The sequence below is a fragment of the Eucyclogobius newberryi genome, unplaced genomic scaffold (genome assembly GCF_026437365.1).
Source record: "Eucyclogobius newberryi isolate DKJ021-1_F unplaced genomic scaffold, fEucNew1.0.hap1 SCAF_10, whole genome shotgun sequence".
NCBI lineage: Eukaryota > Metazoa > Chordata > Actinopteri > Gobiiformes > Gobiidae > Eucyclogobius > Eucyclogobius newberryi.
This window is the reverse complement of record NW_027315724.1, coordinates 33,872,730-33,924,203: the sequence shown is the minus strand read 5'-3', so window position 1 is coordinate 33,924,203 and position 51,474 is coordinate 33,872,730. Positions and strand designations below refer to the sequence as shown.

General features: G+C 41.1%; 4 protein-coding genes across 4 annotated transcripts; 1 reads left to right on the top strand and 3 right to left on the bottom strand.

Annotated features, from left to right (window-relative positions):
* Nucleotides 1–4,676: 4,676 nt before the first annotated feature.
* On the bottom strand, nt 4,677–9,408 carry LOC140372042 (tapasin-related protein-like; the record flags this gene model as incomplete). The annotated part of the gene is made up of 6 exons (XM_072459301.1): nt 4,677–5,382; nt 5,454–5,540; nt 6,389–6,712; nt 7,229–7,552; nt 8,826–9,101; nt 9,216–9,408. Coding segments are annotated over 6 exons (1,230 nt in total), but the record flags the coding sequence as incomplete, so codon positions are not given.
* Nucleotides 9,409–11,391: 1,983 nt separating this feature from the next.
* Nucleotides 11,392–14,046, top strand: LOC140368674 (endonuclease domain-containing 1 protein). The gene is made up of 5 exons (XM_072455693.1): nt 11,392–11,473; nt 12,149–12,249; nt 12,319–12,433; nt 12,577–12,733; nt 13,646–14,046. Exons 1-5 carry the CDS (start codon nt 11,396–11,398, stop codon nt 14,035–14,037), a joined length of 843 nt encoding a protein of 280 aa, XP_072311794.1. The 5' UTR covers nt 11,392–11,395; the 3' UTR covers nt 14,038–14,046.
* Nucleotides 13,630–32,595, bottom strand: LOC140368645 (TRPM8 channel-associated factor homolog). Its single transcript, XM_072455643.1, has 11 exons — nt 31,893–32,595; nt 31,132–31,348; nt 30,724–31,021; nt 28,283–28,581; nt 26,199–26,373; nt 25,289–25,383; nt 24,997–25,210; nt 17,872–18,108; nt 16,792–17,015; nt 16,601–16,714; nt 13,630–15,713 (listed from the first exon to the last, which is right to left on the bottom strand). The coding sequence occupies exons 1-11, from the start codon at nt 32,534–32,536 to the stop codon at nt 15,471–15,473; spliced, it is 2,760 nt and encodes a 919-aa protein (XP_072311744.1). The 5' UTR covers nt 32,537–32,595; the 3' UTR covers nt 13,630–15,470.
* A 4,173-nt stretch (nt 32,596–36,768) lies between these two features.
* On the bottom strand, nt 36,769–51,013 carry LOC140370100 (TRPM8 channel-associated factor homolog). Its single transcript, XM_072457060.1, has 7 exons — nt 50,362–51,013; nt 49,957–50,000; nt 48,237–48,535; nt 45,410–45,584; nt 39,863–39,957; nt 39,571–39,784; nt 36,769–37,094 (listed from the first exon to the last, which is right to left on the bottom strand). Exons 1-7 carry the CDS (start codon nt 51,003–51,005, stop codon nt 36,769–36,771), a joined length of 1,797 nt encoding a protein of 598 aa, XP_072313161.1. The 5' UTR covers nt 51,006–51,013.
* Nucleotides 51,014–51,474: the final 461 nt, after the last annotated feature.

The following is a 51,474-nucleotide window of genomic DNA, read 5'->3' as shown; positions in this document are numbered from 1 at the left end:
GGCCCGCCCCTATTTCACTGTGCAGAGTGAGAAAGCTGTTCTAAAGCCGTGCACGTGCCTTAGAATTTATGCATCTGAACATGAATTATGTGCCGAAGGGTTTGTGTTGTAGCTAACATAGCTAACATAACGCACTTTACATCTAAGTTTATTGTTTCGGAACACATTTTGAATTCAAATGATTCAATTTTGCTTCTGAAATCGTCTCGCTCTTATGATTATACAGCGACCTGAATAATCACAACGATGATTAACTGAATATTCTCAACACCCCAAGTCCAGGTACGTTTTTGCCAAGACAAACAGCATCAAACATAATCAGAGTGTGTCAGTTTATCAGAATATAAGACCGTTTAACTGTCAAACTTCATCTGCTCTGATAAAACGTCTTGACTCAATCCAGCTGGAGCTTTGGCAACACTTCCCCCCCATTGCAAAACCCAATCCAACGCTTTCTGCTTTCGCACTTAACACTCGAAACTTCACCAGACGAAATCCTTGAGCTCCTCTTACATCGCTGCCATTTAGTTTCTACGAAAACACAAACAGCAAAGTTAAAAATACAGCGTCATTCATCAACGCGAAGCACAAACTGTCCTTCACCGTCACGACCGACGCAGAAATACAGACAAACAACCCATGCAGCAGTTTCCCCCAAAAACGTCATTGCGAAACGCTCAGAAGATTTGGCGACGCCTGGTACATAGTGAAGCGATGACACAACTCGACTTAAATGTCGGTTTGGAGCTCGCTGTGTAAATCGTATTTCACTCTCGCTCTTATGCAACAGAGTCTGGACACTGTGTTGGCGAAAGCGAGAGCGTTCGGGGCCAGAAGTCAGCGTCTCGAGTGGAAAAGTCCTCTCAGAAGTCTCCTGCGATGTCTGTGGCTCTGTCTGTTTTTTATGTAAGTTTTACTCTGTTGTTTTAGTCGAGTAACTGACGAATAATGAAAAATTTATGATGAAAAATTTATGATTAAAAATTTATGGAAAATGTATGATGAAAAATGTATGATGAAAAATGTATGATGAAAAAATGATGATGAAAATGTATGATGAAAAATGTATGATGAAAAATGTATGATGAAAAATGTATGATGAAAAAATGATGATGAAAATGTATGATGAAAAATGTATGATGAAAAATGTATGAAAAATGTATGATGAAAAATGTATGATGAAAAAATTATGATGAAAAATGTATGATGAAAAAATTATAATGAAAAATTTATGATGAAAAATTTATGAAAAATGTATGATGAAAAATGTATAATGAAAAATTTATGATGAAAAATTTATGAAAAATGTATGATGAAAAAATTATGATGAAAAATGTATGATGAAAAATGTATGATGAAAAATGTATGATGAAGATATTATGAAAAATGTATAATGAAAAAATGATGATGAAAAATGTATGATGAAAAATTTATGAAAAATGTATGATGAAAAAATGACGATGAAAAATGATGATGAAAAATGTATGATGAAAAATTTATGAAAAATGTATGATGAAAAAATTATGACGAAAAAGTCTGAAAAATGTATGTATTTGGCTGTATTAAGCAAACACAAAAGTACATTATTGCGATCTCCATGGGCATAAGCACGTACCTCCACCAAATGTTTCGAGCATAATTTTTGGGGAATAGAAAATGCCTGTAATTGATTCAATGAAAAACAGATTTTTGTTTTGTTAATTTGTGCCGCCAGAGAAGACACTGAGCTTCCTGCCAGTTTCTGTTTCAGGTGGAGAGGCCCAGGACTTACAGAGATATGGACCATAAACCAGATCAACAAACCTACAATACGACAGTTAGACAGCAAATTCTACCTCATATTTATGTCCTGACCTCCAACTTAAAGTCCATATGACACGTTAGACTCCACAAAGATAATGCGATTATACATCAGATTAAACCAAACATTTTGCCTTTTATTATCCAATTAGTCCATTTTGGTGGTGTTTATAATGTCACTTCCTGGTCTGACATAGCTAGAGGTAATTCCACAACTGTTACCTAGCAACCGGATTGTTAACAAAGGCCAAAGTACAATATAGTTGTGATTTGATAAATAAAGACACCTGACAACATGTTAATTTTGTTAAAGGAGTGTTTAAACTGCCATGCGTGCAAATTGTCTCTGCATCTTTGATTGGAAGGCGCTTTTTGATGACATCACAGAGGTGGGGGTATTCTGTTGTAGAACGCAGCACTACTTCCTGTAATTTTCCACTTTTATTTGTCAAATTTCCTTCACAAACCGCATCGTGACTGGTGTTAAACTATGCTCAATATTTACCAGAGAAACAAACTCACCAAACAACGTCATAATTAGGAAAAACACGTGAAACTGCCATATCGAGAATACACAAGTCAGAGTACTGTGACTTCAAACTAAGTATTACTGAAGCTGAAGTCAAAGTTCGGTGTTAGACAGACGAGCGTACAAAAAAACAACAGCTTCCAATCTAGATATAAGGAAGGGCATCTGGCATTAAATCCATTTCCAATCATTATATGTCAATAAATGGCCAACGCTGTGTTGAGTTGCCAACATTTTCAAGCAGCCAATAAGTCGTGTTGGGTAGTATTTTCAGAGATGGGCAGATCAACTCAGAAATGGTATTGAAAAGTAAAGAGATGTTTTTGAATACAATTTTAATTCAAGGTAAATAAAAGAGTTCAAACTGGTGTGGAGCCAAAACAATGAACCGCCGCCGTACATGTTTATAATGGAGGTTTCAATGCATTTTCAAACTAAACTCAATGGTATCGTATTGTATTGTATTGAGATACTTTCCGTTGTATTACTCGGTATCGAATCAACACAAAATCACTGGTGGAAGTAATTAAGCTGTAGTATAATGTAGTAGTCGAGGTGGTGGTGGTGAAGATGGTTTAAAAGGGAAGTGTTTTTATTTTAACTCGATTCATAGTTGTCAGAAGTAACACTCACTGTTTGGTTACACGAGTGCAAAGCAGAAACACGCAGAATTTCAATAAAGTTGCAAAGCCGTACAAAGATAAAGTACTATTTTTGTTCCTGGTGTTGACTCTGAAATGTGGTGGAACTCTCCAGGTGGGCTCCTGAGGTAAACATGGCCGAGACCTTATCTCTTCTGTTTACACAGCGAGTGTTTCTTCTCCCCGTTCGATGGTCGCGACACGCCATTTCCCCCATAAAGATCCCGTAAACCACACGCTCACCGCGGGGCCACATCTGGAACCAGTCCAGACCGAGCACTGTTTATCCCAGGAGTTAATGCTCTCCACGCCCGAGGCCATGACACTTCTGCAGATCAAACCACTGCAGCTACAGACCAGAAGAGGGACAACGCAGATGATGATGCAATGGGCGATTTTAACAAACACGAGTATGTCAATAATGTCAAATGACGATATTATGTCAATCCAATAAAAGTGTGTTATAACATGTCTTTAAATGTATTAAAAGTTGTGGTTTAAGTATCAGACGAATGCAAAATGACAGAAATATGACAACTTAATTTGGACGTTTACTGTACAACATAAGCTTCTCACCCCAAAAATCAGGCATTTTACATCAACATTTTAAGTTATAGAAACATATAATGGATGAATACAATTTTTTCCCCCTTTTTTTTAATTGTAATATGGCAATTTTAATATGGCACGTTGAATACATCATACAAGTTCCACAAATGTTATGGTGGTTGTATAATAATAAAAGGATTATTATAAATTTGCTTTGTCTGCAATTATGGGCACCTCAAACTGTGCACACAAGTTTGAAGTTAAAACCTTGTGTTTAGTTGTGTGCAAATATATTTATTAAGACGCGAGTGTTATTGCCGTGAGTTTACCGGTGAACGAACCAGATGCACACACTCATCAACTACGTGTTTTTACCGTGGGAGTCAGAATAAACCAGGATTTACTGTAGTGCACTTTATTTTTTACATTCTTAGAACACTTCAACGCTCAAAATTATTATAAACAACATAAGAAACCTTGAAGCCCAACACAAAGCTTACATAAAAACACAAAACATTCAATAAGATCCAGTGCATTGTAAGTTTGTTCAACAGTAGATACAGGATTCAGTTCAGTTATAATCAACACCAGGAAGAAACATTTTTTCATCCATTGTTTTCTTGTGCTTCTCTGGCCTCAAAAGGTGTTTAATGGCAGCTCGACTTAAAGGAGACGTGTGCAAAATGTTGTTATGACGCTGTTCTTTCATCTTTCGCTTACTTAAAGGTGTAATGGACGATTTTTCTGTGATTTGAGAACTCAGGTGGAAGTGCACATGCCACTCCCCCGTGCACATGCCACTCCCCCGTGCACATGCCACTCCCCCGTGCACATGCCACTCCCCAGTGCACATGCCACTCCCCCGTGCACATGTGCCACTCCCCCGTGCACATGCCACTCCCCCGTGCACATGTGCCACTCCCCCGTGCACATGTCACTCCCCCGTGCTCATGCCACTCCCCCGTGCACATGTGCCACTCCCCCGTGCTCATGCCACTCCCCCGTGCACATGTCACTCCCCCGTGCACATGCCACTCCCCCGTGCACATGTGCCACTCCCCCGTGCACATGTCACTCCCCCGTGCACATGCCACTCCCCCGTGCACATGTGCCACTCCCCCGTGCACATGTGCCACTCCCCCGTGCACATGTCACTCCCCCGTGCACATGCCACTCCCCCGTGCGACTGATACAACACACACGTGCGTTTGTTTATCAACGCGACGGATCGCATCGCATCTCTCGTCTCCCGTAGATTTCCGTCTTCTTCTGAGTCAGCTCAAACAGTCTTTCTCCGTCTTCATTTTGTCCCGTACACTGAGGGAACTATATGATGATAGAAACGTGGGACGAGCCGCACGCGGCTGCAGGAGAGCGATAGGTGCGTTTTATGATTGACACGTGGCAGGACAAATCGGCTCCACGCCACGAGGAAATAAGACTCAGATTTGAGCCAAAAAAATCGTCCATTCAACCTTTAAGTTTGTGTATCCATTGAGTCCAGCATGTTTGAGTGAGAGTGCTCAGTAAATTACCCTATTTATTCAGCCATTTTGGATTGATATTGCATTACGTTGAACAAAATGTGAAATGATGATCTGCTTATATGTTATACCCCAATATTATGTGCAGGACAAAAGTATAACATGTTGATCAAATCAAAGAAGAAAGAAAAATCACCCTGAGGAATAAAATCACACACACACCCACACACACACACATACACCCACCCACACACACACACACACACACACACACACACACACACACACACTTCTTCTTGGACAAACAAAGCTGCTTCGTAAACTTGTCCCGGACACAAATCTGATCCTGGCGTTTACCAAAGGAACCGACATCTTCTCACTAAACACAAAAGAGACAACATTTTAGGTCAATATAAAATGTGATGAACCTGTCTTCATCAGTACGTTCACCTCGGAGTATTTTACGCAGAACCAGGATCAGGACGAACGCCAGAATGACCATGTTGAAGCCCAGAAACCACTGATGGATGAACGGCTCTGAACGGGATCATGACAAAACAATGACTTTATGAGAAGATGTTGATGATTTTATTTAAATATATTTGTAGGATATATTTAAATACATTTATTTTTGAAAGATAATCAGTCACTGTAATGTGAGATCAGTCTGTGTATCTTTAATTGTGTTTGCTTCCCCCGTGTGGTTGATTTTGTAACTGCAGGAAAAGTCTTAAATTCTACATGACATATTGGAAAAGTAATTAAATTCTACAAGATAATAAAGTTACCCGAGAGTGTAAACAATCTCAGTGCTTCTCTCAACATTTCAAACTAATATTTATTATGGATTGTCTCTACAAAGCTACATTAATCTTATGATTTAAAGTCATTTCAACTGATCTCTGGGTTTGAATAATGGCTTCACTGTGTGAAATGAAAGTTTAATTTATTTTTGCTGACAGAGAAGACATTGAACTTCCTGCCCGTTTTTGTTTCATGTGGCCAGGCCCAGTAATTACAGCATAACCAGGTCAACAAATCTGACCTGCTTTTATCTCATTTGTATGTCATTTTAAACCTATTTTCCAAAACTAAATTGTAAATTATAGCCACTAAAGAGAGGCGGTCATAGTGGAGGTGGAGGTTATTTCCGATTGGCTCTTTCAATCAAATAAGTTTGATTGACAGCTGAGAAATAAAAAAATTGGCGATACTTGAGATTAGTCCGGTCGCAATATAATCGTAAGAACAAGAAAAATAATGATTGCGACAAATTTAGTAAGTACATGTAGTAACTTGAATCTAAAAGTGCTTTTTTATCTTTTGCTGCTTTTGTTGTGTTCACGACTTTATCGTTCTGAAAGCCCGATGTGTAACGTCTGTACCTGTCACAATGAGCGTGAAGGTTTTCCTGATGGGGGCCGGCAGCGCTGGGTGATGGACGGAGCAGGTGAACTTCCTCCCTGAGTCCCAGAGTTTGGGCTGCAGCTGGAAGAAGGCGGACAGGCTGTACGTGTGGTCGGGGCTCTTGGAGTGACTGGTGAGCTGGGATGAGTCCACACGAGGGCCCACCTCAGTACTGCCCCTGTGGGACCACAGTATGTCCACATCCAGGGGGTAGTAACCCTCTGCACTGCACACCACCGTCTTCACAGCATCTTCAGATAAAGTCAGGGTGGGGCTGACGTTTAAGGAGACACGTGGAGGCGCTACGAGGGAAGTATATCGAAACGGTCATAACACTGAACTTAAAGGTGTTCGACGTAACTGTTCAGACTGTTAGACATAACCTGTGCATTTAATAACTAATAACAAAGATACTGACAGAGACAGTTTATCCCCAGTGGAAAACAATGTTCAGAAAAAAAACTTGGAACATTCTCCATGGACATACACACTTTTAATGCCATACTGTGGAATATTATCTAAAAGAACTACATGTACAGTGAAACAAGCAGGAGGAGGCTCATCCAGGCCAAATAATTCCCACACAATTCCCTGTTTAATCAAAAAACATCACAAAAATACATAAATAAACCCACCCTGGTAAGTGCTCGCGTACCCTTGGTTGGGAAACATTACGTTAGACCCCTTTAGCCCTGTTTTAGACCAAGTTAAATCATAGTTCTGGTTGTTTTAGAGTCTGTCCTGGTTTATCTCTGGTTAATACGTGGTGTAAACTGCGTGTACATTGACCAGGATCAAAAGTCAAAGTTTCTCCTCACCTTGTTTGTGCAGCGCCACCTTCAGACTCCCCAGCAGAGGGTGCACGTGAACAGAGCAAAGGTAAGTGCCCTCACTGTCCACTTCAGTGAGCTGAGTGGTGTAGGTGGCGCCCCCTGCTGCCAGCTGCTTCAATGCCACCCCCGAGCCCTGGGTCTGTCCTGACGGGCTGTTGTAAGTGAACAGAGGAGCTTTGGTTCTGAGTTTACGCCACTCCAAAGTCACTTTAGGAGATTTGTGGTCGATGTAGAACTGGCAGTGTAGTTTGGCCTGGGATTTCAGCAAGGATTTCACCACTGGAGTCTGGGTCTGCATCACCATCGCCACTAAACAGAAAAAAACATACATTAGACCTGATCTTACCCTGGCTGGATTTATTCACTACCTGTTTGATTTATTTCTGCTGTTGATTTTCACCAGCAAAGCAGCGACTTCTATTATAAAACATGCTTGTCCACGCTTTCAGTATAGTCCCAATATATCCCAATATATGTTTGTCAACCAGTGTAACTATTTTACTAAATTCTATCAAGCATTCACAACTAAAATAATCTTACATCACACAAATTTGCCTCTCTAAAATAGCATTTATATAAAGTGTTGTAATTAATGAACATTTAATATTGTAATGCATTAATTAACCTTTTATTGTTATTTCATACTGGACACACTGCTTGTGTCTGTTTCTGCTTCCCCCAACCAACTCTGTCTGGGTCAAGGGTCACCTCACGACCATATTAGGATGTCCTGGAACAGCCTGGTACCAAGAGGTGGTCCCAGAAGATCCACCTTCTTATGAATATTCATATCTTTTGTGTGTGTGAGAAGCCCCCAGCGCGCTTGAGGGACAGAACGTTCTTTAATCTGTTCGTTTTGTAATTGTGAGGGAAATAAATTCCTTTGATCTACACGACCAACATCTGGTCTTGTTATTCTCAGTTATAACAATTGTAATGTGTATCCATATTTGTATCCATTTTTTTTAAAGTTCTAAAACATGAGATGTCAAGGTAAGAGCATGTTTAAAGACCAATAACACGACAAAAATGTGCTTCACTTTTTTTTACACGGCCATCATTGAGTCCATCCTCACCTCCTCCATCACCTCCTCCATCACCTCCTCCATCACCTCCTCCATCACCTCCTCCATCACCTCCTCCATCACCTCCTCCATCACCTCCTCCATCACCTCCTCCATCACCTCCTCCATCCCCGTGTGGTACGCTGGAGCCACAGCCAGGGACAAACAGAGACTACAGCGCATTGTGCCTCTGCTGAGAAGGTGATCGGCTGCAGACTTCCATCTCTGCAGGACCTGTACGTCTCCAGGGCTCTGGGACGTGTAGGTCAGATCACCCTGGACACGGACTATTTGAGCCACTCCCCTCAGGCAGGAGGCCACTCCCCTCAGGCAGGAGGCCACTCCCCTCAGGCAGGAGGCCACTCCCCTCAGGCAGGAGGCCCCCAGAACCTCCCGCCACAAGAACACTTTCTTTCCCTCTGCCGTTGGACTCATGAACTCTTAACACCTGACACTCCTTCAATTGGATCTGTCTCTTTTTTCTAGTTCCACGTTCCAATACTGTAGCACACACTTGCCTGATGTAGTGAGTATCTCCTTGTCCTGAATGACGGCCCAGCTCTTGTAGTCGTGTTGTCCCGTTGGAGGCTGGTCGGTGGATTGTCTGATGAAACCCATGATATCAAACAGGTTTTTGGAGTGAGATATGTTCACTGTGTACCAGCGGTTGTACTCGCGCTCTCCTTTGACGGGCCAGCGGATGTGGGACCCGTCTGTGCTGTAGCGCTGCAGTCCACAGGATAAGTGCTCCACCTCTGCACCCGCCAGCAACTGACGCAGATCCAACTTTGACGCTAGAAATAATCATAGAAGATAGCACAAAAATGAACATAGCAAGCTCTTTCTCTGCCTCTGGTTATAAGACAAGCACTGATGGCACTATTAGAATAAAAACACCACAAACTCACGGGTGATGAGAAAGGTGATGGTGTCGGGGTGCACTGGAGGGTCTCCTTTCAGTCCAAACTGCAGGACGGCCGATCTGGGGATGTGTTTTGTGTCCGAGTAGCCTTTGGTGTTCGGCTTCACTTCTTCATCGGTGAATCTACAGGGCAGCACGGAAATCTGCCCAGCGCTCTGGACATCTGAGAGGATTTCAGGTTAGAATGGATTACAAGTGTGATTCTGAGAATAAAAACGCTGCGATTTAACCAAAACAACCATATAATTCAAATGTCTTTCTTGTTTTCTTAACACTTCTTCTCAATATGTGACTCAAACTTTCTGAATGATTAATTTGACATAAACGGCAAGATAAAAAAAATCAGACAGAACTTAATTTAGCTTTTAATTGAACTGAAAAAGACATAATTTAGTGAGAAAATTGGCACTTTTCTATCAAATGAATTTAAAAAACGTAATTTTTCTTCTATCACAATTATAATTTTTCAGTCTTCACGATTATATTGTGACCTAAATAATCACGATTATCGATTAACATAATCTTCACATCTCTAGTTAGACCAGGCACAACAGGCATCACCTTAAACTGTTCTGGTGGAGGGTCTCGTTTCCATGGAGATGTTATTGCATTGCCTGTAACGTTCCACTGTCTATTGTTCAATGACTGCCTTTGCATTGCTCTAAAAACATGGATTGGTTGCCACCCCTCCACAGATTTGACTTGTAAATTGGCCTGATCGTGCCACCTGCTGCTCGTCTCCATGGAGGCGAATATGTCACACCATAAATAAAGCAATAACATGCCTAAAAAGACCCTCCACAAGAAAAGTTACACGTAAACCTTTCAAATAGTACTTTTGTTTCATGTTTGCTTTGGTTTTGCCAACTTCACAATCAAACTAGACATGTTAAGCTTTAATAAAATGCTATAGAATTTGTGACAGGCTTAGTAACTATATCCTAATTGTGATAAAAGCAGTAATTAGCAGTGGTAGTGGGTCATTAGTATTTTATTTCCGAGCACTTTTTCAAATCTTCGAGCCGCAGCGCGTGTTTTGTCAGTTTGTAATATTCTGAGACATCAATTATGAAACTCACCTCTGAGTAGAAAGACGCAAATCAAGACTATCAAACACACTCCTTGTTCATCCATTATTCTTCACGGTCAGACCTTTCTATTTACGCTTTCTAAACGTGTTACTTTCACTTTCACTTTAGAACAAGTTTAATAAAAATGTGGTAGTACCAGTCCAATCCAGACGAGGGCGCTAAAACGTCCTCTACGTCTGTGCGCTGCAAATAAAACGAGCTCTTTTAACTAACTTTCCACCACATGGATTCATGCTTTCATAAACAGGTTCATCATTTCCAATAAATAATGAAAAATATAGATGAATAAACATGCCTACTTAGATTACATGCCAAAATTTACTTTGATCATATTTTTTTAAAGTGTTTCGGATGTTTAGAATCTTTTGCAATCGTTTGTGTTTATGCACTTTGTAAACATGCAATGTATAATGTAGGATTTAAGGTTTATAGATCACTGGAGGTTGAATGTAGGTTATTATTATGCACACATGGACGTTAAGGCTCCTAAACAGCAAGACGTACGCATGTATTATTCACTTAAATTCATAATCAAATCAACCAGTTCAAGTGTTGGGAACTCAAAACTCTCACACGCCATTGAATCCACATTTGCAGCTTCTTCTTCTTCTTCTTCTTCTTCTTCTTCTTCTTCTTCTTCTTCTTCCTCGTCCTCGTCCTCTACACGTGTTCCCAAACGTGCCCCTTGGTCGTGGGAGTCTCACCACCTGCTGCTCCTAAAAAACATGTATCTGTTTCCAAGTAATGTTGTAATTATTGATAGACGGGAGGCTTTAAAATACGATATAGTATATGATTTAGCCTGTAATAACGCCATCAAAGTTATCATGTGAATAATGTAGTCTGCAGAGTTTAAAGGGTGTGAGTGACTGTCTTTTTCTGTGACTTTGTGTCGTTTGAAAGATGAAAGCAGGTCAAAGTTGAGGGGAGGTTGATATATAAATAAAGGCCAGGACAGGCTGCGGTCACTGACAGGTGCAGAGCAGGTGAGTGGACACGCAGCCTTCTGTTACCGCAATCAGCGCTATTTAAAAAACTGTTTTTATCTCGTTGTTTTATGGAAAAGCGGGTCAAAATGGGGACGCTGGTCACTCTGTGTTGTCTTCTGTCGCTCCTCTTCTGTGTCCGTGCAGAAGTCGTGGAGCGTTTTGAGGTACGCGTCACACATTTTACGCAATTTACAACAAAACAGAAAAAACAACTGTAAGAAAATGTCATCTCTGCAATGCTCTGTTCATACCGTGATTCATTCTCAATGGCCTCATCTGTAACGGTTTTAACGCTGCAATTTGTCTTGTCTTGTCCTGTTCAAACACATTTAGTGTTCAGTCCACATTTAAGGCCGACACATTTTGACCTATTTCACTGTTCACCAATTCCAGTCAAACGTAGACACAAAGCTTTCTGGCATTTCTTTTTTGAGACTGTTCACTTGGACTTGGACTTGTGAGTTTGTCAGGGCAACTTTGAGGTTCAGGCAAGAAAACTGCCAATGACTCAACCAAGGACCAAAGACTTGAACTCAGAATCGACCGGTGACAGCTCCTGAGTCCTTACACTGTGCAAATGATGGTTTTGAGTTCCAAACAAGCGTGTACAAATCCACAGTGTGAACGCAGTCAATTATAATAACAGAACTCGTCTTAAAAGGGCTGGACTTGTACCTGGACTCGAACCTTATTTTAACGACTTGGATTCGAACGACGAGGGCTCAGAGTTGGACTGGACTTGGCTTTACTACGACCTTGCCGAGAGATGATCGTTATATCGATCTCACAGCCCAATAGACAGACAGTAATGATCGTTCCTCTCGTTTGCTTTGTCCCAGGACACGCCCGAATGCCTTGAGTTCTTCTACGGAGAGAAAGTTCCTGCGTGGGGAGCTACTGCACTTCACACTGCTCGGCTCTGCCAGCGCTTCGCCAACAGGTCACGAGTAAAATGCCGGTTTACCGTCGATTTACCATCAGCTATTTACTTGTTGATGTGTTTGTTCAGGTACCACTTTGCCACGCTGTATGACACCAAGCACCGCATCGCTGTTTACTCCGCCTATTACTTCCAACCGAGCAACGGGGGAGGCAGAGAGAAGAGGTGGTTTGTGGAGCCCCAGGTCGGCAAAATTACGTTCCACACAGTTCAAATGCATTTCACAGCAGGCTATTTCCCATGCCGTGCAGCTAAAATACTGACTTTGCATGGTACAGTTTGGTATTGCACATGGGTTGGTCAACACGTCGCTGGTTGTCGTTGCAGCTGGTGGACAGCAGTTGGCAGGCGGAGATGAAGGACGGGTACTGGCTGGGGAAGGACAACCCCGGGGTGTACCTGGGGGAGAATCAGGCTCTGAACGAGGACTACACTCACTCCGGGTTTGACAGGGGACATCTCAACCCCAACGGGCACCATCCAGGTAAACGGCCAGCAGAGGGCAGCGTAGACGAGATAAAACAATGCTCTGCAGCCCAGGGAACGTGTGACAAAACGATGCTGTCTTTTATCAAATGTTTAGGTAGATTCAGGTCTAATCAAGTGTATTGCCACTTAATAAGCCAGCGTTACAAAACATGTAGCTAGTATAATAGAGGAAATATTTATTGAGGCCAAATTCATTTTGTTTTTGCATTGCTCTATTCATCTTTTCTATGATTGTATGTAAGCTCAACCAAAACGTAAATTTAGTTTAGTTCAAGTTTCTGAAAAACAGTGGTTGTTGGTAGAAAAGGTTTTAAAGGTAGTCTTTTGGATGTTTGTGAAATCGAGATGTTTTGACTTCCAAACGGATGTCATTTTCAATCTAAAAGTACCGGCCTTAGCAGTTAAGTGGTGCTGTATTCAGCCCATTTTAATCCTGATGTGGAATTGGTTTGGTCCCGTTCCAGTCCTCGTTTAGTCCTGATCTTGTGCGGATTTAGTTTTGGTTTAGTCACAATTTTGCTGTGGTGAATGTGTAAGTGTGAAGTGACCCTCCTGAGCTAGAATATCTGAAACTTGCTCTGCACTTGTTAACTTAACTTGGTGTATTTTATCATATTGTTACAGCAGTTATGAATCTGTCGGGTATATGAGTCTTACCATGGTTTAATGAGGTCGTTGTAAATAGAAGGTAGATTGTATCTCAGCCCATCATGTCTGAAAGAAGGATTTACTAGTTTTAAAACTGAAATGACCTCCTTTCCCATTCCAACTATCCAACTATCCCTTCACCCTGTCAAAAAGTTGTACCTCACCGTCTTCAAATGAGTTCTTTTTGTCTTTTAAGATCCTTCTAAGTTGGGAAATGTTCTTAATCCTTTATCCTTAGTCCTTATCCTTTTTCTTATAGTCCCAAGTCGTAACGCCACCTTCACGCTGACCAACGTCATCCCCCAAAACCCCAAACTGAACCAGAACTCGTGGAGGATCTACGAGAGCCAGCTGACCGTCCTCTTCCTGGACAAGTGCGCCAAGGCCTTCGTCCTGGTCGGGGCCGTGCCGTCCGCGGATAACTGGATCGTCAAAAACGGCGTGAAGCGCGTGAACATCCCGGACCGCATCTGGAACGCGTGGTGCTGCGTGGACAACAACGGACGGCCTGTGCAGAGCGGGGCAGGGGCGGCCAAGAACACAAAGGAGAACGTGGTCGAGGAGATGTCACTGGATGAAATGGGCGATTATCTGCAGCAGTTCTCCAATCAGCCAGTGGGGGAGCTGTTCTATAACAACTGCATACCATAGAAGAGTGACCAAACAGGACTAAAGCTAATTTTGAATGAATTTTAGACATATTATTACAGGCCTATTTATGTAGATAAGTGTATGGACCAATTATGTAGATATGTATCAACTGATGTAATAATTTATTAATAAAGACACTTGCAGAGAGTGTTATTATTTAAATGATGGGTACATTTTATCAAATCAAAAATGAAAATATGAAAAAAATAAGACTCTTTCAACATGGAATCCAGTTATTACAGGCCAGTTTATTATTTATTTAGTATCAGGCAATGTAGGGAAGTATGTCCAAGCATGTTTTATCAAGGAGCACATGATGACACATAAGTCACAGCTTAGAGGCCAATACCATGACTCGTTCAGAAAAGTTTAATTTAGCAGAGGTTTGACCGTGCTAAAACACAAACCGGTCTAGCAGCTCAACCAATACAAAGTGAGTAATCAACAAAATATACAGTGTCATTGTCTTGGTACATGCGGAGCTCAGGGACCGGTCTCCTGCTGGTGCCAGAGTCAGGACTAAACGTGGCTGTAGCATTTTAGTTTTATGCAGCTAAAACCTTGAACAGTCTTCCTAAATATGTGAGCCTCTACTCTGCTTAGCTGTTGCTTTTGGCTGAAAGAATTGTATCTGCATTCTTCTTATTCATTCATTTTCTAGCGATTGTTCCCGTTCCGGGTCGCGGGTGACTGGAGCTTATCCCAGTGACTTTGGGCCTGGACAGGACATGTTTTTATCGGTTTGTGTTGTGCACTACAAATAAACGTGCCTTGCCAGACTTGTCAAGATTTAGATTCAGAATCAGAAAAAGTTTATTGCCATTGTCAGTGAACAAAATCACTGGCTAGGACTTGCTTTGGTGCAACATGCAACGATGAACATGAACATTTAGATAGCTACTGTACTAGTTACTCTAGTCAAGGTGCTGCTTTTTAACCCGAACTATGAATATAATAAGTCATACCATTTTTAGAGGGATTGTTTACCAAAACATTGCATTACCCTATTTCTTAATCAAGACAAAGCTCACGTTGATTACCAAATGTATTTATTAAGAGTAATTTTCTTAATTAAATAGAAAAAGCACCTTACATTGGCATAAAATAGTGGATGACTAGATTATTGTAGTTATAGGTAGTGATGTAAATAATAGGCAATTACTTCCATTGCTTAGTTAAGGAAAACTAAATAAACAAACAGTTCATCCTTTACCTGGTCATTTAATACGATATCATGATTACACAAACTTTCACCTGTAACTGTGGTAAATTGAGCCTGTTTTACCCCTCACAGTTTAGTCCATATCAACAAAGATGCCATAAATCATGTAAATTCCTTCATTAATGATATGTAATAATGTCATACCTGATTGCTGTAGAAGTAGATAGTTTAGCGTTAATACCCCTTAAGTGAGACACAATGAGTTTATAGTTCAGTTATACTGGGCCATGGGGTGGTCGGTCCAGGCTGGCAGGTTGGACAGTTTCTTCTCAGTGTCGCCCTCTATTGGCCAACCCCAGGCCTTGAAAAACCCGGTCAGATCCATCCCCACGACCTCAGAGAAGGTCACACAGTACAGGTTCATCTTCCCTTCCTTGTTACCAGGAACGCCGCTCATGTTGTGGTAAGCACCGAACACATTCTTAAGAGCATCCCAGCCAAAGCGTTCTTGCAGCTGCATTTGGGGAATAGTTAAAATAAAAGAAAAAATGAGTAAAAAAATAAAAATAAAAAGATAAATCACTAATTACACTCTAGTGGTGCATTATTGACCTTTGAATACAAATGTTTGGAAATGTCTTCATTATACAAAGGCTATCATTTAATTTGATGTGTACACGTTATTATTGTGATTTATTATTGTGACTTATTGCTTTTGACACTATTTAAAACAAACAGTAATAAAATGCTTTTTCATTTTCATATTAGGTCTAAATGTGCTGCACAAGACTTGAGTAATAATGTGTTTTGAAAAGACTCTAGCGCCCTCTTGTGGTGCTGTGTGACATTCTGAACATAACTACTATAGCTCAGTTATAAAGGAAGAACAAAAGTAAAAGTACTGTACTTGAGTAACATTTTGGGCATCTATACTAAAGTCAATTTTACTGTGGATACTTTTACTTCACTACATTTGTGAGCAGGTGTTCTACTTTCCACTCCAGTACATTTTTGAACTGGACTTGAAAGTAGAAGTATTTTTTCAAATAGCTTGACACCTGCTGGAATGGCTGAGGAGATTATTTTTCAGCACTTCCATGGTGACATCCTGGTTAAAGGTTTTGAGTTTAAGTCTCAGCTTTGAGCAAACACAAATTTACACATTAAAATTCAATTTAAAATATCAAGTTTCTGCTCATTTCTTTATCAAGATGACTAAATATGCAGCTTTCATGGTCTTAGATATTTTTACATCTTTACATTTATGTGATACCTTTACTGCTTTGTTTTTGCTTGTGTGTGTATTTTTTTATATGCAAATAACAAAATGTTGTATTTCTTCCACCAGTAATGAAGCTTGACATTTTAGTTACTATAATAATAACTTGTACAATACCATACCTGCATGTACGTCTCTAGAGCAGTCCACATGTCCCACTCACTCAACTTCCTGCCGTTTTTAGCGTATTTCTCTGCACGTTCTTTTCGTTTTTCTTCAAGCATATCTGGATGAGCCTGCATTGTTAAATATAAGATTAACTATTCAATGTCAAATGTTTAGCATACAACACCGGTTCTATATTCTACTGTACCTTCTCTCTGGGGATGTTAAACACGGTCTCGTGCACATACACAGACCACAGGTTACATGTGGCCTCAGTGGTGTGAGGGGGAAACTCCCAGCATCCTCTCTGCTGGTTGTGTCCCAGCTCGTGTATGAAACCCCACATGCTTTTGGTCATGCCTTCTTTAATACCGAGTATCGGTGCAGCGGTGCTCTTGTATGCCATTACGGGATAACCACAATGCATCCAGCCTGAAACAAGGAGTCGTGCTTTAAAGTTAACAGACCTAACACCACTTTATGTTCTTTTTTGTAATAGAAAAGCACACTGCAATATTTCAATTGTTCAGTTAATCATTTAATAATTCTAATATCCACTTTGTTTTGCCTCCAGTTGCCTCCATGCTACAATTTAGATTTTTAAAGGGTCTATTTATTTAACCCATTGACATTACTTATTTATTTTTCAAGGGAGTCCTGGCCAAGAAATCAGCAAAGATCTTTCATAACATCAACACACATTTAGGGGAGGCTGTTTCATAACTGTGTGAGGTTAAATAAACTACACCTCTGTTCAGGTCACAGATGTCATAGTTCTCTGTTGCTTGCCCAATTAAATTTAGAATTAAAAACGGTTTATTTTAGTTTGAATTTTAACACTCAGACACTTTATTTTGTACAGTTTGTTTAATTTTTTGCACCGTTGAATGCATTGTATTATGGTATAATTATTTTGTATTGCTCTGATTTGTAGTGGAAAGCACTTTGGTCACCTTGGGTGTTGAAAAAGGCTGTATAAATAGAGACTAAGTGAGGGTTTAGAAGCCTTATAGTTTTGCAGAGAGCTGTATTTCATTATAGTTTTTGCCTTTTTCTATAATCTTAACTAAAGTATATCGCATAGTTAAATTGTTGGATCAAAATATTTTTCATTATCTTGCTGTTGTTGTAATTCGTGTTGCAACACTAGAAATTCCCCCAACAAATAAAGGTTCTCTTTACTTATTAAATCTAAAGCATCCAAAACCCAGCGATGAAATCTGTTACTGATAAGTTATTTAGTGCCCATAGTGCAGGAGGATTAGGCATTTGTGCATAGTATTATTACCATGTGAGATCTGCACATCACAGAGAAATCGCTCCTTCCTCTTAAACTTGTGTGGGATTGAAGCTAGGTCTGCAATGGCCCTCATGATCTTGTCCCAGACAGCGGCTAACTCATCAGGACGGTCCAGACTCCTGACCTCATCTGAGGGCACCATCAGTATGATGTTCTCAAACTCCAGCTCTGCCCAGGGAGAAGGCGCCGTACGCAGAAGCTGCCAGGCTTCCATAGATGTCACTCCTGTAGAAATAAAAAAGAGGGTTCTTAACTTCAATTATATCTTATTCAGAGCTTGTTGTCCACTGAAAAGGCTGCCCTTCAATCCTGGGTCAAAGGCCCAATGGAGGCTAACCAGTTCACATTTTAAACTTAAAATCTAGCTAAATGTTTTAAATACTAATATAACTTTATACCATTTTAAATGTTATTATTATTATTACTATTATTATTATTATATATAATTATTATTATTACTATAATAATAATAAATATAGCCGCAAGCGGCATTGATCGGCCCTCGCTACGCCGCCACCACGCCGCAAGAGGAGGGGGCGCTAACGCGCCCCAATTGTCCTTTTATTACGCCTACTGCTGAATCTGTGACACTGTCACATCTTCTCCCCTTTGTTTTACCATCAAAAAGCAATTTTATTTTGAATTCTTGGCAAAATGTGCGGCTTTGCCGCACAGACACCGTGACTCTTTGAATAAAAATGTGGATAACTTTTGATGGTCCACCCCTGAAGATGAGTCTCACCAAATTTCAGCTTAATAGGGCTGACGGCCTAAGAGGAGTTTGTGAAAGTCTAAAGTGTAAACATGTTCTGGCAATTTCCCCATTGGAATAACATGGAAGGTTTCGGTCATCGTTACGACAACGCCATAACAAATATGACATGGGTCTCATTGACTTTTTTGATGGGGATTCTAAAATTGAGTTGTGTGTCAAATTTCATATAATTTCGCAAAACTAAACATTTAACCTCCATATAAAATCTGTAGGGGGCGCTGTGGCTCCAAATTAATTTATTTCACTTCAAGTAGGTTTAGGGCAAAGAGTTTAACAACTGATTCTAATTTGACGCAATTCGGACTTTATCTGCGCAAACGGCAGAAATGTAAAATTTGGGAGATTTCTGAAATTCTTGCTACAGTTTGCGGCTTCGCCGCACAGAGACCGTGACAGGTATCAATGTAATTTGGATAACTTTTGATGTCCCACTCCTGAGTAGCATTTTCACCAAATTTCAGCTTTTTAGGGCCAACGCCCTGGGAGGAGTTCGTAAAAGTACGACGTTTGGAAAAACTCCGAAGTCATGTTTAGCCATTTTTGAAGCAATATGGCCGACATTTGGTTGGGCGGACGGCGTTGCCGTAATAATATTTTTTACTTCTCTTGTCACCATCTACCTCTGCGCCAAATTTCATGATTCTACGATCAGATTTTTTTTGGGTAATTTCCCATCTCTCAATGCATTTTTGGTACATTTGGGGGCGCTGACGCGCCAATTTTTTTATTTTAGAAAAGGGAATTAGTCAGAATGTAGAGAGGCACGATTTTTAGAGGTGTGAAAATTTTTGTGACTTTTCGTCAATGTTCACTGGGTGAAAAATAGGGGGGTTGGTCCCGAGAAGAAGAAGAAGAAGAAGAAGAAGAAGAATATTCCGATGCGAAAACAATGTTTCCCATTTTTCAAATATCATAAACTATACATTTTCGGAAAGCGCTCACGCTTTCCTACCTCATGGTGTGGGTCCCTGGTCACTGACGGGTACTTTCGTTAATTTTGAGTGGGCTCCGCCCACTTTGTGTTTTTGGCCCTCTATACAGTAATAACGTTCAATTTTTGCATTACATGCTTATATGCACGGAACATGCAAGAGAGATAAAGCACTCATTTGCGCTAAGTAGCTCACGAATACGTTCCCCATCTCTTGCATGTTCCGTGCATATAAGCATGTAATGCAAAATTGAACATTATTACTGTATAGAGGGCCAAAAACACAAAGTGGGCGGAGCCCACTCAAAATTAACGAAAGTACCCGTCAGTGACCAGGGACCCACACCATGAGGTAGGAAAATGTATAGTTTATGATATTTGAAAAATGGGAAACATTGTTTTCGCATCGGAATATTATTCTTTCTTTCTTCTTCTTCTTCTCGGGACCAACCCCCCTATTTTTCACCCAGTGAACATTGACGAAAAGTCACAAAAATTTGCACACCTCTAAAAATCGTGCCTCTCTACATTCTGGCTATTTCCCTTTTCTAAAATAAAAAAAATTGGCGCGTCAGCGCCCCCAAATGTACCAAAAATGCATTGAAGGTTGGGAAATGACCCAAAAAAAATCTGATCGTAGAATCATGAAATTTGGCGCAGAGGTAGATGGTGACAAGAGAAGTAAAAAATATTATTACGGCAACGCCGTCCGCCCAACCAAATGTCGGCCATATTGCTTCAAAAATGGCTAAACATGACTTCGGAGTTTTTCCAAACGTCGTACTTTTACGAACTCCTCCAAGGGCGTTGGCCCTAAAAAGCTGAAATTTGGTGAAAATGCTACTGAGGAGTGGGACATCAAAAGTTATCCAAATTACATTGATACCTCTCACGGTCTCTGTGCGGCGAAGCCGCAAACTGTAGCTAGAATTTCAGAAATCTCCCATATTTAAAATTTCTGCCGTTTGCGCAGATAAAGTCCGAATTGCGTCAAATTAGAATCAGTTGTTAAACTCTTTGTCCTAAACCTACTTCAAGTGAAATAAATTCATTTGGTGCCACAGCGCCCCCTACAGATTTTATATGGAGGTTAAATGTTTAGTTTTGCGAAATTATATGAAATTTGACACACAACTCAATTTTAGCATCCCCATCAAAAAAGTCAATGAGACCCATGTCATAATTGTTATGGCGTTGCCGTAACGATGACCGAAACCTTCCATGTTATTCCAATGGGGAAATCGCCAGAACATGTTTACACTTTAGACTTTCACAAACTCCTCTTAGGGCGTCAGCCCTATTAACCTGAAATTTGGTGAGACTCATCTTCAGGGGTGGACCATCAAAAGTGATCCACATTTTTATTCAAAGAGTCACGGTGTCTGTGCGGCAAAGCCGCACATTTTGCCAAGAATTCAAAATAAAATTGCTTTTTGATGGTAAAACAAAGGGGAGAAGATGTGACAGCGTCACAGATTCAGCAGTAGGCGTAATAAAAGGACAATTGGGGCGCGTTAGCGCCCCCTCCTCTTGCGGCGTGGCGGCGGCGTGGCGAGGGCCGATCATTGCCGCTTGCGGCTATATTTATTATCATTTTTATTATTATTATTATTATTATAGGTCTTGCTGATCTTATCGAGCAAGCGTCAAACTCCAAGTCATTTTTTCACTTTTCTTCTGAAAGTTTATAGGAAAAATGAGTGTGATGGGTGTCAACGGTTGTGCTCCATATATAACACAGTGTAGCACAAAATTCTTTGCACTTTGAATTACTTTGTGTACGAATTGTGCTTCACAAATAAACATGCCTTGCCTGGTTTTGCCTGGTAAAATATCTTGAGTACTAACCAGCCCAGACACATGTTCTTTAAATGAAAAATGCACATAAACCGACAGTCAACAGAGATGGAGCAGGTAAAAAATATATATTGTTAATATGTACATTTTTATTGTAATAAAAATCTTGATTCAAACATTGCAAATTTTCATTTGGACAATGCTTATGAAAATACCAGGTAAATCAGTGAATCTGGGAGCAGGCAACTAAACGAAAGGAATCTGTGTCCATGTCCGTGTTTTTCGGGTGGTGCCTAAGGGATCATCTCAAAATGGGTTGAAGCTGAAAAGACGTAATTTTTTTCGTCTCTCTCTGGACCCCCTCCCCCCCTCAAAAGACGAAAGACGCTTTGATAAAACGATAGTAGCTTGATAGACCCTGCTCACCTTTAGTCCCTGAACATCCTTTGGTATGTTTATCAGTAGAAGTTATGAATTCTCCAAATAATGTCACCTGTTGCGCATGTTTGTTTACCCAATCCACATGGTCCACGGCGCACCGTGGCCAGCGTGGGGAGCGGGGCGGGTTCTCCCTCGCACAGGCCACTGCGCGCCGTAATCATAACGAAGTCTTTTCAGCTTGAACCCATTTTGAGATGATCCCTAAGATGTCATTTGAAAAGGAATTGTTTCCATGAAAGATTTAACACAGAATTGGAGCAGTTTAAAAAAAAATGTACAAACAAACTAGTATGAATAAACAGAATTCATCTTGTGATCTGTTTGACTAGCAACAGCAAGCACAAGTTTAAACTATATATATACCATGTACTCTCAGAAAGTCTTCTAGAGGATGTGAATGCAGTATTGACAGCTATCCCTACGACAACCATTACTGAAACCAATGAGCTGATATACAACTCAGCAGCAGTGATCCTTGAGACACTCGGCTATCGGAAGAGTAACCATGAGATGAAATACCCACCATGGAAAAGGAGGTTGGAGGCTAAGATCAAGATAGCTCGGAGAGAGGTCAACTGACAGACAGCCAACTGTCTGAGGCCCAGAAAGGTGCAATGCGAAAGCAAGTACCCAAGAGGTACAACCAGATGCCCATACCTGAAGCACTCAAAACTTGGCCTTGGCCAGCCGCCTAAAGAGGTACACGAGAGAGAATGAAGCCAGGCGAATAAACAGGTTGTTCTCGTCTCAACCGGCGAAAGTGTATGCTCAATGGCAGGGTAATAACAGCAGAGCAGACCCACCAAGGCTGGAAACTGAACAGTACTGGAAAGGCATAAGGGAGAGGGAAGCATCCCACAACCGAGATGCACAGTGGCTGATGGCTCTGAGAGAGGACCACAGCGACATCCCTGAGCAGAATCCAGTTACCATCACTGTGGCAGACATACAGGAAAAACTGGACAGCACCAGGCCCTGACATGATACTGCATGATATTGGCTTAAGAAACTCACCTCACTCCACGAGCGCCTAGCAGTCGGCTAGCAGCCCAAATGAACACACTGCTAAGGGACGGAACTCACCCTGAATGGCTTACAATCCTGATCCAGAAGGATCCCTCAAAGGGTACAGTCCCGTCCAACTATTGGCCAATAACCTGTCTCTCCACAACATTGAAGCTCCTGTCGGGCATAACAGCTCCTGATAGACATAACAGTCTCACAGGACTGTAAAACCTGACACACCAACCTGAGCACAGCCTGGATTGATGAAAGCATACAACTAAATGCCACACACTTGGATCATTGAATGCTTGGAGTTGTACAACAACAGCCTTCATAGGGAACTCGATGAGGTTATGGAAAACCACCCTTGAGGCCAATGGCAAGCCACAAGTGTCCGTCAAATGTGGCATATACCAAGGTGATGCGCTCTCCCCACTGCTGTTCTGCATAGGTCAGCCATATAATCAACAAGACTGGCTATGGATACCGACTCAGGAATGAGGCTACCATCAGTCACCTCCTCTACATAGATGTCCTCAAGCTGTATGCTAAGAACGAGCGGAACATTGACTCTCTGATCCATACCACCAGGATCTGCAGCTCGGAATGTCATTCGGACTAGAGAAGTGTGGTCGGATGGTGACTAAGAGAGGGAAGGTAGTCCACACAGCAGGGGTCTCACTCCCAGAAGAAACAATAGCAGACATTGAGTTAGACAGTTACAAGTACCTGGGAATCCCACAGGAAAATGGCAACCTTGAAGAGGTAACAAGGAAAGCGGCTACGGCCAAATACAGAGTGAGGGAAGTCCTCTGAAGCCTGCTCAATGGCAAGAACAAGTCCCAGGCAATAAACAGCTACGCCCTCAGTGAGCATGAGAGCCACTATCTAGGACAAAACGTCCAAGATCCATTAGTTCATCAAGGACAAGGTTCCTACAGATGATGTGCTCATTGAATGTCTCAGACAATGGGGAACATAGGATGATGAGGTGCTGGAGGGACCATCATGGGAGGACAAGCCCTACATGGGATGTACCACCGGAACATAACTGAAGTAGCTGATATCACAAAATCCTACCAATGGCAGGAAAGAGCCGGTCTGAAGGACAGCACAGAGGCCCTGATCATGGTAGCACAGGCGCAGGCCTTGAACACCAGATCAAAAGAGGCCCAGACCTACCACAACAGACAAGACCCAAGGTGTAGGCTGTGCAAAGGGTGCCCCGAGACAATCCCACACATAACTGCAGGGTGCAAGATGCTGGCAAGGACAACATACATGGAGCGCCTTAACCAGGTGGCTGGCATAGTGTGCAGAAACATCTGCACAGAAGACGGGCTGGAGTCCCCAATGACAAAGTGGGAAACACCTACAAAGGTGGTGGAGAACGACCGAGCCAAGGTCCTCTGGGACTTCCAGATACAGACAGAATGGTAATGGCGAACCAACCGGAAACTGTGGTGGTTGACAAGGTGCAGAGGAAAGTCGTGGAGGTGGACATTGCGGTGCCATGGAATGGTAACATCCGGAAAAAAGGAACATGAGAAACTAGAGAAATACCAAGATCTCAGAGAGAAGCTAGAGAAGGCCTGGAGCATGAAGGTATTAGTGGTGCCCGTAGTGATTGGAGCACTTGGGGCAGTGACCCCCAAACTGGAGGAATGGCTTGAGCAGATCCCAGGAAAAACATCAGACATCACGGGCCAGAAAAGTGCAGTGCAGGAACAGCAAAGATACTGCGCAGAACCCTCAAGCTCCCAGGGGCCTCTGGTAGAGGACCCGAGCTTGAAGGGGGATGAATAGAGACCGTCCACACACAACAAACACACACACCTACACACCTGCACACGCACACACACGCACACACACCTGCACACGCACATACACCTACACACAGACACACACACACACAGCTACACACACACACACACACACACATACACACACACACACACACACACACACACACACGTATGTGCGTATATGATCCTAATATCATGGTAATAATATGTAATATGTCTCATTATTTATTATCACTAATTACACTAACTATTAATTACACAGGTGAAAGGTGAAAGTGATATGAATTATTGAATTGCTTCTGGGCATAAACAATAATTACAGTAGAAAAAAAAAACAGTCAAAAAACATCTACACTCACCTGATTTGTAATATGGAGCAGGTACGGCCATTTGAACTATGACCTCGGCTCCTGTCACCTGAGTTTTAGGAGGGGCCACCAGGTAAATGAGGCCTCCCCAAAGGTGATGCACCAGCATCATCTCTGCAGTGACTGGGAAATGCTCACAGACACATGGAGCTCTCTTCAACTCTTTAGCATTATTCAGATTGTCCGTTTGGCATCCAACCTGCACCTAGAAATGTATCGCAAATAGCTTTTAATACCAAATGTAACTATGATTACACAACATTAAGTGTTCCATATTCTGTACCTTCCACCCTTTGTTGAGAATACTTTCTGGTATGGACATGTAGGTCTTCATCCCAGGAGACAGATACAGGCCAGTGCTCACCCACTCCACTGCATCTGTTAGATACATTTTACTGGTTTAATTTTTGCCACAAAAATCTCATCTGACACCTTCAAAAATTCTGGAAGAATTCTTATTACATGATTATAAAGTGTAGAGTTTGTATTATTAAGGTTTTATTAATTATGATCCAATTTCTTCTTAGTAAAATTGTGAGGTGGCAGTGGCTTAAGTTTTAGTCCCCAGACCAGAGATTTTGATTGACTGTATTCTGGTACAGTTATTCATTCATTTTGTGGTGTTCATAAAACACTTTGTATACTTTATACTTCTGTAATTTCAATTTCAGAGGAATTGTTGTATTTTATCATGAATGTCTCTGAATTTGTGAGAAAAAAACTGCTCTTAAAGTGAGTTTAAGTGCATATTTTTCTTCTCTAATTTCTGATGAAGTTTTTCTCATCTTAAAAATAAATACATAACGACTGTTGACACAGAAACTCAATGAGAAAGTACACAACTATTCAGAATACTTGAATACATTTTAATGCAGGTATTCATTATTCTGTAACTAAATACATTTTCAAAGTATTCATCCCAACACTGCCTGTCACAATAATACAAATATGTAGAAGGGCAGCAAGGGCATGTGCCATAAAAACCCGTCCATGAGTCAAAATAAATTTGTAAAAAATAATTCAAATGTACACTATGTAACTCCTCTGCTGGAGAAGTCCGCCACCTCCTTATGGTGATCTTATATTATATTCAAGCTAAAGCAATAACATCTTAATGAGAGAAGTAGATGGCAAATTACTTCCCAAAAAGTTGCACCTTTAATTGTACAATCCACATGGTAAATAGTTGTTACCTGCAGTGTCGACGTCTATGCGGACTTTGTGGTTGTAGACGACGGGTAAAAGTGGGTCGTCTTTGATGAGGTACGACAGGAGTTCGTCTGTATTTGGGTGGACTTTGTACACTTCTGTTGCAACGTTCAAGATCAATTTGTCTCTGGCCGTCTTCACAGGGCAGCTCTCACACACCTGCAATGCAAACAGAAGGGGAAGTGATGCAAATCATCTAAAAATAACTGTTTGAACTTTCTGTTTTCATTCAGAGTTTATTAGAGTTAATAATACCTTAGTTCATGCACACCTTTTACTTTCTCACATTTCATATTTATTTTATTAAATGTTTTATGTTGTGCCACACATTTGACGACAATGACAATAAATGTCAATACATTTCTTATTCTGAAAGCTTTTCTTATTATTATTGTTCATCTAAATGCATGTTCCATTAGTTAGGTGCCATTGTTCATTCATTCCTCAATCACACTCTGAAGTGGTCAAAAGTTAGCAGATACACTGGCTTTACTTAATTTGAATGAGCCATCAAATTCACATCAGCAATAAGGGGAAAAGTGTCTTGCCCAATGACACAACTATAGGATTTTGTTGCAGTGAGATTCAAACCTCTAACGAGAGCTTTCCCTGAGCCACTGACGTCTCAACTGAATCAGACACTTCCTCCTTTTCTTTCATTTTCAATGGGGAAACTTACCCATAGGTGCACTTTTTGGTGGAGGGTCCGCTTCCTGCTTGTCTCCATGGAGATGCTATTGCTTTAGATTAGATTAGATTGAGCACTGCTTCTTGCAGTTATAGATTGAATTTTGGTAGAATTTACATATTAAACTCTCCAAAAGAAAGATATTTACCAAACAAAGATATTATTAGAGTGGATCAACATTTTTTTAATTATTAATGTGGAAAAATCAACAGTCAAAGAGGGGTGAGGCAGGGCTGTGCCTGGTCCCCCCTCCTGTTTCCTTTGCATATTGTATATATTTAATTTTATGTTTAATGTTGTTTGAAGGGCCGATCTTTCTGTGATGCTCCTCAGCTGCCTCTGGAATGTTCCACAGTATGGAATTAATTAAACATATCGGTCTTGCATTTTTTCAATAGAGGTTATGTAGGTGACTTCACGGCATTCAGATTTTTTTTATCAGTAAGTCACAAACACACATGAGAGTCCATGATGAGTAAAAAAAAATATCTTTAGATAATGTGAAAGGGCTGCTACAGTCTAATAACAAATATAAGTCTAAACCACGGATAATTATATCATTTGTATCTGACATATTAAAAAGAAAAGAAAACTGTTGCCAATACAGACTTCAGACCTCATTACCTTTTTGTCCTTAAATAAGATGTTTTTGAGTTTGTTTGTTTGTTTGTTTGTTTGTTGAGGAAAATAATTGTTGTGCCAATGTCCTAGCTAGCTAAGATCTGCACTGCCTGAGTAACAACGATGAAACTACTTTCAGTTTTCAAGTTAATTTGAGTGAAACACCAGCTCCATGGACAAAAACAAGCATAACCTGCATAATCTCTGCTAGAGGTATTATTAAGCTAAAAATACCTTGAAAAACAGGTTTTCTATTTGTATCTCGCGTCTACATGGATGTAGCTCATCTAATTTATTATGCTAATATTGAATTGTGATGGTACAATACACTGCTAAATTATTATTACTTTTGTGTGTTGGATTGTACATTTATCATGGAGCACTTGAATTAGGGTGCATGTCCATGAAAGGGGCTGTACCTGGACAGCGTGTGGAGTTAAAAGTAGGTTAGCCACGCCTATTTATTGTGATGAGTGTGGCCCAGGTGTGTGCTGGGTGTTGTAACCCTGCATGCCTCAAACGTGTGTATTCTGAACCGTGGACTTATTAAAAGTTGCAAAACGGAATGTATCATCGTATCATTCGAGGGTGCAACATGGACCTAGATATTTTTAATGCTGTGGAACATTCCAGGCAAAGCAATAACATGTCCTTGGAAACAAGCCGATAGCAAACCCGCCATCGAATTTACCACCAAGCTACTCACACACTCTCTTCACAAATACATAAAATAACTTGAGTTAAATTGTTTAGATTTACCTGAGGCATGCCGCCTTTCTTCAGGATCTCTGTGAAAGTGCTGAAGATCTGCTTGTAGTTGTTGTTGCCTGAGTCCATATGCAGGAAGGTGCCACAGTCCAGGCTCAGTTTGTTCAGCCACGCTTCCTCCTGTTCGGCGAGCTTCTCTCCTTTGGTCACGTGTCCCGCAAACTTTTGCAGGGCATGTCTGAAGTTGTACGTTTTTTTGAGGGCCTCGCAGGGAACGGGAGCCTTATAGGATCCATCCGTTATGTACTTCGACAAAAGAGTCAGGCCCATTTTGTTAAGGATCTTGTTTCCTAAATGAGAACAATGAGAGATATTACATCACATGGAAGAATATATAGATGTTATAGAGAATAGGACTGTATGTTTGTTTTTATACCTTGTACTCTTCTTAAAGTGTCCTCTTATATTTACAAACTTTGCTAACTTTTATTTTTTAATCTCTTTTCGGTTGTTGTGATTCAGGATTAGTATGTAATGTTGTCTCTTTCCAAGTCAAACTTCAATGAATCTAAATGTTGGCAATGTCAGAACATCAATTGTTGGTGTTTTGATCATTGTGAGAGGAAACAACAGGGAAACCTAAAATGGACTTTAATTCACATCATCACATTCCTCTCTTCTTGAGAATGTCCGCCGCTGATATTTATTGTGATGTGTTGTCACCATTGGTAACAGGTACGCCTTGTTTGTCTACAATCTTGGACTAATCCTGTTGATCTCCATAAAATGACACTCCTTAAACAGGTAGAAGCTCAATTGATTGTTTCCTCAACTGTTCTTCTGTTTTATTCTATAGTATTGCATGCCATGGAGAAATAATTGGGTTGATGGGAGCAATCCCCTGAAATCATAACATTCAATTTGCTGTTTAACTGTCAAAATGTAGATGTTTCGACCTGGTTTAGGTTTGATATCTGTTATTACTGGGCCTATCTACAAGGAGAAAAAAAAATGCACAAAGTTCAACATCTTCTCCGTCAGTACAAATAAGCACATATTAATTTATTTTAACCAATAGCTTAAGAAAGTGGTACCATTATTCACTAAACATGATTGATGTCATCTGCAAAAGACTTCAACCCAAGGGTTTCCAACCTTTCGGCCTCTGTGAGCTACTTTCACTAGAACAAAACAACCGTGAGCTACTCTGCTACTAATTATTTTATGTCTGTCTGAATATTTATTTATATATATATAATACAAACTACAATATTATTATTAGTGTATTTATGTAGGGTATTTCCACCTTCAAGGCACACAAAGTACATGGTTCAATATTTTAGTTATTTGTTTATAGGCAGAGGAACAACAAGTAGGTTTGGGGGGGTCTGGGGGTCGACCCTCAGAAAACTTTGACTTTGAGAAATCATACGTTATTTCCCTTATTCTGGTGAATTTAAGATATACTATTTTAGCAGGTTACTGCCCATTCACTTGGCTGTATGATTTTATTTTTTAGAGCTCACTAGAGTTACCCCCAGGCCCCGAGTTTTGCAGCACAGCCCCTGGCCCTTCACATCTTCACCTCTTGTCCCCTCAGGCTGCAGACGTTTCTTTCGGGGACAGCTAAACTTATTTTCTATATTTTAGTTACATTTATAACGTTTGTCTTTTGCAAGAATGAGTTTTGCGATGCTTCCGTTGCCGTCAGTTTGCACTTCCATTCGTTCATTCTTTTGCATCTTTCTCCGTGAATGTGAGACCGATTAATATAAAAGAAAATACATTTTGTTACGTAACACCAGCAGAAATATTCTATGTGGCTGTCATTTCCCCCAGTGGCCCTGATTCCCCCACTCATCTGTTTTTTTCTGATTATAAACCTCTAAAGTGACTGGAGTGAAAGAGGAGAGTAAAGTGTGAGCAGGACTACACAGAGAGAAAGCAAGACAGTTTTGCGAAGGGAATAACACTTAAGCATCAGTGATCAACACAAAACCTATAGACTACACAATTGTATTACACTTCTTACAGGCAGCTGCAGATCAGACACACGCACTTACCGTTAACATTAGTGGATAAAAAGTCAGATTGCCACTCTTCACAATACTGTATGTTTTTGGCTTCTTTGCAGCGCTCATGCTGCTGCACACATGGATGGCTGCAGGTCACGGAGCCGTAACAAAGCTTGGCTGCGACAGCCAACGTTTTTGAAATCCATTCACAAGCTACGCAAAATAGGGCCGGTAGCTCGTGGGCTATAGGTTGGAGACCCCTGCTTTATCCCATTAAATCAATAGGGCAAGTTTGTTGAGCCAATCCATAATGATTAATGATAAGTTTCAACACATCATAAGTTTAGATATTTCTTTCAAACAGCACAAGTTTCCAATAGAGAGGAGCTATGTGCTAACTTGCAATACTATCCCCTAAACCTGGTGAACCCGATTTGCAAAAGTTTAATCTAATACTTCTCTATGAGTGACACTTACCAGCAAACTCAGTCATATAGTCTTTGTCTTTGTGGCATTGTGCCCAGTTCCAGGAGTGTCCGCCGAGCAGCAGGCCTCCTCCCTCTGCCACAAACTCCTGGATCTGCTCTATCTCATCTTCTTTATAGGCTGTGCAGACATACACGCTCAGGTCTTTCCGAAACGTGGTCTTCTCACAGTTTAAGTTGAACGTTTTGAAGACATTGAGGGCCTGGTTCAGCTCAGGCACAACTCCGATCACACCCTGCCTTCCCTCGTCCAACCAGTGCAGAGCATTGGTGAAGAAGGGAGCAAGAGTCTGTGAACACAACACTACAAATTTAATTCAAACAGCTTCCACTTGGCTCATCTATTTTATGCCAGATGTCTTTCCTCAAACCAAAACTAGGTTCTAGAGTTCTCCCCTACCTCTCTTTTCATCAATCCTTCATGTGAGATCACCACCACTCTTCCCTGTCCGTAGTAAGATCCTGCCAGAAAGGCTCGTCCGTCTGGAGTGGTACCGATGGGGAAGGCCAGAGGTCCATGGATCAGAATCTCAGATGCCACCACTCCATTCATTAAGTCGAAATCCGAGATGCCTTGAAGCAAGAAGTCCAGATCCTCCTCGAAATCCTTTCCTATGCTGCAGCATGTAAAGCATATTATTTGCATGAAATATTCAAATCTCTCTTGACTGAATGTTGTCTTTGTACACGAATAATGTTCTCTCTGTGAATCGCCACCTTAATGTGGTGGAGGGGTTTAAGCGATCCTAGGAGCTATGATGTCGGGGGCTTCATGCTACTGAAAGGGTCAGAAGCCCTTTATGACGAGTGAAACGACATCGCCTGAACTAGGTCTCTTGGCTGGCCTACGAACACTTCAGGAGACCCCTGTAGGTGTCTGGGATGAGGGAAGGGCATCCAGACTTTTACCTTTTACTACATTATCACTGTTTCACCGCATTAAATCAGGAACAGGAAAAAACAAGGAAAAAGAGGTGACCAGTTAAATAGACTTACACGCCCGACACAGATCCGTTTTTGTATTACCATTACTGTTAGTTATTTATTTGTAGCAATAGTAATAGCAGTATTTGTACCTCCTCCTCAGTTGTTGTACTTCCTGTCTGTGTCCTGTTTTCTGTTCTCAGTTTTTGGCTTGAAAAGTATTCAAAACAGACTTACACGACTGACATCCAGGAGGCAGGAATTTTGGGGTAGACTGGGATGCACTCTGCGTCTCCTCTGTGTTTAGAGAAGTAGACTCCAGCCACTCCGGACACTTTATTCCCCATGAACTGCAGCAGCGTGTTGACTTTGGGGTTTCCCTCTGCCCAGGACCAGGCCTGTCCTGCGATGAGTACACCTCCTCCAGATTTCATGAAGTCTATTATGTCTTTCGCTTTGTCCTCAACACTATAGGCATCTGTCACGTAGACGCCAATGCCTTTATTGCTGCTAAAGTCATCCATAAATTTAAACTGGAATTTTGATTGGACTTTTTCAATAACATGTTTGGAACGCACGTGCACTCCAACAGATACATCTTCTGATTTGCCCTCTTTTAGCCAATGTATAGCATTTGTTATAAAGTTTGGTAATGTGCTCATGAAAGCCTCATGCCCAAGAACAACAATACGCCCTGATCCGTACATTGAGGCGGCCAGAAGTACTTGTCCATGGCTGTTCATTGCCAATGGAAAAGCATTGTCTCCGGTCAAAATCAAGTCACATGGGACACTAGGACCGCGGAGATCCAACTCTTTCAATCCTCTCATCAGTGAGACATAGGTGCTTTCTAGTTGGGATATTGAATGTGAGGAGGACATGGTGAAAGAATGATAGACTGAAACGGAGGTGTTACAAAAGCGGGTGGTTTCACACGAGCTCTGAAAAAACAAGAAATATACTATATATATATATATACACACATATATATATCAAAAAAGAAAGAAGAAACCATAATTCATTTTAAGCTGTATATTTACCTGGAGTTGGAGAACAGCCTCACACGCCAAGGACGCCTGAAAAAGACAATAGACCAGGAACCGACTCACTTATGATAAAAAAAAGGAGGAGTTATTTGTTTTGCCACACCCCTGACACGCACAGGTTACTGCCAACTGCATGTGCCCAACCCATTCTGTTCAAAACAAGGATCCACCCTGACATCAGCAGACCAACCGGTCTAGCAGCTCAACCCACACAAAATAAGTAATTAACAAAATATAAAGTGCCACCAAAAACACCCAAAAGAAAAATATTTACAATTATTATCCAATAATCAGACTTTAACTGCTGAATTAACTTGAGCTGACGTTGCGTGTTTAATAAGCAGCTTCCTCACTATTAAAAGTCTGATTTAAAAAAATAGGAAGTTTATGACACATCCAATCAGAAAGAATATATAAAGACAAAATAATAATAAAATACTTGAACCTGACCAGTAAGCATGGAGCTCAGGGCCCCGCCTCCTGCTGGTGCTACCGTTGGTTCTCCGGGTTCCTCCCACCGTCCAAAGATATGCATGTGTTAGGCAAAATTGGCAACTGTAAATTGGCCCCAGTGAACGTATGTGAGACTGAATGATTGTCTGTAATGTCATGTCTCTGTGTTGCGACAAGTTGGCCACTGTCCAGGGTGTACCCATGGATGTATTAGGGTGTACCCCGCCAAAGACGCGAAGTCACTGGGATAGGCTCCGGTCACTGGGATAGGCTCCAGTCACCTGCGACCCCGAAAGGGAACAAGCGGTAGAAAATGAATGAATGAATGAACGTTTTTATCTGTTTTTGTTGTGATTTTAATGCATAGTTTTTGTTCTGCAAAGCACTTTAAATATATTGATCCTGTTTTTTAACATGAATAATTAACATGATAAGCCATAACATTTGTATTATTTTGCCCAAATTATCTAATGTTCAGAATTTTAGAAGGATTGGCTGCCAAAACCTTGTGTTACCCTAATTCTTAATCAAGACAGGTTGATAGTTAAAATTATTTTATAACCACATCAAATCCATAACATCAGCAGCTTTTTATCATCTGAAGAATATTCTATCCAGATCTAAACCAGACTTGGAGAGACTTATCCATGCATTTGTCTCCAGTAGATTAGACTGTAACGGCCGCTCACTGGTCTCTCCAAACCAGCTGTAAAACAGCTGCAATTCATCCAGAACGCTGCTGCTCGGGTCCTGACTAGAACCAGGAAGTACCATCACATTAGTCCTGACTAGAACCAGGAAGTACCATCACATTAGTCCTGACTAGAACCAGGAAGTACCATCACATTAGTCCTGTTCTCAGGTCTCTGCACTGCCCCCTGTGGCTCAGAGAAGAGACTTTAAAGCAGCTCTGCTTGTGTACAAGTCTCTCCATGGCCTAGCACCAAAGTACATCTCGGACATGTTAGTGCCATATGAACCATCTCAGACTCTGAGGACCTCAGGGACCGGCCTCCTGCTGGTGCCAGAGTCAGGACTAAACATGGACCGGCCTCCTGCTGGTGGCAGAGTCAAGACTAAACATGGACCGGCCTCCTGCTGGTGCCAGAGTCAGGACTAAACATGGACCGGCCTCCTGCTGGTGCCAGAGTCAGGACTAAACATGGACCGGCCTCCTGCTGGTGCCAGAGTCAGGACTAAACATGGACTGCCCTCCTGCTGGTGCCAGAGTCAGGACTAAACGTGGACCGGCCTCCTGCTGGTGCCAGAGTCAGGACTAAACATGGAGAATTAGCATTCCAGTTTTATGGAGCTAAAATATGGAACAGTCTCCCTGAGGTTATGAGACCGCCCCCTACGCTGGCAGTGTTTAAATCTAGTCTGAAAAGGTTCTGTTTTGCTGTGCTTTTGAGTTAAAGCATTTGATCTACAATTCATTTATTTTAATTACATTTTAACACAACTATTTATGCTTTTATTTTAGTTGTGTTATTTATATTGGATTGGGATTTGAATATGTTTTTACTATTGTACAGCACTTTGCGTTACTTTTTCTATGAACTGTGTTCAACAAATAAACTTAGATTGATTGATTGATTTTCATAACTAAACAGAAATGGTATAGTAAAGACACTTAATAATATATAGTAAATTACGGGATGATTTTAGTTATATAGTATTATAATATAGAAATATAGTAATAGGCAATGACTTCCATTACTTAACTTTGCCAGCGTTAAATAAACTGATACGATATCATGATTACACAAACTTTCACCTGCAACTGTGGTAAATTGAGCATGTTTTACCCCTCACAGTTTAGTCCATATCAACAAAGATGCCATAAATCATGTAAATTCCTTCATTAATGATATGTAATAATGTTATACCTGATTGCTGTAGAAGTAGATAGTTTAGCGTTAATACCCCTTAAGTGAGACACAATGAGTTTATAATTCAGTTATACTGGGCCATGGGGTGGTCGGTCCAGGCTGGCAGGTTGGACAGTTTCTTCTCAGTGTCGCCCTCTATTGGCCAACCCCAGGCCTTAAAAAATCCAGTCAGATCCATCTTCACGACCTCAGAGAAGGTCACACAGTACAGGTTCATCTTCCCTTTGTTGTCACGAGGAACTCCGGTCATGTTGTGGTAAGCACCAAACACAGTCTTAAAAGCATCCCAGCCAAAGCGTTCTTGCAGCTGCATTTGGGGATAAAAATATATATATTTTTAAAAATCCCTTATTACTGTAATGGTGCATTATTGACTTTTAAATACAAATGTGTGGCAACAGCTTCCTTATACAAATGCTATACTTTAATTTGATGTATACATGTTATTACAGTGACCATAAAAAAGATTAAAAACCTATTGCTTTTGACACTATTTAAAACAAACAGTAATAAAATGCTTTTTCATTTTCATATTAGGTCTAAATGTGCTGCACAAGACTTGAGGAATAATGTGTTTTGAAAAGACTCTAGCGCCCTCTTGTGGTGCTGTGTGACATTCTGAACATAACTACTATAGCTCAGTTATAAAGGAAGAACAAAAGTAAAAGTACTGTACTTGAGTAACATTTTGGGCATCTATACTAAAGTCAATTTTACTGTGGATACTTTTACTTCACTACATTTGTGAGCAGGTGTTCTACTTTCCACTCCAGTACATTTTTGAACTGGACTTGAAAGTAGAAGTATTTTTTCAAATATATTGACACCTGCTGGAATGGCTGAGGAGATTATTTTTCAGCACTTCCATGGTGACATCCTGGTTAAAGGTTTTGAGTTTAAGTCTCAGCTTTGAGCAAATACAAATTTACACATTATAATGACAAAAAGCTGCTAATTTCTTTATCAAGATGACTAAATATGCAGCTTTGACAGTCCTAAATATTTTTAGATATTTACATTTATGTTCTATATTTACTGCTTCTTTTTTGCTTGTGTTTTAAAAACAAAATTGATTGAAAATTGAAAATGGAGTACCAGTAATGAAGCTTGACATTTTAGTTACTATAAAAATAACTTGTACAATACCATACCTGCATGTACGTCTCCAGAGCATCCCACATGTGCCACTTATCCAACTTCCTCCCCTTTTTAACGTAATTGTCTGCACGTTTTTTTCTTTTTTGTTCAAGCATCGCTGGATGAGCCTGCATTGTTAAATACAAGATTAACTATTCAATGTCAAATGTTTAGCATTTGCATGTTTAGCACTGGTTCTATATTCTACTGTACCTTCTCTCTGGGGATGTTAAACACGGTCTCGTGCACATACACAGACCACAGGTTACATGTGGCCTCAGTGGTGTGAGGGGGAAACTCCCAGCATCCTCTCTGCCGGTTGTGTCCCAGTTCGTGTATGAAACCCCACACGCTTTTGGTCATGCCTTCTTTAACACCGAGTAAATATGCAGCGGCGCTCTTTTGTGCCATTACGGGGTAACCAGCATGCATTATGCCTGAAATAAATGCTTTAAAGTTAACAGACCTAACACCACTTTATGTTCTAGAGACTCTGCAAAACTTTACAAAGAAAAACTTTATAAATTCCAGAGTGGAAGCAAAAGTGAAGTGGAACATAATGTGATTTCAATGAAAAAAATGGGATTAACGTGAGAATATCAGAAAATATAAAAAATCAAGGATAAAGTGCCCATAGTGCAGGAGGATTAGGCATTTGTGCATAGTATTATTACCATGTGAGATCTGCACATCACAGAGAAATCGCTCCTTCCTCTTAAACTTGTGTGGGATTGAAGCTAGGTCTGCAATGGCCCTCATGATCTTGTCCCAGACAGCGGCTAACTCATCAGGACGGTCCAGACTCCTGACCTCATCTGAGGGCACCATCAGTATGATGTTCTCAAACTCCAGCTCTGCCCAGGGAGAAGGCGCCGTACGCAGAAGCTGCCAGGCTTCCATAGATGTCACTCCTGTAGAAATAAAAAAGAGGGTTCTTAACTTCAATTATATCTTATTCAGAGCTTGTTGTCCACTGAAAAGGCTGCCCTTCAATCCTGGGTTAAAGGCCCAATGGAGGCTAACCAGTTCACATTTTAAACTTAAAATCTAGCTAAATGTTTTAAATACTTATATAACTTTATAAAATTTCAGCAACAGATTTTGAATTAAATAATAGGTCTTGTGCTCCTTATTTACCAAATTGCTGATTTGCCCCTGGCAAGTTTCAAACTCTTTTTTTTTTTTTTTTTTTTTCCACTTTTCTTTGGAAGGTTTATGGGAAAAAATAATGGGCTGTACCTCTGGAATGTGATGGGTGTCGGCAGTTGAGCTCCATATATAACAGACAGCACAATATTCGTTGCACTTTGAATCACTTTGTGTACAAATTGTGCTTTGCCTGGTTTTGCCTGGAAAATCTACAATATCTCTCTATATCTTGAGTACTAAACATCTTGGGCCCACACACAGTGAAAATTAAATGAAAAATGAACATAAACCCACAGTCAACAGAGATAGGACAGGTAAAAATATATTGTTAATTTGCACATTTTTGTTATAATCAATTGGGAAAAAAAATCCTGGTTCAACCATTGTGGATATTCATGATGTATAATGCTTAAACGTAAGGAGCCTGTGTCCATGTCCGTGTTTTGCGGGTGGTGCCTAAGATATCGTGTGAAAAGGAATTATTTCCATTAAAGAGGTAACACAGAATGGGAGTAGTTTGCATATTTCTTGTACAAACAAACCAGTATTTGAATTTTAAAAATCATCCTGTGATCTGTTTGACCAGCAACAGAATGCGCAAGTCTAAACTGAAAATGTCAGATAGTTGAAAGAAGAATTCCCGTTCCATCAGCCAGAAACCGAGCCAATGTTTCAACATCAGCAGCACCACAACTACCTCCACTGCCTCCACCGAAGGATTCATCAGCAACTGCACCGCAACAATCTTCACCGCGGCCAGCGTTGGAGTCATTAAAACTATTCCCCATAGGGTCCTCATCAAAGACCTTGGACCCATCTGTGACAAGCAAGACAACATCCCCGTCATCGCCTCTGCCCTCAGAGCAGTGCTGGGTCCCCACTACAACATCTAGGGTTAGGGTTCCCTCTACGGATTCCTCACTCTCCTTTCCATCTTGAATGTCTGAAAAAATCAGGCCTTAAGATGGCTCCACTCATGCATAATATAGCAGGATCAAGAGTTCAGATGTCAACACTGATGAACAATTCTGTGCTCAAACCTGTGTCCCCGACTTCTGCTCCACCAACAAAAGGCCCACTACCTATTCCCCCTCGCCTTTCACCTGGTACCAAACTCTCTCCGGCTCCCGCTCCACCAACAAAAGCCCCACCACCATTTGAGAAATTTGATTCAGATTCCCTGCCCAGTCCCACTGATGTGTTACCCACCAGATTTCTAAAGTCTGTCCTGAACAGTTTGTTAGAACCACTCACTCACATAGCTTACATGTCGCTTCAATCTGGAATCTTCCCAAGGGCTTTGAAAACTGTGGTCAATAAAGCCTCTCCTTAAGAAGAGCAGTCTTGATGCCGCAGAGTTATTACCAGCTCATCTCTAATCTGCTATTTTAGGGTAAAGTCCTTGAAAAGATGCTTTACAAACAGCTCTCTGTTAATAAACAACTCATTTGATGTTTTCCAATCAGGTTTTAGACCTCATCACAGCACTGAGACTGCTCTTGTCAAGGTGATAAATGACATCCGCCTGAACACTGACACGGGCAAAGCCTCAGTCTTAATACTGTTAGATCTGAGTGCTGCTTTTGACACTGTCGATCATGGGATCCTCTTACAGAGACTAGAGGACTGGGTGGGCATCACTGGCACTGCCCTAATCTGGTCAAGGTCCTATCTTGAAGATAGGAAGTATTTGGGGGGGTGCCCCAAGGGTCAATCCTGGGACCCCTTCTGTTCAGCCTCTACATGCTGCCGTTAGGTCAGTTGGTATGCAGCGAAAATGTGCCCTATCACAATTATGCAGACGACACTCCTATACAGTGTAGTATAGGCTATACTATATACTCACACAGACACTGTATACATACACTGCATATATACTGATAAAATGTATAAATTATATAAATAAAACATTAAATATAATTAAATATATTACACATTGTAATTATGATAATATATTTCAGCATTTGAGAACTTTTGACTGTTGTCAAAATGTATAATTATTTAATTTTGATAGCTAATTGCTATTAAGTGCCTAAAATATTCTGAAATCCATGTATAATGTTTTAGTCACACTCTTTTTAGTATTGTATCTCCCTTTTGTTATTATTTATTATCACTAATTACACTAACTATTAATTACACAGGTGAAAGGTGAGAGTGATATGAATTATTGAATTCCTTCTGGGCACAAACAATAATTATAGTAGAAAAAACAATTAAAAAACCATCTACACTCACCTGATTTGTAATATGGAGCAGGTACAGCCATTTGAACTATGACCTCGGCTCCTGTCACCTGAGTTTTAGGAGGGGCCACCAGGTAAATGAGGCCGCCCCAAAGGTGATGCACCAGCATCATCTCTGCAGTGACTGGGAAATGCTCACAGACACATGGAGCTCTCTTCAACTCTTTAGCATTATTCAGATTGTCCGTTTGGCATCCAACCTGCACCTAGAAATGTATCGCAAATAGCTTTTAATACCAAATGTAACTACGATTACACAACATTAAGTGTTCCATATCCTGTACCTTCCACCCTTTGTTGAGAATACTTTCTGGTATGGACATGTAGGTCTTCATCCCAGGAGTCAGATACAGGCCAGTGCTCACCCACTCCACTGCATCTGTTAGATACATTTTACTAGTTTATTTTTTTATTTGATTAGTAAAAACAGCTATTTGACTTTTCACAAAAAACTCAGCTGACACCATAAAAAAATCCTGAAGAATTCTTATTTTATGACTATAAAGTGTAGAGTTTTGTAAGGTTTAATTGTAGAAACAAATTCAGTTGTATCTTCTTGACTCGATTTTGTTTTTAGAAAAACAAAAAGGTTGGACTCTCATCCGAGAGTAATTCTCAATTATTAATGTTTAATGAATTATGGTGCTTAGTAGAATATAAAATTATGAGGTGGCAGTGGCTTAAGTTTTAGCCCCCCAACCAGCGACTGAATATAGTGACTACAGCAATTATGACCTGGCGGAGTACATCCTGGACTGCGGATTCTTGAGGACCATGACAGATTCTTGCGGCAGTTGAGGAAAGCCAAGCGCAGATGACGGTGCAGTTCATCCTCACCTCCTCCATCCCCATGTGGTACGCTGGAGCCACAGCCAGGGACAAACAGAGACTACAGCGCATTGTGCGTTCAGCTGAGAAGGTGATAGGCTGCAGGCTTCCATCTCTGCAGGACCTGTACGTCTCCAGGGCTCTGGGACGGATAGGTCGAATCACAGCCGACCCTTCTCACCCTGGACATGGACTATTTGAGCCACTCCCCTCAGGCAGGAGGCCACTCCCCTCAGGCAGGTGGCTACGGTCCATTCGGACCAGAACCTCCCGCTACAAGAAAAGTTTCTTTCCCTCTGCTGTTGGACTCGTGAACACTTCTAAACACCTGTCACAAAATGTTGTGTTCATAGTAAGCCTATTTTAATTTTTTATCCTATAGCAGATTGTTTTTCTTTTTGATTTTATATACCGGAGGGTTGTTTTATCATTGTTCATTGTTTTATGTTTCACCGTATCACCAAAGCAAGTTCCTATGTTTGTGAATTCTGTTCATTAGCAATGGTAATAAACCTTTTCTGATTCTGATTCTGACACTCGGACCTGCATTGTGGGTGTGTCCCAGGGCACCATTCTCGCACCCTTTCTCTTCACCCTCTACACTGCAGACCTCAGACATGACACGGACAGCTGTGTCCTGCAGAAGTTCTCTGACGACTCTGCCAGTACAGAGGACCAGCGCAGGACTTTGTGGACTGGTGTCAGCGGAACCACCTCCTCATCAACAAGGGGAAGACCAAGGAGATGGTGGTGGACTTCCGCAGACGCCACCCCACTGCCCCCTTACCAGTGAACATCCAGGGAAGGGACATTGAGAGAGTGGACTGTAGTGGAAGAAATGGGTCATGTCTTGTCATTCTGATGTTGTTTTAGGCCATGACATGTCACGGAATTAATATCTGTGTTGTTCTCCTGTGTGCAGATGATATAAGAATATGGGGTCCTGATTATACTGATTATCTTCTGTCCGGCGCCTCTTAATCATCAATTAATGCGTCAGGACCTGATTCGGGGTGGAAATAATCTTCGATTAACCTCTGAAGAGATAGCTGGACCCGTCACAGACGTGATGGTCTGGTCTATCTCTTTTGGAGCTGATTTGATTTAAGTAAGTAAGTAAGTAAGTAAATTTTATTTATATAGCACTTTTCACAGACAGAGGTCACAAAGTGCTTCACAAAACACAGAATAAAACAATAAAAACACAAAAAACTTACAGTGAACAATACATATACAACAATATACAGTAAAATCAGTCTGTAAAACAAGTGCATTTAAAAGGCTTGACTAAATAAAAAGGTTTTAAGCTGACCCTTAAAAGCAGTCCAGTGACCATAGGGAGAACGGAAGATAGTTCCAGAGTCTGGGGGCAACAGCCTGGAAGGATAGGTCTCCTCTGGTCCGAAAACGGGTGCGAGGAACCAACAACAGTTTCTGGTCCAAGGACCTTAGTGAGCGAGAGGGAGCGTATGGTTTAATCAGATCGCTGATGTACGATGGGACCTGACCATTTAAAGCTCTAAAAGTTAAAACAAGAATTTTAAACTGTATCCGGTAGGAGACCGGCAGCCAGTGAAGGGCTTTAAGAATGGGTGAAATGTGGGCCCTTCTATTTGTGCGGGTCAAGATCCTCGCTGCAGAGTTCTGGACCAGCTGCAGACGAGAGAGTTCCTTCTTGTTAAGACAGGAAAACAAACTGTTACAATAGTCTAAACGTGAAGACACAAATGCATGAATTATAACTTCCAGGTCATTTTGAGACACCATTTTCCTGAGCTTAGAGATTTTCCTCAACTGAAAGAAACAGTTCCTCGTCAACAGCTTGGAGTGGTGCTCTAAAGACATGTCTTTGTCAAAGATAACACCCAAGTTTCTAAGACTTGGTTTAGCAGTCTGGCCTAAAACACCCAAGTACTGGTTTATCCCTGGAATGGCATCATCAGGGGCAATAATCAGAGTTTCTGTTTTGTCTGCATTTAGCTGCAAGGAGTTTTGACTAAGCCATTGTTTTATTTGCACTAAACAACTGACCAAGACTGACCAATGATTTCAGCTTCTGGATCTCAGAAGGTTTAAAAGAGCAATAGAGCTGAATATCGTCAGCGAACAGGTGATAGGACACATCACTAAACTCTTTAATGATCATTCCCAGGGGAATTATATAAAGCAGAAATAAGACGGGACCCAAGACGGAGCCCTGAGGAACTCCACACAACAGATCAGCTGAGTCGGACATTATTTGGTTTGCAGCAACACTAAAGCTCCGACCGGATAAATATGAGGAAAACCAATGAAGAACTGACCCCGATAGTCCAATCAGGTCCCTCAGTCTGTTCAACAGGATATGATGGTCGACAGTGTCAAAGGCAGCAGACAGATCCAACAGAACTAAAACAGTGCATTTTCCAGAATCAGCAGACATCATAATGTCACTGGACACTTTCAACAATGCGGTTTCTGTAGAATGATGTTTGCGGAAACCAGATTGAAAAGAGTCATGAATGTTTGACTGATCAAGGAAATCTGACAATTGTTCAGAGACCACCTTCTCTAGGATCTTGGACATGAACGGGAGCTTTGATATGGGCCTGAAACTTTTGGGGTCTGTCGGGTCCAAGTTTGTTTTTTTCAGTAAAGGCTCAACTATGGCATGTTTAAATGGACCAGGAAACACACCGGTAGAAGAGAGAGATTTACCATTTTGGTAACCCAGGGGCCAATAACATCAAACACTTTGAGGAAGAGCCTGCAGGGAAGGACATCTGATGTACAAGAGGAGGGTTTCATCTTGGTCACCAGAGCTGAGATGTCCCCTAGAGTGACAGGCTTAAAAGAAGACCAGTTTTGGGAAACAGGCTCCACAGAAACAGGTTTATCAGACAATGGGAGTGGGACTTGGTCTTTGATCATCTTAATCTTATCGATAAAGAACCTGAGGAATTCATTGCTGTCGGCTTTGCAGGAAACAGGAGTCACTGCAGCTGAAGGACAAACAATAGAATTTATAGTGTCAAACAACACTTTGGTGTTTTTCTTGTTGGATGTTATTAGCTGGCGGAAGTAATCAGATCTGGAACTTTCCATCATTTCATTGTAAGATGATACAAGATCTCTGAGGTGGAACCTATGGAGCTCAAGACTAGAGGTTTTCCACAGACGCTCAGTCTCTTTAAGTTTAGGATATCTTCATTTATCCAAGGACAAGCTTTTTTCTGTGATGACACAGTGGATTTTACAGGTGCCACCTGATCTAAAATGGATAAACATTGGCTGTTAAAGGAATTAATTAAACTGTCCACATCAAGACAATTCATAAACAAATGAGGATCAAATACAGCAGAAAATTGGACGGCTGTATTTGCAGTGATAATGCGCCTCTGAGACCTGATGTTTGAGGGCACAGGCTCAGGAGAAAAGTTCAATTCAAATAAAACACAGCTATGATCGCTCATTTGGACATCCTCCACACAGAGGTTACAACACTCAGGCCAAGTGAAAACACCAGGTCTAAAGTGTGTCCCTTTTGGTGAGTGGGACCTGAGACATGCCGCTCAAAGTTAAATGTTTCAGTCAAGGTTAAAAGATCCTTTGCAGGGCATGATGAGCCATCGACCCAAATGTTAAAATCCCCAAGAATTAAAACATTTTCCAGCTTTATAATAGAAGCTAAATAGTCACTAAAGTCCTTTAAAAAGACAGCAGCAGGACCAGGGGGCCGGTAGACTAAAACACAGTAAAAAGGACTTGAAGAACCAACCTTAATCATCTGTGATTCAAAGGAAGTGAAAGTGTGTGGGTCGATTGTGATTATGTTATGTTTGTTACCGAGTATAAAAGGTGTATTTTGTAATTGTAAGGTCAGCTAGGGACAGACCGATTTCGTCTAGGGAAAGTGAGGGTGTTTATTCACTGTGCACGTGAATAAACCTCCACCTTTTTCAACGAGACGAAAAGACTCTGTTTCTGCTTCATGTTCTCTTTGATTACCCTTTACTTGATCATTGTGTACAGGAAACTGCCGTAACAGGACTCATACAAGTACCTGGGTGTTCATCTGAACCACAAACTGGACTGGACTCATAACACAGACGCACTGTACAGGAAGAGCCAGAGTCGGCTCTACCTCCTGAGGAGACTCAGGTCTTTTGGAGTGACAGGGCCACTCCTGAAGACCTTCTATGACTCTGTGGTGGCATCAGCTCCTGTAGGTGTGGCCTGCAGGAGCAGCAGCATCACAGAGAGGGAGAGGAGGAAGCTGGACAGAGTCATCAAGAAGTCCAGCTCCGTCCTGGGCTGTGCTCTGGACTCGGTGCAGGAGGTGGGGGACAGAAGGGTCCTGGCTAGATTCACATCTATGCTGGACCATGAGTGTCGCCCCCTGCAGGACACTCTGTCCACTCTGGAGAGCAGCTTCAGTGAGAGACTGATCCACCCTCGATGTGTGAAGGAGACGTTTCACAGATCTTTCCTTCTGATGCTGTCAGACTCTACATACAACAAACACTGTTAGCCCTGAACATGTGTCATTCATCTTCATATTCATTTGCAATACAGTGACATAATGTCAATCCATTTTCAAAATTTCAGTGTTGCAACACTGCAAAACAACTGGTGAAAACTGATGACAAACTCAATGTGCAAGTATGCACGTATTCAGAATACTTTTCTAAATAATTCTGAATGCAGATATTCATTATTCTGTAACTAAATACATTTTCAAAGTATTCATCCCAACACTGCCTGTCACAATAATACAAATATGTAGAAGGGCAGGAAGGGCATGTGCCATAAAAACCCGTCCATGAGTCAAAATAAATATGTAAAAATAATTCAAATGTACACTATGTAACTCCTCTCCTGGAGAAGTCCGCCACCTCCTTATGGTGATCTTATATTATATTCAAGCTAAAGCAATAACATCTTAATGAGAGAAGTAGATGGCAAATTACTTCCCAAAAAGTTGCACCTTTAATTGTACAATCCACATGGTAAATAGTTGTTACCTGCAGTGTCGACGTCTATGCGGACTTTGTGGTTGTAGACGACGGGTAAAAGTGGGTCGTCTTTGATGAGGTACGACAGGAGTTCGTCTTTATTTGGGTGGACTTTGTACACGTCTGTTGCAACGTTCAAGATCAATTTGTCTCTGGCCGTCTTCACAGGGCAGCTCTCACACACCTGCAATGCAAACAGAAGGGGAAGTGATGCTGTAGTTTTTGTATTTGTTTTGTGAGTTATTGATAGTTATTGCTAGTTTGTGCACACATTTTATTTTCTCACATTTCATATTTATATTATTCAGTGTTTTATGTTGTACCACACGCTTGAGGACAATGGCAATGAAGCGAATCTGATTCTGAAAGCTTTTCTATTATTATTATTATTAGTCCTGTGCAATCATGAATTAATTCCTCAATCACACTCTGAAGTGGTACGAAAGTTAGCAGATACACTGGCTTTAGTTAAATTGAATGAATCATCAAATTCACAACAGTAATAAGGGGAAAAGTGTCTTGAGTCTTGCCCAATGACGCCACAACTGTAGGGATTTGTTGTTACGCGATTTAAACCTCTTAACGAGAGCTTTCCCTGAGTCACTGACGTCTCAATTGTTGTTAGAATCAGAGACTTCCTCCTTTTCTTTCATTTTCAATGGGGAAACTTACTCTCAGGGGCACTTTTTGGAGGAGGGTCTGCTACTTGCTCGTCTACAGGGAGATGTTATTGCTTTAGATTAGGTTGAGCACTAATGCTTGCATTTAAAGATTGAATTTCAATACAACTTACATATTAAAATCTTCAAAAGAAAGATCTTTACCAAATGATTAGAGTGGATCAACATTTTCTAAATTATTAACATCAATCAACAGTGAATCAACCGTCACATGACAGATCACTGACACTGGAAAAAGGGGTGAGGCAGGGTTGTGCCTGGTCCTCCCTCCTGTTTGCTTTGTAAATGGAACTATGGAAGAGTGAGAAAGTGTATGTACATCCTAGTGGAGGACCACAAAATCATGTTCGGAGCGAATTTTGTTGGAAAAATATGTCTTTTTTATAACACCATGTTAAGGTGCCCACTATTCACGAGGTAACACTAACTGCTGAATAAATAGCCAGGAGGCCCATCATCACCACGTGTTTTGGGACTTGTCCTGTTGCACAAAAATATTGGGCTGAAATTGTGCCATCCCACACGATTTCAGAGACGCAGGCTCCCTCCATAACTGTTAATGGATACATTTGGAGCCTACTTCTGCCAGCAGTGAATAAGGACACAAACTGCCATGATATAACTCACATCAAAAACCTTTGGTTGCCTGACCCGCCAGCCCCGCCCACATTCTGTCCGAATGCGTAATGGTCTGGAACCCGAGTCAGAGCCAATGAAGTCGTCGGTAATCCATTTACCAATCCAATCCCAGTCTGAGGTTTTAACGCGTCACATTGAGATACGGAAGTAGCGTTCCACCCCCCCGTTCCAAAACATTCAAGATGGCGGACCCGGCTCGCAACCCGGCTCGTGACCCGGCTCGTGACCCGGCTCGTGACCGAGTGTTTACTTCTGCTCTGGCTTCGGTTTGAACGATCAGGAAAGTCCGCTCTACTCGCCGTGATGAACGTGCGTTAGATGCGGTTATGCGAAGGGCGTCGTCGCGATTCAGGAGACATTTTCTGCGTTCGGGGACGGATAACGCGGAACACGCCTTGTTGACATAGGCTACGTAATATTCGATTAAGCGTGTCGCGTTTTTTGCATCACTTCTGGGTTTATGTGATTTGTTACGTGTTCTGTGTTTGATAAAGAAACTAAACAAATCTACAAAAGAAACTGCAATTAAAGGCGGTATGGACGATTTTTCGGCGATTTGAGAATGCATGCGGAAGTGCGCATGCCACTCCCCCGTGTGGACTGATACAACACACACGTGCGTTTGTTTATTAGCGCAACGGAGCGCATCACATCGCTCGTCTCCCGTAGATTTCTGTCCACTTCTGCGTCAGCTCGAACTGTCTATCTCCGTCTTCATTTTGCCCCGTACACTGAGGGAACTATATTATGATAGATCCATGCGCTTAGGCACGCGGAAACGTGGGGACGATCCTGACGCGGCTGCAGGTGAGCGGTAGGTGCGTTTTATGATTGATACGTGGCAGGACAAATGATTTATCCACGCCACAAGGAAATATGATAAAGAATTTGCTGAAAAAAATCGTCCATACCACCTTTAATAAAAACATATTTTTATTTCATGTGATCTGACTGCTGTTGGTAGGGCAGATCTTTCTGTGTTGCTCCTCAGCAGCCTCTGGAATGTTCCACAGTATGGAATTAATTAAACATATCAGTCTTGCATTTATTCAATAGAGGTTATGTAGGTGACATCACAGCTTTCAGATTTTTTTCACTGAGCGGTAAAAATGCTAGTAAAAAAAAAAAATCTCAAGTAAAATGGGAATGGGCCGCTACAGTATAATAACAAATATAAAAGTCCAAACCACTGCTAAATACATGATTTGTATCTAAGATATAAAAAAGAAAAGTAAACTGTGCTGTTGTGTTATAAGATGTTTTTGAGTTTGTTTGTTTGTTGAGGAAAGTAATTGTTGTGCTATTGTGTTATTGTGTTAGTGTGTTTGTCCCTCCAGGTGGCGTCTCCATGGAGATAGATATTTCTAATGCCAAACTGTGGAAAATTCCAGGCAAAGCAATAACACCTCCTTGGAAACAAGCCGATAGCAAACCCTCCATCGAATTTACCACCAAGCTACTCACACACTCTCTTCACAAATACATAAAATAACTTGAGTTAAATTGTTTAGATTTACCTGAGGCATGCCGCCTTTCTTCAGGATCTCTGTGAAAGTGCTGAGGATCTGCTTGTAGTTGTTGTTGCCTGAGTCCATATGCAAGAAGGTGCCACAGTCCAGGCTCAGTTTGTTCAGCCACGCTTCCTCCTGTTCGGCGAGCTTCTCTCCTTTGGTCACGTGTCCCGCAAACTTTTGCAGGGCATGTCTGAAGTTGTACGTTTTTTTGAGGGCCTCGCAGGGAACGGGAGCCTTATAGGATCCAGCCGTTATGTACTTCGACAAAAGAGTCAGGCCCATTTTGTTAAGGATCTTGTTTCCTAAATGAGAACAATGAGAGATATTACATCACATGGAAGAATATATAGATGTTATAGAGAATTGTTTTTATACCTTGTGCTGTTCCTATATTGTCTCTTATATTTACTATGCTAACTTTTGTATGGATTTTTTTTTAAATCTCTTATCGGATGTTGTGATTCAGGATTAGCATATTGTCATCTGCCAAGTCTTCAATAAATGTAAAAACATTTTTTTGCAATGTCACAATATAAAATGTTGGTGTTTTGATTATTTGATTATTATTTGGCCCTGCGACAAGTTGGCCACTGTCCAGGGTGTACCCCGCCTAAGGCCCGAAGTCACTGGGATAGGCTCCAGTCACCCGCGACCCCGAAAGGGAACAAGCGGTAGAAAATGGATGGATGGATGGACAGGAAATATCAGGGAAACCTAAAATGGACTTTAATTCACATTGTTACATTCCTCTCTTGTGTGATCAGTTTTATAAAATCACACTTTCTGAATAAATAAACTGACTTATTGGGATGTGTTGTATCCACAAGAAAAAAAACGTGCAAAAAGTTCAAAATATTCTCTGTCAGTACAAAAAATCACAAATTGATTTATTTTAACCAATAGCTTCAGACAATTGTGCAATCATTCCAAAAATATTTTAGAGCTTATTTTGGTTGGAACAAACTGTCATTTTTGTTGTTGGAACATTTATGTCTACATATAATACAAAATAGTATATTATTATAAGTGTATTTTACACCTTTAAGGCACAGAAATAACATGGTTCAATATTTGAGTGATTTGTTTATAGGCAGAGGCACAACAAGTATGTCTGGGGGGGTCTGAGGGTCGACCCTCAGAAAACTGTGATTTTCTGTATTCTGGTGAATTTAAAGGCGTAATGGACAATTTTTTGGCGCCAAATCTGAGTCTCATTTCCTCGTGGCGTGGACAGCCGATTAGTCCTGCCACGTATCAATCATAGGATGCACCTACCGCTCAACTGCAGCCTCGTCGGCTCGTCCCCAGGAGAGCAGCACGTTTCCCTGTGTCTAAGCGCATGGATCTATCATAATATAGTTCCCTCAGTTTACAGGACAAAATTAAGACAGATAAAGACAGTTCGAGCTGGGTCAGAAGATACGGAAATCTACGGAGAGAAGAGATGCGATGCGATCCATTGCGCAAAATTATCTGCCAGTGGACTAAGGTTTTGTTTTACATATTAAGCTGACTAGAGCTATTTTTGTAGAACAATTTAACAACCCAAAGATAGGCACTTCAAATCCCTCTTGAGGGAAGTTTGTCATTGTACACCAAGCGATCCTAGGAGCTATGATGTCGGGAGCTTCATGCTACTGAAAGGGTCACCCAAGGCAGGTCAGTGCAAGAGCGGTTCAGAAGCCCTTTATGACAAGTGAAACGACGAGGCCAGTTACGTCGCCTGGACTAGGTCTCTTGGCTGGTCTACGAACGCCTTGGGAGCAGCTGAAGGAAGCGTCTGGGATGAGGGAAGTCTGGGAGTTCCGGCTTAGACTGCTGCCCCTGAAACTTGGCCCCAGATAAGCAGAAGAATATGGATGGATGGACGGACACAAATAATGCGGTTTGTTTGTGAATAACATTTTACAACAAAATCACTGGTTCACTGCATCAACTCTGGCAACAGGACAACAAGCTGACCAATTGAATAGACTTACATTGTATTACTATTATTTTTATTTATTTATTTATTTGTAGCAATAGTAATAGCAGTATTTGTACCTCCTCCTCAGTTGTTGTACTTCCTGTCTGTGTCCTGTTTTCTGTTCTCAGTTTTTGGCTTGAAAAGTATTCAAAACAGACTTACACGACTGACATCCAGGAGTCAGGAATTTTGGGGTAGACTGGGTTGCACTCTGCGTCTCCTCTGTGTTTAGAGAAGTAGACTCCAGCCACTCCGGACACTTTATTCCCTGGGAACTGCAGCAGCGTGTTGACTTTGGGGTTTCCCTCTGCCCAGGACCAGGCCTGTCCTGCGATGAGTACACCTCCTCCAGATTTCATGAAGTCTATTATGTCTTTCGCTTTGTCCTCAACACTATAGGCATCTGTCACGTAGACGCCAATGCCTTTATTGCTGCTAAAGTCATCCATAAATTTAAACTGGAATTTTGATTGGACTTTTTCAATAACATGTTTGGAACGCACGTGCACTCCAACAGATACATCTTCTGATTTGTCCTCTTTTAGCCAATGTATAGCATTTGTTATAAAGTTTGGTAATGTGCTCATGAAAGCCTCATGCCCAAGAACAACAATACGCCCTGATCCGTACATTGAGGCGGCCAGAAGTACTTGTCCATGGCTGTTCATTGCCAATGGAAAAGCATTGTCTCCGGTCAAAATCAAGTCACATGGGACACTAGGACCGCGGAGATCCAACTCTTTCAATCCTCTCATCAGTGAGACATAGGTGCTTTCTAGTTGGGATATTGAATGTGGGGAGGACATGGTGAAAGAATGATGGACTGAAACGGAGGTGTTACAAAAGCGGGTGGTTTCACACAAGCTCTGAAAAAACAAGAAAATATAAAATTTTCACATCATTATTAAAATATTTAAATATTTAAAGAATTGCACTAGGGAAGAAATTGCTATATTAAACCATGTGATTTAGTTAGTTTGTGGTATTAGCATTTTGATTGTAGAAACAGTAGCTGTAGATGTAGTTGTGACTTGTGGGATTAATAATAGAAGCAATAGTTATTTCTATCAAAGAAAGTCCTTTTTAGTGTCAAATACCGCTAACTCTAGTGCTATGCAAATAAATCTGTTTTCTACAGTTCTATTTTCAAGTATGAGTAGTATAATACCATAATATACCAATACCAAATTTGCGTGTGCATGGTGGCATAGGCGGTTAGCGCTCTTGCCTCCCAAAAAGGAGATCATGGGTTTGATTCTCGGACCAGACCAACAT

Bases quoted from the DNA above. Each gene is read 5' to 3' on its own strand.
- LOC140368674 (XM_072455693.1), top strand. From the start codon at position 11,396: ATGGGGACGCTGGTCACTCTGTGTTGTCTTCTGTCGCTCCTCTTCTGT. The intron at 12,250-12,318 runs GTCACGAGTAAA...GTGTTTGTTCAG, and splicing joins TGCCAGCGCTTCGCCAACAG to GTACCACTTTGCCACGCTGT. The intron at 12,734-13,645 runs GTAAACGGCCAG...TTTTTCTTATAG, and splicing joins CCCCAACGGGCACCATCCAG to TCCCAAGTCGTAACGCCACC.
- LOC140368645 (XM_072455643.1), bottom strand. From the start codon at position 32,536: ATGTCCTCCTCACATTCAATATCCCAACTAGAAAGCACCTATGTCTCA. The intron at 26,374-28,282 runs GTAAATCTAAAC...TTTGCATTGCAG, and splicing joins AGAAAGGCGGCATGCCTCAG to GTGTGTGAGAGCTGCCCTGT. The intron at 17,016-17,871 runs GTAATAATACTA...TCCTTGTTTCAG, and splicing joins TGATGTGCAGATCTCACATG to GCTGGATGCATTGTGGTTAT.
- LOC140370100 (XM_072457060.1), bottom strand. From the start codon at position 51,005: ATGTCCTCCCCACATTCAATATCCCAACTAGAAAGCACCTATGTCTCA. The intron at 39,958-45,409 runs GTAACAACTATT...TGTATCTAACAG, and splicing joins CATAGACGTCGACACTGCAG to ATGCAGTGGAGTGGGTGAGC. The intron at 37,095-39,570 runs GTGAGTGTAGAT...TTATTTCTACAG, and splicing joins TGCTCCATATTACAAATCAG to GAGTGACATCTATGGAAGCC.